Source organism: Marmota flaviventris, chromosome 2 (assembly GCF_047511675.1).
Source record: "Marmota flaviventris isolate mMarFla1 chromosome 2, mMarFla1.hap1, whole genome shotgun sequence".
Taxonomy (NCBI): Eukaryota; Metazoa; Chordata; class Mammalia; order Rodentia; family Sciuridae; genus Marmota; species Marmota flaviventris.
In genome coordinates, this window is record NC_092499.1 from 19,285,478 (window position 1) to 19,357,566 (window position 72,089).

Sequence of the window (72,089 nt, forward strand, 5' to 3'; positions counted from 1 at the left end):
GGAGAGGGGAGGGGAGGGGAGGGGGGATAGTAGAGGATAGGAAGGGCAGCAGAATACAACAGACACTAGTATGGCAGTATGTAAAAAAGTGAATGTGGAACTGATGTGAATCTGCAATATGTATACGGGGTAAAAATGGGAGTTCATAATCTGCTTGAATCAAATGTATGAAATATGATATGTCAAGAGCTCTGTAATGTTTTGAACAACTAATAAAAAAAGAAAATAAAATAAAAAAGAAGTGAAACAAACAAACAAACAAAAAAATCAAATGGCAGTTGCCCCTTAAGGAAGCAAGTAAATGTGTTAAGATCCTGTACACAGATGATTGCTGGAATGTGTGGGGTAAACCTCTTACCCAATTGTGGGAGATCACAGAGAGAATAGGGAGCAAGGCTTGGGAGTTTAGTAACTCAGTAGGGAAAGACAGATGCAGGTTGGGACTTGAATATTTTGTGTGATGATGGTTAGTAGCTTTATTTATTTATTTTTAAATTTATTTTCTGATTCTTTTCTCCTGTGTACAATGAGGATCATAATACTCCTTCACAGGCATAGGCAGGAAAGTTGGTTTTCCTTACCCAGAATGGGAACTAGCCTAATATAGCCCTGCAAATCAAAGTGGCTCCTAGGAATGAGGATATAAAAAGGAAAGATTGAGGCAGAAATCAGAACATAAAGGTCTATGCTGCAGAACTAAATGTATATTTAGGGCAAAGGATATCCCTTGGCTATTTAAGCATTTTCAAGATGATTGATTAAATCTATAACTTAGAAAATTCACAGATGATTTTTAACTTTGTTTTTTATATATCTTTTAAATATTCTACAACAAATAGTATGTAGGTACATTTTGAATTCTTCAAGCAGTAGGGGAAAAAAAATAATTAGATTGAATTAGTCAATTTATTAGCCTGTTTTTCATTACTATAACAAAATACTGGGAAATTTTTATAAAGAAAAGAAGTTAATTTAGTTTAGTTTTAGAGACCGAAAGTCCAAAATTGGGTGGATCCTAGTGGTCCATATAGCAGATGAAATCATAGCAGAAGCATTTGTAAGAGTGAGAGATGAAGTTATAAACAGGATGCTGCAGCAAGACTTGGGTCCACAATCTCTTCTAGGGACATGCCTCCAATTGACTTAAAGTCCTCCCACTGAATCCCTCTGATTAAAGGTCCCTCACACACCACAACACTGGAACCAATTCTTTACTACATGTGCCTTTGGGAGTTATGTGACTCCAGGTCACGGAATTCTGCTCTGACTCCCCAGATTCATTTATCTCATAAAGTAAAATGCAATCATTTTATCCCCAGGAATCCCAAAGTCTTAAAAGTCTGCTTCCAGAGTCTCTTCTGTGACACTAGTCAAACTCATTGGGCTATGAACCCCCTGTAAATTCAAAAACATTACTTACTTCCAATACTCAGTGGTGGGACAGGCACAGGGTGAACATTCCTATACAAAGGAGAAGAGGACTTAGCAAAGGGAAAGGAGACATTGACTCCAAGCAAGACTGAAACTCAGCAGAGCCCACATGACTCCTAAAGCTCCAGGTTCAGAATCTTGTGAGCATTTCAGTGAGGGGTGAGCTCCCAAGGCCTTGGACAGTCCCACTATTGGGATAAACATGAGTCTGTGCCTAGAAAACTTGTTGTTCCCAGCAGTGAGATAAGAACTCCAAAGAATGTGATAACAAAGAGAACAGAGAAGGGAAGCCAGCCACTTCCCTCCTCCAATCTTTAGATGGAGGTCAAAAACAGAGCAACCTTAGTTGTAAAGTAAAAAAAAATGCACTTGTAAAACATCTGAAGAAGCCCATCTGTGCATTAGGCATGCAACTTATGCTATATGTTTCCCCTACTTGTAGGTACAGATGGCCCTCCATTTTTTCTTGTCGATTTGCCACAGAGTAATAAAATGTCCAAACCCCCTCCGTTGAGTTCTGTAAGTTCTTTATTTGGAATAAGTAAACAGTATGCTGGGGCTTTTGCAATCTTGGAGTTAAAACCCACTACTAGGATTCATTAGTTGTCAGCCATATGGATGTTTTCTCAGGCTGTAACTGATATCTAAGTCTTTCTCAGGTGGGCATATTGCTGATAATTGTACTTCTCTGGGGTCCTTACTAGGGCTCCCCTCCCACAAGTCCTGTAGGTACTACCCTCATGGAGATTTCTGCAGGGGCAAAGTTTTACCTGGCTTGCTCTGAAAACTTTGGTGGATACAGCCAGGATTCCATAGTTTTCATTATCTGCAAGCCTGCAAAATCTGCATCACAGGGTGACCAAAGTCTGCTGCTGTCATGAGCTGACCTTCCTGAACCATGGCTAAAGATGGGTGTTAACTGCCCAAGAGCAGGGAAACACATTCTGAGACAGGTCTGGGTGGTGAATTGAGAAAAACACACAGGGTTCCAAGGAAACAATTCTGCCCTGGAGGTCTCTGGACTTCTGATGAATTAAGGATTCTGAGATGCCAACAAGGCATTTTTTCAATTGTCCTGATGTAAACATCTGGCTCTCTTTTATGCATGCTAATCTTTTAAGTAAGCAGTTTCTTAGAGACACTCTCATGTTTTACTTCACTTTTCCTAGGTAGCACACAAATTTTTCAAATCTTTCATCTCTGCTTTCTTTTGTTCCCAAATCTCACTGCAAAAATGATGAAGAATACTCAATAATGCCTATGCCACAGCCTGAATGCTTTGTTGTTTTGAAATTCATTCAAACCAATAAACAATTCCATCACCTTTAAATTAGGCCAGAGCACGGACAATGACAGCAAAATTCTTTTTAACTTCATAAAAATGATGGCTTTTCCTCCAATTTCCAATATGATTTTCATTTCCATCAGAGATTATTTCCCTAGTCTCTTTGTCTTCTAAGTCCTCACCAGAATCTTTCATTGTGCTCTACTCAGCATTTCTAGGCCTGGTTTAGCTTGTTCCTCCAAGCTCTTCCTGTCTCTGTTCTTAGCCCAATTCCAAAGCTACTTCCACATTTACAGGTGTTTACCTCACTTACAGTATCAATGTTTTTGTGTTAGACTCTTTTTCAACATAATCACAAAATAACTTGGTGCTAGATGCCTTTATAGAGGTTTATTTAGCACATAGGTTTGGAGACTGAAAGATTAAGACTGGGCAGGTCTACTGGTTTGGTCTCTAAGGCTCAATGAGGGTGGCATCATGGTGTAAGCATTTATGTGAGAGACCACATCACAATGCAGGTGTAGCAAGACAGAGGTCCCATAATGTCTTCTTAGCACATGCCCCAATTTAAAGACCATACACACAGCCATCATCTTAAAAGTCCCATCACTACACTAGGGACCAAGCTTCCAGCACAAAAACTGTTGGGGAATAAACCACAACCCAATCATAGTATACAAAGAAAGACAAAGAGCCTAACATCAGTAATATTTCTGGCTGAACATATGAGATCAATGTCTAATAGCGTCCAACAAGGGCATTAGCCCATTGACTTTAGAATCACAGGACTTTATGCAAAAGAAATGGATAGTGCACAGAGGTAAATATTTTCCTATAAACTTTGAGATTATGCACATGTATATATTTTCTTCGTAAAAAGACTGGGCAGTAAAAACTGAAACACCCTGAGAATTCCACAAATCATCCAGTATGCTTGGTCTAAATGGCCTATAAATAGAAAATCTATTAATGCTTATCATATATACACCCTATAACCCAGGAATTTCATTTCTAAGTACATGCCCACTGGGAATCTATGTAGATGCTAACCAAGGGGATGTAGGAGTAGCAGCACAAGTTGTAAACTCACTAAATGCTCATAAATAGTAGTATGATAAACATATTTTGTTAAACTTGCACAAAATAGAATGGTATTCACAAGTGAGACTGAACAGAATACAACTCCACACAGTAATAGGGCTAACTCTCACAAAAGATATGACAAAAAAAAAAAGGAGATAGCATAAAAAATGTGTGTATGTGTGTGTTAGTGTGTGTTTATGCATGAAAACAAAGAAAGTGTAATGTCTAATTTTATGTGTCGACCTTTAATTGAGATATGGAGTGTCCAGATAGTTGATCAAACATTCTGAACGTTTTTGTTAGGATGTGTTTTAAATGAGAAGAATATTTAAATCAGTACACTGAATAAAGCTGATTATTCTCCCTAATGTAAGTGGGTCCCATCTAAGCAGTTGAAGCAAAAAAGTCTAATTCTTCCTTAAGTGACAGGGAATTGCTCCTGCCTGATCTCTCCGGAGCTGCAATACTGGCTTTTTCTTACCTTGGAACTTGAACTGAAACAGTGGTTCTTGTTGAGTCTGAAGTCTGTTAATTTGTTTAGAGGAAATGCACTATTGGCTCTCCTGTGTCTCCAGCCTGCCAATTCACCCTGCAGATCTTGGAACCTGTAACCCTTTGTAATCACATGAATCAATTTCTTTTAATAAATCTCTTTATATATGTAAAAGACACATTCATATCCTATTGTTTCTGATTCTCTGGAGAAACAAAATTAGAATAGAAAGTTTCCTGGAGGCTGTTAATAATTTTACTAATCTGAATTCAAGTACAATGAACTATGGCAAAATATTCAGGCAAATTTTAGTTAGTCCTTTATATTAGGGATTAATTTCTTTAAGTTTTACAGGAATTTTCAACTAATGGCAATTTTATGAGTTCTCATTTGATGATAAAAGAGTATCAAAACTTCAACATAATATGAACGGCAAAAATGAAAACAAAACAAAACAAAACAAAAAATGGCTCAAAGAACATGTCATCATCATTGCCCAATCACAAATGTTGTACCATAGGCCATATTTAGTCTGTTTTCTCAAATTAAGTTCAGCTACAGGTCAGAAGGACTGGCATGAGCCATAGTATTCCCCTGAGCCCTTCACACTACTGAGGCTATGAATTAAGCTTTTCTTCACATGCTTTCTAGTAGAATGAAGCCCTAGGATCACTGAAACTGTGTTTGGCAGCTTTGATATAGAGTACGTCCTTGATCCACACAAAAGCCACCTCTCCAGAGACTTCCAAGTTACCCTGCAATAGAAGGGTGAAGTCTTGGGCAACCTGGGGCAGACCAGTGAAAAATACCAAGAGAAAAATCATTGATAAATTTTGTACATAACCCTCTCTTAAATGTGTTTTGAAGTCATTTTTAAAGGCTCACTGCTATTGAAAAAATGATATGCTAAAGCTCCGGTGGGAATCTTACCTGAAGGATGTTAAGTTTATCACTTTAAAAAACAGACATTTAAAAATATTGCTTATATAGACAGTTCAGGATGATTAGCATATATCTTCTAAAACAACAACCCAAACCCTTCCTTCTTGCAACAAAATCACAAGTAGTACCATGGAACTTCTGCCTTCATATAAAGAAAAAAATATTATTTATTGGAACTTTATAAAAATGAATAAGCAAATAAATGCTAACGCTCACCTGTGTACATTGTATTCCTGATACCCATCTCCACCCACCTCCCACTGACAACAAACCTAGGAATACAAAAATATTAGTAAATACCAAGAAAAAGAACATTACAAGCTTTATGTATTTGTCTATTGTCAAATATAAAAGATAATATTTTAATGGATTCCCAATTTCCCATATTAGGAACTGGATCCAAAGGTTGTAAATAAATCATGATTCTTGTGTAACTGGCTTTTCCATTCACAATCTCCCTGTGTTTTGCTGACACCATTATCAGTCATAAAAATAAAGTGGTCCACCCCCCATCCCGTATGCCTGATGTTTCCCTGATACCTTTGAAAGTATTAACACATTTGGTAGCTCTCTTATGTTTCTTAAATATAAACTTTGGCACTTTTCATCAAAAGCTAATTGAGACTTCCTTTAAAAAAGTCCCCTTTAACAGTTTGTTAAAAGCTAGTCAGTTAAAAACGGCTCTGTTGAAAACTCCTCACAGCTTTCTTTCTGTGCCCCCCTCAACCACTTTGTCCCTTTCTGGTAAGCCTGGCCACTTGCCAGAAACCCTGGGACATCCAAGTCAAGCTTTGTAGTACCGAGTCACTTCCAATTCTCAATCTAGTAAATGTCAGCCAAAGCCCTAAACTCTTGCAAATAGTGTCATGTCTTGATTAATTATTTGTTAATTTGAAAGCAAAGTGCTGTTTCCTGGTGGAGAAAAAACAAAATAATCAGATGTCTCACATGTTTTGTCCTCTCTCTTGGCTTAGGGTCAGTATGTCTGAATAACACTGTATCCCAGAGTGAGTCCTCATTCATAGGCCCACATCCCACATGTGTAAGACACACAGAGAGGCAAAAACTTGAAAGCAGTTTTAAAAAGAGTTTAAACAAAGATAGTAATTCATTCTCAAACAAAAGTGTTTTAGACTAATTTTATTAAGTGTTTCTGGCAGTGACTGGTATCTGATAGGCAATGAGAGAGTTTGTTTTGTAGGATGCTTCATCAAAGTTAAGTCACCTGAAATTAAATGCCAATAGAGCTCTTGAATTATTGGGCTGTCCTAAAATACCAAATGATATTACTCTGGGCTCTCTGTGTTGGTTTATGTAGTTTTCATCTGCTTGGCATCCTCTTTCCCTGGCACATGGAGCCAGGAGTTTCTTAATCATATTTTCACCCCTTCCTCCTCCGCCACAGGTATGGACTGGTCTTGGCCAGTCTCACTAGCTCATCCACTTAACAGCCATTGATTTATGAAGTGAGCTCAAGAACCAAGCAGGGGCTGAGGCCTTTACCTAGAAAGAAATATGCACATAGGTAAAAAGAAACATGTGTTGCAACAACGGGGTTCTCTACCAAATGGAGACATCTTATCTGCAATTAGAGAAAATGGGGAAACACAGGCAAGCACAAACAAGCGCAGGTCCGAAGCCCTATTCAGATTATCTCAGTCTAAACTGACATAGGCAGATCTCAGAAAAGTAGACTTTCCAAGCAGGCTGGAACTTCAGAGATGATTAATTGTATTTTCAGAGGTAGCCCAATGCATGCTTTTATAGCTATTATTGTTCTTCCCTATTATCAAATAATAATGGCTTCCCTTGTGTCTTGACCAGCACTCCCAAATCATGGGGTAAGCTTTTTTCTAGAAATTATGTGACAGTCTTGTGCATATTTAAAGATATCCAGTATTCCTGGAGCCTCATTTTTGCCAAGATAAAATACCACTTAGCTTCACTAAGTGAGACAAGGCTGGCTGGGACTGAACAGGAATCTGATTCAGCGTGACAAATCTTTTGTTCTGATGAGTGTTCTTTGCCAGGTCAGGGGTAATAACTAAGCACGTAGCATGATTGCAGATGTCATCTGGGTACAAAAGTAGGAAAGGCAGCACATGTAAAACAGAAGAACAGTTTGCACTATAGATGAAATGAACTGAAATGGCCTCAAGAGCAGTATTTTGCTCATTTTTTCCCCTAAGGAATAGATAGAATAAAATATCTGAGCAAAGATTTAAAATTTCAACAAAGTTCTGTCAAACCCTAGGAAGTGTTAAAGGAGACACTGTGAATAAAAAAGGTTATTCAGTGGAAAATTAAAAATGGAAATGAAACACAGATTTGAAAAACAGCAGTATTTCAAGTTTTTTAAAGTTAATTAATCAGGAGAAAACTGAACTCATTCTATAAAGATTTAGGATGCATAAATGAGATTAAATTGAGACTATCAATGTAACAAAGATCGGTTGAAATAGAAAAATCTCACTCCTCATGGTAATTTAGCCCCCAAACAGATTAACTGTGGGTCAGGAATAGGCATAAATTTCTTTTGCATGACATGATCAGCCTCAAACTCTGAGTTTGTATGAATACAGTCTGACAAACTCTGATTGCTCACAAGTGAAATAGCGATTTTAGAAGACCTAATAAGGATTTCTACTTCAGGTTTCAGAATGACAATATAATACAGTTTGTTTTAATAATTACATGCCTCTTCAGATTGAAGAGAAAATCTTAAAAATGGAAAATTCATTTTAAGTCTAGAAAATTCTTTTTAATTCTCTGAGCCAATATTTAGTCTTACAAATGATAAATGATGTGTAATAAATCTCAAGCTGAACATGTTATTTCAGCTTTTTTCTTGGATCTCAGTAGATGACAACTTCTATACAATTCCAAAGGACATCCAGAACATGGGGTTTCCCCTGCTACTGACCTATGCACCTTCATGTTCAAGACTTGAGAGGTTATCTTTAGACTTCAGTCTGGAAGTGTCATTGCTGACCTAGTTTATACAATGGACCAGAAACAGTCATTTGCTTGGGAATAGTAACACTTGTTTTACTGTAGTGGAGGAGTATACAGTAGAAGAATTACAGGCTGGCCTTTGGCTTTACATTTAGAAACATAATTGGGTTTAACTCTTAGCTTTCTAACTCACTAATCTCTGCTGAGTACATTTCCATATCTATAAAATCTAAATCATGACATTACACATATAGGTATTATTTTTTCAAAACCCATAGTAATGTAGTAAGTATTAAGGCAGTAGGAACTTCTTTTACAAATGTAAGTACTTGGGATACAAGCTATAACAGAAAGACAAAGTATAATTACTGATATTTAGTGGAGACACATGGAAATAGAACATGCTATCTATTATTCACCTTTACAATTCTAACAAATTAACATCAGGATGTCATTTTGATCCAGAAACAATTTAAGGATGCTTTTCTCAGCACTGTGGGTTGTCTCTGGAATTATGCAGTAGGAAGATATGAAATCCGCTTCCCTTGAAGAGGTTCTGAGTTAAGAGCAGATACGTAAACAATTTCAGAATCCATGTTACAGCTTTAGATCCATTTCTGAGGTGTTTAGAATATGTTCTTCTCAGGAAGGGATCTAGTCTCAGACCTGGTGAGGGGCATAGTATATCTAAGAGAAGGTTTTCTGGAGATCATGCAGAATGTAGCCTTGAAGGAAGTTCAGGGACTAAACAAGGAAGATCATTCTATGTAGACAAAAAGGGCCAAAATGTGCTTTTGCCACTAAAATATGAGCAAAGAACTGGAAACTCTTTGACAGTAATGGATTAAAAGACATTTTTAGAGTGTGTTCTTTCAAATTCTAGCAATATGTTGGATTCCTGTGCTGTACTATCTTTCTGGGGAAGAGAAAACTATAGAAAGCATTTCAATACAATTACCGAAGTGAAATAAAGGATCATGTATAGTGGTGAATATATAGCAGCAACTCCATTAACATCAGACAAAGGATGTCCACTGTTATAAAAATAGATGACTGAAATAATATTTATGGTTAATATCAAGGAAAACTTTAATATCATCATTGGTTGTATATGATATAATTTTTTTTTTTTTTTTTTTTTTTTTTTTGCAGAGGGATGCCCCAAAGAATCCAACTGTTGGAACTAAGATATAAATCTGGCTTTATCTACAACAACTAGTAAAGGTACAAAACTCAAAAAGTGTCTTATATCACCTATAATAGGTTGGTGAACATAATGTGGGAAAAAAATTCATTCATAGCAGCAGCAGCAGCTACAAAAATGCTTGGAAGAGATCTTAGGAACTTTTCTGAACTGAACTAATCTGAATATTTTTTGCTGAGAGATGAAAAAGAAGACTTAAAAATGGAGAGACATATCAAGTCCACAGATGGGAAAATTGAATATGATAAACCAATCCTTCCCTTTTTAGATTTCATGCAAATCTCATAAAAATCATAGTGTGACTTTTTAACTTGACAATATGAATTTATGACTCATTTAGAAAAATAATTATCAGAAATTGTAAAGAATAAAGACTATTGTATAAAAGCTAGCGCACACAGAACTACATTATCTAACACCAGTTACATATATTTATAATGAAGCTATAAAAATTAAGACATTTCAGCATTGAAATAGAAATCCATAGACCTAACAAATAAAATATTCACAAATGGATAAAAATATGAACCCATTGTGTAACAAATCAGGAGATGGATTCAGCATGAAGAAGTTTTATTTTAAAAAGTTTTATTTAAAAATAACTATCTTAAGTTTGCTGACTCTTAATGAAAAGTTCCACAAGTTATATGCAGATAAACAAATTACATGCATAATATAATAAATAAAATCAAAGCAGTTAAAATTAAATAAGAAAATTTTTTTCTGATTTAAAAATGAAGTATGGTTGTATAATCAGAAATCACAAAAGAAAACTTGTATAAATTAACCTATATACAAATTTAAGACTATGGTACTTCCAAAAGTTCCATAAATGCAATTAGAAATTAAGTGAGGAATATTTTGGAATAAATGAAATGTAATAAGCAAGGATAATGAAATAAAAGTTATGGGTAAATCAAGAAAAGACTTCAACATCATCATTATTTGTAAATGACAAGAATTTTTTCCTTGGGAAATCCAAAAGGATTTAACTATTGCAACAAAGAGGCTAACAAGTTAATAGTCTGAATATGTTTGGAGAGATTAAAAAAAATAAGAACACGAGAAATAGAAAAGAAAAACTCAGCACATAGATTATGAAATACAAATGTTCAAGAAATATTTTGATCAGTTGCTACCCAGCCTGAAAAGGTAACTCTCCTTCTTAATAAACAGAAGCATTATTTATTTTGCTAAAGACACAGAACAGAGTAATATTTTGTTGCTGTTACTTACAAAGCAAACATGCATCATAGTTGTGATAATAAGGGTATGCATACAATTTGTACGAAGTACAGAGTTTTGAAAAATAAGTTGTTAACATGCATCAAGAGATGAAAATATTTCAAACTTCAAGAACAAGTAATGTTCTTTCTAGCAATATTTTAAGGAAACAAAATTCTGTAAAATATTTATTTCACAAAGGTCTTCATTATGTTATTTTTTAAGAAAGCTTTTTGTTTAGGTCTAAAGAATAACTGTAAAGATAGCACAGAAAGGGCTGGGGTTGTGGCTCAGTGGTACAGCACTTTGCCTCACATGTGTGAGGCACTGGGTTCAATCCTTGGCACCACATAAAGAAAAATAAATAAAAGAAAGGTATTTGTCCATTAAAAATAAGAAAAAAACAGCACAGAAAGTCCATATAACCCACATCCAGTTTCCCTGTTAATAGCATCTTAAATACATATATATTTGTCACAATGAATGAAGCAATATTGTCACATCATTATTAACTAAAGTCCACACTTCATTCAGATTTCTTCAGTTTTAAACTACCATCTTTTTATTCTGTTTCAAAAATTCAACCAGGATACTAGATTATATATAGTTTCATGTGTCCTGAGTCATTATTTGCAACCTACACTTAAATCATGGGATTGGGCATGACACTGCATGCCTGTAATCCCAGCAACTCTACAGGCTGAGACAGGAGGGTTGCAAGTTTGAGTGTCAGCCTCAACAACTTAGCCACAAAGATTAAAAGTGGAGAAGGCAGTGGATACAGCTCAGTGGTAGAGTATCCCTTTGTTTGATTACCAGTACAAGGAAAAAAAAAAGTATTACATGAGACTTCCAGAAATATACAAGCAGTTAATCTTAGTACTTCTGTAAAAAAGATTCATCATGTAACTAGTTCAAATAACTTTAAAAAATAAATTTCAAAGCCAGGCACTCTGTTGTGTGCCCTAGAGACTGGGGAAGCCCAGGCAGGAGAATCACAAGTTCAAGGCCAGTCTAAAGAATTTCATAAGACCCTCGACACTTAGCAAGACATTGTCTGACATAAATTAATAGAAAAATTTATAGATAAAATTTTAAAAGGACTGGGATAGTAGTTCAGTGATAAAGCTTCCCTGAGTTCTACCTCCAATAACAACAACAACAAAAACAACAACAAAAATCAATTCCATGTCAGAGAAAATATTTGCTATAGAACAAGTGAAGAAGGGCAGTCTATACAAAATGAAATTGGTAGTTAGGAGAGACTATGTATTACAAAATGTTATAAAGGATAGTGTTTATAATTTCAATTGAAACACATTTTCTGATTCTTATTTTCCCAGTTTTTCTACAAGTATTTACTACTTTTTTATCTTTCAAAAGCTAAATTAATGTCTGTCTCATTCCACAGACATTATTACATACATGTTTGACTATACTACCAGTGTGACTCTGCCCCATGTTTAGCCAGAGGAAGGAGAAATTGTGCTCCCTTTGTGTACAGTGTGTCAAAATGCATTCTACTGTCATGCATAACTAATTAGAAGCAATTAAAAGAAAATTAAAAAGAAAAGAAATAGCTAAATTAAGTCACCCTGTTCATGGAAGGGATATAGTTGCCAGGTGATTTGGGCATATTTATGTTGCCTGGTCAGTAATTTCTTCTTGGGACAGGTCTGGTAGTCCCCAAAATATTTTTTGGTTCCTTTTGTGCTTCCTTAATAACCAGACTGACCCACATATACCCATAGTCACACACCAAGACAAACACACAATCTTCTTTTAAGTTTGTAAAAAGCATAGAAATACAACTTCAGAACTCTTAACATTCATAGTTATTTGGGTCCTGATTGGGTTATGCAATTTTTATTGGTTACATTGACTCATACACTTTGTTTAAAAGAGGGATCTCACTCACTGAAAACATTTTCCTTTCAGTCTCTCACAAGGTTAAAATATTGTCAAGTTCTGGATCACCTTTTTGCTCTCAAAAACTTTAAACTCTCTGTTTTGGGAAAATTACACATGCCCTTGTAAGAAATCAACAAAAGAGGCCCCATATATACTTTACTCAGTTTTCCCTGATGGTAACATTAGGAAAGATTATAGCATAATACCATAAACAGGATGCCAATTTAGATACAATTGGGTACCTCAGTTTTGTTTCTCTCTCTCTCTCTCTCTCTCTCTCTCTCTCTCTCTCTCTCTCTCTCTCTCTCCACGTGTTTGTGTGTACACCTGTGTATTCAGTTCTAAGCAGTTTTATCATTGAAGGTTCATGTACCTGATATTGTAGCCAGTATAAAGCATCATTCATCAACTTAAGCATTTCTCAGAATGCCCTCCTATTACCATATCCATCTCCCTTTTGAACCCCACACACCCATTTCTAACTCCTGAAACCGCTTATCTGTTATCCATTTCTCTAATTTTGTCATTTAAAGAATGCTATATAAGTAGATGCATACATTCTTTGACATTTTGATATTAGCTACCCCCTATTTAGCATATAATTCCATTAATCTTCCCAGGACTGTGGATGTCCCTGAGTGGTAAAACCCTTGCCTACCATGTGCAATGCACTAGTTTCAATCATTAACTCCCACAAGTACACGTGTGTGCGCGCACACACACACACACAATTTGCAAAAATTATTGCATAGCTTCCTTTTACTGCAGGATAGCAATCCACTGTTGGTCTAAATGTTCTCCAACTGAAAATATCTGAATTATTAACATTGTCTGCAGTCGTTTGGGGCTAATATGAGATTAATGCTGCAAACAACATCATTATACAGGTTTTGATGTAAACAGGATTCCTTATTTCTCTGGAATATACACCAAAGAATACTAATTACTGATTTGTCAAAGTGATTTCTTTTAACTGATCTTGTGTTCCCACATATCTGATAAGGAATGATAGAAAAATGATAGCAGCATTTAAAATGATTGCTACAAATCTCCAAAACAGATATATAGATAAATGTCTTTAATGCAAATTTTATTCAAATATGTATGCAGTCTCAAATGTGCATGATGATAAGTGTAGTCTAATGACTTTTTGCAAAGTGAGCACATCTATGTGTTTAGAATCCACAGCAGATCACAGAATGTTACTAGAGTCTCAGAAGACTGTTCAAGTCCCTACCAAAACTACCGTTAATGCTAGCACAATCACATTCCTGATACCTAACTCCTGACAGTGTTTTTTTTTTGTTTTTTTGGTGTGTGTGTGTGTGTGTGTGTGTGAACTTTTGAACTTTACCTAAGTGGGTTAATACAGCGTATGTCTTTGCATCTGACTCCTTTTAATGTGTCCCTGAGATTAATGCATGATTTGGCATATTGTGGCTTTAGTATTGTTCATTCATTCTCATTGTTGTGTAATATTCCACTGTAATAATACACCATGATTTGGTTATCTATTCTACTTATTTACTGCCTACAACTTCTAGCTATTATTAATAGTATTGCTTCAGATATTGTTGTATATCAGATACTCCTTAAGCATTTGCTTTGAGTGTACACAAACCAGAAGAATTGCTGGTTCAGGAGACTGCATATATTAAACTTTAGTAGATTTTGCCAGATTTTCTTAAGTGATTATGCTAATTATGCTCCCACTAGTAGGGTAAGAGAGCTGCATATCCACATATGTGTTTAAATTTTTTTTTCACATAAGAGAGCTGAGATTTAAAATGTTAAATCTTAATGTTACTTAGCTAAAAAGAAAAATTCTTGGTTTAAACCTAGGTTTGCCTAAGTTCAGTGGTATTCTTTTCTTATTAAATGACAGTGTCAATACTTAACTTCATTCAATGTACCCCAATTTATCTCCAACTATCCCATAAATGAACACCTTATACATCTTGATCCTCTCAAGTCTTTCTACTTAACAATGATCCCAGGAGAACTAGGAGCCCCTCACTAAACCCACCACCTCATAGCCATCCCTTCTTCCCTTTGATCAGCTGCAATAATTTGCCACATAGATCACTTTAATGGATGCCTGGGTTCAATATTTAAATTTGAAATATTCTTAGTTTAATGCTCTTTCATAATAAAAAAGTATAGAATAGCTGAGAGTAGACATTGCTTTCTTTGATAATCACCCCCCCCCTTATCAATGCAGATAATGTTCAATAGGGTTTGCTGAGTTTAATTGCCATCTAGCTAACCTCAAGGTTAAAAGGGTTGTCTAAAATTGGAATGAAATGGCAGACTAATGTAAAGACAAGTCAAGAAACATATGAAGTTCTGAAGGTAATTCTGCATATTTACATTCTGAGATGGCAGATACAGTGAATCCCAAACTAATGAGAGAGCTTAATTTTATTTTACACTTTTATAATTTAATGATTGTGATAAATGTGGGCCAAATTTAAAAAAATGCAAGTTTATAAGTTAAGTGAAAATACTACTTGAGGGAAATATAGATTAAGAATAATAAGTTATATGCTTAATGTTGGTTTAAGATGCTAATATTGTTCAATGTTGGAGAATTAATGAAGCACAAAATATATGACAGTAATTACTCTCAATTACAAGTTCCACAAAGGAAGGATTTTTAAAATTTTTAATTCGTGAGAGAAGATTTTGTTTAATTCAAACGTGTTTGAAGGTTACATACCAAATATCATCAGAGTTTTCTAGTTGCTTTGATATGAATTCACAAAAGGAAGAAAGAAGAAATAATCTAGAGCTATGAGAAACTGAAAGAGAACAAGGGCCAGTCATTTATATAGATATTTTAAAACACAGCTTATATAAAGTAGCTTTGCTTTGAGATCTTTGAAGTGTCTATTATGTATATAAAATTGCATACAAAATAGTATATGCAGTTAAAATAATTCAAATATTTTATCACCAAAGCAGTATTTATGTGTCCTTATTTTATCCTATACTGCCCTCTCATATAAAGATAACTTGAATTAAGACCACTATATAATGGAGGAATTGAGTTTGTACCCAGATTCACTATGAGACTAAACCTTGAATATGTTGATCCTGGCATCCCTCATAGTGATCATCCCCTGGATTGCAGCCAGTAAAACACAAACCACCTAAGCAGAATTGCTGGGTTCACCCTGAGATCCTCTTACTTGAACATTTACATTTCTAAGCTGCTCAAGTAATAATGAGGTTACTGAATTATGTCAGTAAAATTCAGTTTTAATTAGTGAGATGTGAAAGGGAAGTGATTGAAAAAAAAACATGCAAAAAATTGCACAATAAACACACAAAAAAGATGGTAAATGTCCTAGCAGTTGGGAGAATCCAAATTACAGTAAGGAAATGTCAGTTCCTCCTATCAGATTGCCAAAAATTTAAGAATTTATGAAATCTAATATTGGTGAGCATATGGAAAGAGGGCCAAACCCATACAATCTTGGTGGGAATATGAGGGGTATTTTTGATTATCATAAAAAAACAGCATTTTTTGATGATAATCAAAATTTGAAATGCATATTCTTTCACTTAGCAATTTTTATCTAGAAATATGTAATTTAAAACTACATACTGAAGTGTTTAAGAACATGCATGTATTGTGTATGTATACATATTAGAATTATTATATATTAGAATGATTTAAGTATACATATTAGTCTCATTTAAAATCATAAGCAATTTGATATAAAATGGAAAATAGGTTAAATTACTCACAAATACTAAATAGCCATTAAAAATAGCTACAGACATTTATGAATTGACAAAGAAAAGTAAATTCAGACTGCTAAATATAAACAGATAATTGCAAAAAAAGTATGTGTATTTTCTAATTTCCTTGTTTGTAAGTTAAAACTACATATATAGTATACTTTGTATATATGAACTATAAATCTACCTACTTACCTGTCTATCTACAAATCTATTTACTTTAATGTCTATATATTGCAAGAATAAAATTCTGGAACTGAAGGAGTGATGAAAATCTGCTTGGGTGAAACAGGAAAAAGCACTCCTGCTGTTACATTAGGCTGGGTGAGGAGACAGATGCAGAGAGAATCTGTAGCCAAGTTACCAGGAAACACCGTTTCTCCCAAGGCCCCAAAGCCTTGGTATTCAGTAGGAAATGCCACAGCAACACCCTCCTTGAGTACCTGCTGCTTCTGCCCAGTGTTGCTCAGACCTGCCTGGGGATGTCCAGTGGTGTCATGCCACATCTTCTGGCAGCTCTTAGTGCCTTAATAATCTCTCTTCTGATCCCATCTCAGACAAAGTAACTTTTCTAGAACTGATCCCTTTTCCTATACATCTTTCTTTGAATCTTTCACTGGGAGCCCAACTAATCATGAGACTTGGCCCTCCTTTCCCATGTCAAGTGGCAGATGTTGCTACTCTAAAGTGCCTACCCTTCATGCTTACGGTAAAGAAATTTGAATTTGTTACGAGTGCGTGTTTATTCCTAGTGGTCTTTGGCTAATGCAGTTTTTACAACATGTACATACATGTGTTTACCTTGGTGTGTGCACATTTCTATCTCTATCTTTCTCTTGACTTATCTGTCATCTCATTTGGTAAATCAGGAAAAGTTCTGGAAGGTACATGTGACACTTAAGCAACTTCTACTCTAAAGTATGCTAGTAGAGGAAGAATGATAACAACATCATTGACAATTTACAATTTTCTTGTTAGAGTGTTTGCCATGATCATGTACTTTCTTTTTCTTTTTAAGTGGGGACATTAACAAATTTTTAAAAATCAGTTTATTTCAGCCATTTCTCTCTTCTTTTACACACACACACACACACACACACACACACACACACTCACACATTCCTTTCTGAGAAAGCTGAACATCTAGACTTCAGATCATGGAAAATGTAGGTACAGATAGTTAGTCCTTTAAACGTTTTCAAAATCCAAATCTGTACTTCTATTTCAATCTGAAATGTATTTAATACTCAAAGAAAAACTATTAAAATAAACAAGTCATACAATTTTATTGCTGTTTATATTTTGCTTCTTTAAATTATATAGAATAGGGCTGGAGATGTGGCTCAAGCAGTAGCGCGCTTGCCTGGCATGCGCTGGGCGCTGAGTTTGATCCTCAACACCACATAAAAATGAAAAATAAAGATATTGTGTCCACCTAAAAAAACCTAAAAATAAATATTTAAAAAATTATATAGAATTATTGCTTGACATCCACATTCATGTTAAACTTATCTCATCATCTGTATCTATCTTTAACTCTGCATAGCAATGCCTGCTTCATGTACACTAGGAGTGAAGACTTACTTGAATGGGATTGAATAAAACTACTTTCAAGCTCTGCTTCTCCCACACCTACCTGGCAACAAGGGGCATGGGAATGAGAAAGAGACCCAAGTACTGGAGATCAATGGACCATCTTTAGTCTTAATTATCTACCATCACTGTACCTACTTCTCTAAAAGGGAACACAGATGGAAAAGTAATTAATGCACAGACTAATTAGTGATCTCATTTGCCAATTGTTCATGACAAATAAAACAGATTGCAGGAAATACTCAGCAGGTTGAAGCAAGGTGAGGCAAGTAGGGTGAGATGGAGAGATATTTATGATTGGATTGGTAATAAATTGGTAATAAATGTATAAATAAATTATACCTTTTCTTGAATAGCACTGGAGCAAGGAGATATCAGGAAGAAAAGGGAATCTTGAAAACTGCAACCATGGGCATTCTGTATTACTTCAGTGGGTATTTGAAAAACAAATTTGATTTGGTGTGTATCAATAATTATTTTGCCCACATGTAACTTTTAGAAGAATTAATTCAACGTACAAATATAAAAATAGCTACAGATTTCTTCTGGAATGGCAACTGTTTGACCCTAACAGTCTATATAAAATATAATTTTTCAAGTTGTGCCTTCTCTTTGGAATCTTTTAGTCTGACTCTATTTCAATCAGGAAAAACTTATTTTTATTGAACCTCTATGTGTGATAATTCTGTGAATGGGATTTCCATACATTAAGAAAGTCAGAGGAAATGAAAGAAAATTAAAACTCAAGGTATGGGGTAAATACAATCCAACCCAAACCAACTTCTTCTCAATGATAATTGCACTGATTTCAGTTGCTAGGTCCTGGTCCTTCCTCTTGTTTAAGTGAGAAATATTTGGGAACATGAGGGAAGCTTCAGAGTCCTGGACATCTGAGGACTGTGGATTCCTATGAGAAACAGAGGCATGAGTGACAGAAAGGACTATCAGCATCTTATGGGCAGTCATTCACCCCATTTCTCATTTTAGGAATTCTTAGCAACATTAAGCCACTTACCTGAGTATTTAATGTCTATGCTGGTAATGAAACACATCAATTTCCAGGCCAGTAACTTTTCTATTGACAGAGCTCATCATCAATAGTGTGAGAGGGTTTAAATAAAGAAGATAGACAGGGACATTCATTTGAAATGATGTGGACTGCCAGGCCTGTAATCCCAACAACTCAGGAGGCTGAGGTAGGAGGATTGCAAATTCAAGGCTCCTCAGTGATTTAATGAGACCTTTTGCAACTTTGACACTATTTCAATATAATAAACAAACAAACAAACTGGGGATGTGGCTCAGCAGTTAAGTGCCCCTGAGTTCAAAAAAGAAAAGAAAAAAAAATGTAGAAATATGGAGTTAATATTCTTCTTCTCTTTTATATTTTTATATTTAATTTAGTTCAACCTGTTTCTCTCTCACCCCTTTCCTCTCTTCTTCTCCTCTATGTGTTTTCTTTTCTCTGTCTTCCCTCCCTATAAGCTTCCATTCTTCCTCCTTCTCTCCCTCCCTCTTTCCCTCCCTCCCTCCTTCCTTCCTTCCTTCCTTTATTCCTTCTTTCATTTCTCTCTCTTTCTTTCTTCTTATGCTGGTAAAATAATACTAGAAGACAAAATCTATCAGGAAGAACATATTTTGACCTGGCAGAAAGCAAACTTCTACAAATTTCGCAAAGCCATTCAGTGACATAATATTTTGAGAAAATCTGCAGAATATGGCAATACCATGAAGTTATTTTTTTTAACAGTAACTGGAAGGTTATTTTTGCCATTTGTTGGGGGGAAATGTATTACATTGGACTGTTTGGTGCACATAGGACTTCTAGTTTTCTTCAGTCCTGGCCCTAAAATCCAATGACACCCTCGATCCTGGTGACAACATAAAAAGCCCAAGATTTTTTTTACATTACCATGTAGCAAGGAGATAGTGCACCCTGCTAAGCACCACTGGTGCTTTGAGAATAAAGATTTCATTTGTGTTCATGTTTCACATTTAATGACCACTTCATAAGTGCTCCATAAAGATGTGTCTTTTTCTTATGACACTGTGACAAGCAGTTTATATGTGAAAGCAGTCTTCATTAATTTCAAAGAGATATACAAATAAGAGATGCAATTATCACTTGCGTAAACTTTGCATTATTATTTTAGTAATAATATAAAGAATGATGAACAAAAGAATTTCCTTTTTTTTTTCTGGAAGACAAACTTTAAGGAATCTATTGTGTCATTTAGGGGGAACCCAATTCAATTGTTCCAGCTCTGTCTTGTAGAACACAGAACTCAGATTTTCTTTTCTTTTTAGTTAAAACAATGACAGCAGAATGCATTACAATTCTTATTACACATATATACCACAATTTTTCATATCTCTGTTTGTATATAAAGTATTTTGACACCAATTTGTGTCTTCATATCTGTACTTTGGACAATGATTTCTGTCACATTCCACCATCCTTGCTAATCCCCAGCCCCCTTCCTTTCCCTCCCACCCCTCTTCCCTATCTAGAATTTATCTATTCCTCCCATGCTCTCCATCCCTACCCTACTATGAGTCAGCCTCCTTATATCAGAGAAAACATTTGGCATTTTTTGGGGGGGAATTGGCTAACTTTAATTAGCATTATCTTCTCCAATGCTATCCATTTATTGCAAATGCCATGGTTTTATTCTCTTTTATTGCTGAGTAAAATTCCATTGTATATAGCCACATTTTTTTAATGCATTTGTCTACTGAAGGGCATCTAGGTTGGTTCCACAGTTTAGCTACTGTGAATTGTTCTGCTATAAACATTGATGTGGCTGTGTCCCTGTAGTATGCTGTTTTTAAGTCCTTTGTGTATAGTCTGAGGAGAGAGACAGCTGGGTCAAATGGTGGTTCCATTCCCAAATTTCCAAGGAATCTCCATACTGCTTTCCATATTGGCTGCACCAATTTGCAGTCTCACCAGCAATGTATGAGTGTACCTTTTTCCCCACATCCTCGCCAACACTTATTGTTATTTGTCTTCATAATAGCTGCCATTCTTACTGGAGTAAGATGATATCTTAGAGTAGTTTTGATTTGCATTTCTCTGATTGCTAGAGATGATGAACATTTTTTCATATATTTGTTGATTGATTGTATATCCTCTTCTGAGAAGTATCTGTTCAGCTCCTTGGCCCATTTGTTGATTGGGTTATTTGTTTTTTTTTTTTTTTTTGGTACTTAGCTTTGTAAGTTCTTTATATACCCTAGAGTTTAGTGCTCTGTCTGATGTGTGAAGGGTAAAAATTTGCTCCCAGGATGTAGACTCTCTGTTCACCTCACAGATTGTTTCTTTTCCTGAGAAGAGGGTACAGGCCAATGCTGGGCTAGCATTAACCTGTACCCTGAGCTACAGTTCCATCCTCTCGGCTGTGCCAAAGACAGAGAAGCTTTGTTACTATCTTTTGAAATAAAGGACTATTCTTATCTTTGGGTTCTCTAGTTTTAAAAGTTTTACAAGTATTTTCAAGGAGCCTACATTTACAATATTTTCCCTCTGATTATATTACAAACAAATTGTATACAAAGAAATCTGGCTATATATTTTTAGATGTGTAGTAAAATGCTCTTAAACTTTACACTAAAAATAATCACTATTGACATTTGGTCTATAGTCCTCCTGGACATTTCCTGTGAGCATGTGTTTACATAAAGGGGGTTACACTCTGTATATCTTACACTACAGGATGCATATCTTGCCAAATCTATGTAGAGTCTATCTCATCCATTTTATGATTATGTAGCATATAATTTTACAATTTGATTTATAGTTGTTTTATTTGCATTAAATTCTCCATTGCACATAAAATTTCACAGTACAATCATTCCTTTCATATTTAAATTGATCAATAAATGACATGTTGATTAGAGGAATAAAAACAGAAAAGGTATAGTCTTGTGAATTATCTAATTTGGATAAATAGAAATGTTTACATGTAAGCTCAAATTACAGGTATTAACCTGTCCATTTTGATTAATAATAGGAATCTACATGTGTAGGAATATTGCACATTTTCAGAGTAATTTTACTTGTATCATCTGCTTCAGTCTTCGAAAATCTCTCTCTGGTTTTTAGACTAAACATGACCGTCCTTATTTTACAAATCATGAAATTGAGATCATGAGAAAAGGAGGAAATGACAGTTCTGGAAGTTTAACTCAGATTTTTTTCTTTGAATATCTAATATTCTAGCACTATAATCATTAAAATATACATATTAATATATGGAATATGTATTGGAATATGTATTGGAATATATATATATATATATATATATATATATATATATATATATATATACATACAGATACATATATATTCAGAAATGGCTGATATTTGAAGGTGGAGGATTGACTTCCAACAACTATAAATTATTATTGTTATTATTGTTCTTTGGTGCTGGGGATTGAACCCAGAGCTCAGGTCTGTTAAGAACATGTTCAGCCACTAAACTATATCCCCAGCTCCTTAAATTTTATAAACTCTCACATCTGGATCAAGCTTAATTTTCTTCCCAAAGTATTTAATAACAGCTAAAATAGTGCCAAACATATCTACACACATACCATTAAGTGTACAGTTCAAAGAGAAACCTCATTTAAAATTTAATAATATTGGGATTGGGATATTGCTCGGTTGGTAGAGTGCTTGCCTCACACCCTGGGTTCAATCCCCAGCACCACACACACACACAAAAAAACCTTTAATAATATTAATGCAGCTAGCTAATATTTGTTATGTTTTGAAAATGGGCCAATTGATGTTGTAAATGCATTATGGTTTAACCCTTCCAACAAATATCTGTATCAATATTGTTTTCTGTACTTTGGCAGATGAAGAAGCCCAGGAAGATTTAATTTGCCCAAGGTCATTCAATTAATAGAGAAGAGTCTAATTCTGTATTTGTGGGAGAAAAATAAATATGATTACTTGATACTTCTCAATAGTAAAACACTATAAATTATTGATGCATTTGGAATCTATAATAGAGTCCTTTGTCTGGGTCCTGAGGAAAATCTTAAGGTTAAGTCTTACTATAGTAGTTTATCATTTCCACTGAATCAAGAGCCCAAATAAGCACAATATAACTTAATGCCTATAAAAAATGAATATTCTATCCATATAGTCACAAAAGGCAATCTACTTTGTACTAAGCACCTCAGAGATGCAAATATATTCTTATAAGAATTCTGTATCCAATTGCTATGGGTTTTTTACATGGAATTGAAGATATAACAAGGGTGGTCACTCATTGTGTTAGTCAGCTTTTACATCTTTGATCAAGATACTTGACAAGAACTAAACTACTTAGAGGAGGAAAAGTTTATTTGTGTTCACAATTTAGAGGTTTAGAGGTTCAGTCCATGGTCTACTGTGTCCATTGCTCTGTGCCCTTGAGGCAGAACATCATGGTGGAAGAGTGTGGTCGAGGGACACTGCTCTACTCTTGGTGAAGAGGAAGCAGATAGAGAGAGAGAAAGGGGCTTTAGGAACTATGAACCCTTCCAGGGCACACTCCTAGAGACCTACCTCCTCTACCATGCTCACCCTCCTACAGTTACCACCCAGTCCATTCAGGTGGACTGATTAGGTCACAAATCTCATAACTCAATAAAATACCTCTGAACATTTCTGAATTAACACAGGAGGTATTATGTGACACTGCTGAATCTAAACCATAACACCCATATTCCCTTTATGTAAGTATGCCTCAATTTATCATTTATAGAAGTTAGGATGATGTCTATGCTTAAGTCTTGTCGATATTCTAATGTTTTTGTTAAGGCTTGTGCCAATTTTTGTGCCAATTATTTCCCATAGACTAGAATAAGTACATTATTCTGTACTTTTCATTATTATTTTATAATGAAAAGTATCCCTTTTGAATCCAGTCTTTGGTTGTCATTTTTTCTTTTTAAACCCCACTTCACTATCCTCATTTTCTTAGACATTGTTCAATGTAATTTTTTGCTGTTCAAAAGTTGACACAGAGAGAGACAAGTTTAGTCTTATATGAAATTTCTTATTTAATAGAGGTCAGAAAAAAGCAAGACATATTCCTTTAGTTTTTCATGAGCGGACTGCAAGAATTTCTGGGGAATATCACCTAAAATGCCAAATCAGATGTAGTTTACTCAGTGATAAAAAATTTTTCCTAAAACTTCCTAAATTTTAATAGCAGAACTATATCATATTAACACCAAGATTACTATATTATAGTAACATTACTGTTCTTGACATACAACATCCGTGATCCAGTAAACTCTGAGAAGGTGCTTCCACTCCTGGTTTGAGCTTCATTCTGCAGTTTATAAAGGCGAAGGCTCAGCAGGGGAAATGATTTATATTTACCAGTAGGCACTGACAAGTTGAGCCCCACAAGGTTATGTACTATATATTTCCACAATTGTCAGAAGTATCTATTGAGAGTCCATTGTGCATACGGCAATACATTTCCTGCTCTGTGGGGGACAAGGAATAAAGTAGTTGATGGGGACTTTTTCCCCACGAACTAAAGAGATTTTAGAAAGAACCCATAAATCAAGCGGAAGATTATATTAGATAACCTCTAACATTTTTCTCACTCTAAATTTCTAGTAATCATCTTCAGTTTCTGTCTCTTGTATATTTCAATTTAATCTGGCCAAAAAGTTATTTAAAATGGCTTCTCATAAGGAAGGACTCATTTAGTCCTTACATGACTTAAAAATAAGTAGGAAATTATACAGGAATCTGAACCAAGATGCTACTTAAATGAGTGTCATAGTAACTTTTTGTTTTGTTTTGTTTTTATGGTACTGGGGATTTAACCCAAGGGTGCTCTCCCACTGACCTACAGTTCCAATCTTTTAAAACTTTTTTTATTTTTATTTTAAAACAGAGTCTTGCTAAGTTACCCAGGCTGATCTCAAACTTGTGATCCTCCTGCCTTAGACTTCTGAGTCTCTGGGAGTATAGGTGTGCACCACATTATCCACTTTTACTGAGTGCTGAGATAACCAAAGATATTAGAGTTCAGCACTGGCATGGGGGAGAAGAAGAAAAGGAAGCAAAGCAGTATTCTGGATTTTCCCTCCAAAGCCCAGCTTCATTGTTGTTTTGAGAAAGAGAACATAGAAAACTAAGAATTCCATGCAATTTAATGCTGACTCTAACCAGAAAAACATTCTACAGTTAAAAACAAAATTCTTGCAAGCTTCCTACAAGTGGGGGAAGAGTAGAAACCTGATTTGTATCCACTTTTGACTCTAGAATTTTCTCATGTGTGGTACAATATTCAGGGTGATTTTCTGTTTGGGGAGCAATGAGTACATATGCCAAATCAGATTGTCTTAGTTTATGTTCTGTTGCTATAACACAATAACTGAGATGGGATAATTAATGGGGATAAAGCTTATTTGGGGTCATGGTTTTAGAGAAAGTTCAAGCTCATCATGCTGACATGTGCAATGCCAAGCTCATACTTATACAAGTGAGAAAAAAGGAACAAACCCTTACAACATCTAATCCATTCTTCTGAGAAAGGCATCAACCCTTTCAGAAGGCTCCACCCCCGTGACCCAAATTTCTCTCATTAGGCCTCACCAACCATCACTGCCTCCAAAGTTCATGCGCTGGAAACTGAATTCCTCAGTGAGGCAGTGTGAGTTTGGCCTTGTCACAAAATGTCTTTAGTATTAATTTTTTTTTCAGTGCAATTGTATTTGCTTAGGAAATATACTGTTTCACCTCCATTGTTTGTTACAGATCAATATGCTGAACAGATTCCAAAAACAATTTTCTTCAACCTTTGGATAATGTTGATGAAATATTTTTCACACCAAGAACTATCAGCATGACTGTTTCTAGAATGCTGGTGTTTTGAAGGGTGGACACAGGTCCTGGAGATGGGAGTGGAAGGTGATTGTCCTCCATGGTTACCACTTGTGGAGTCACCATTGTTCAAATAATTTTCTGTCCAAATAAACTTCAATTCTGCCAAGTAGACACTTTCTTGGCATCAAATTCTATATATAATTTAAAGGTGAACATTAATTTAAAATCCTTTGAGTGACATAAAAGAAAATGTCTTTGATAGGAATTCTGTAGAAGATATGAATGTATTTTTTATATGGTTGTTCTATTTTTAGTAAGCCTCCAAAAGTGTTCAGGGTTAGAGAGCAAATTCCTATTTAGTACATAATACATTTGCATTGCTGTTATGTCTGAATGGGAGTTCAGAAAGCCCAGAAAAAATGAGTCCTTATTAAGTCAATCATTTGAAATTATTTATTGGGTCAACTTCTTTTTATTTGTTGTTTGATTTAATTAGAGGAGAAAGGGAGAAACTGCTAATTCAATGAGTACTGTTAAGTGTGCTAGGTAATGGGCAAGGTGTTTTCCAATCTGTTTTCTCATTTGATGTCATTTTATCAACACATCCATGGTAAATGAAAATTTCACACTTTTCATCTCTCAGACATAAATTTATAGGGTCAGAGAGGGTTGTGACTTGCCAAAATCAAGTCATAAATAATACTTATGTCAGGGTTTGAATGCAAACACCCAGGGCTTTAAAATCCAGGCACTTTCTACTGTAGAATGGTTGATTTTATGATGACCAAAGGCTTTCCCATTTTGGGATCTCCTATGACATCTGCCTTTCAATCTTATATTAGTCATATTTATTTTATTCCCTCATAATAAATTGTAAAATCTGTTGAGAATAGACTGTGTGCTATTCTTGTGTTCCTCTCCCCTACAATTTCTGACCAAGTGGTGTGCATACATAACATAATAAAATTTCTCTCCACTTGAAATATCTTCCCTCTTTGCCAATTTAAGAGAATCCAGATGTGATGTTTCTAAAGGAGACTTGTTAACATTTATTTCTTGAAAATAATTTTACACAGAGAAATTGTACAGGAGCAATTATAAATCAATATATCAACCCATTTAAATTTAAAGTAGTCAGAATTCATCACTTTTGTGTGAAGGGAGGACTTCATGAAATAGATACATTTCATGCCAGGTTTTGAATTCCTAGAGAAAATGGATTGCTGGAGAATGTGAGAAATCGGTCTGACGACCTTCTATTCAGCTCTGAAATTTTTGGAGAACTGATTCATGTTTTTGTAAAAATAGTGACCAATTCAGAGCTCACTTTGACAATCAGGCTATATGTACCATTCACAAAAATGGTGACAATAGTCAATATTCTGAATAGCTCCACTGTGTCAGATACTATGGAATGTCCTTTGCAATTCATTTATATTTACTTCTCAAAACAATGACAGAAGCAAATATTTTCATCCCCATTTTACAGATAAAAATGTCTTAGAGACTACATTTTCTATCTAGAACTGCAATAAGTGGCAGAGGTGGGATTTATAAATAGGTATATCTGACTTCAAAATTCATTCTCATCTTGGAAAGCGATGTCACCCATGAAGAGTACAGAATCTGTTTCCAACTGCCTAGATTAGAATTCCAGCTCCATTTACAGCAAAGGGAACCTCATCTACATAAACTCCATTTCTCTAGGCTTCAGCTTTTTTATTCATAAGGTGGGAGATGTGGGGAAATTGAAAATGTTTTCATGTAAGTTACACAATGCTCAATGCAAAATAAATGATGAATAAATACTACCAGTTGTGATGATGCTGTTGATGAGGAAGTTGATGATGATGAAGAGGGTCAAACTATAAATAGTGTATTCATATTTAAATCCCTGGTATTTTCCATAGAGCTTGGACAACTTTTTGTTTCATTTGGGTAGGAAAAGGCTGAGCATGGCATGTATGTTCAAGAAACATTTGCTGAATGAGCAATGAGAGATTATAAACCTTGAGTTTTAATTGCCCTTTATTCTCACTTCTCTAAATTTCATGCTATAACCAGTCCATATAAACCCATGCTAGGTAGAAATCTCATGAATGCTATTATCTGTATTTTAACAAAAGAATTTTCAGATATTTAAAATTTAAACACTCTCATCTTGAATACAGTATCTTGGCTAGTACAGGCATTCATTAATTTTTAATTTGTACAATTATAATTAATAATTTGTACAAGAAAAAATGGAAAGATGGCTTATTGAGTTTTATGGAGAAATTCTTTCATCGGATAGTAGGAAAATTGAGAGGAATAGTGGGAAGATGAGACACAAAGACAGAGGGTTTCCTACTAAATCCTTTTAGGAAATTTATTTGAATTTTGTTTAATTCTTCTTGAGCATTGTTGGTAATTTTTCACATACTTGCTAGTTTCATTTAAAGTATAACTTTCCTATTTTTTTCAGGAGAAGAATTTGAATTATATTTCCAGAATAAATGCAGTAAATCAGTTTAAGGTAAAATGAAAAGCTTTTTTTTAAAAAAATAAACTTACTTATTTGATAAGAAACACTCCCTCTTCTGAGTGCTGAAGGGATTTTTGAAGAACCCATAGATTGACCTTTGAATAATTGTTGCATTAGCAGGGAATTCTTATAAAGTAGACAACAATGTTAATTTTCTGATAATGAGGACAGTTTTTAAGCATGGATACTCCTCAAAGTGTCATTCCTGGTTTCCCCAAAGAATTCTCCAGATGTCTAAATGCTGTATATATTGGCATAGTGCCTACTTTAATGGGCAAATCTATTTTTCCTCCTTGTCTATCTTTCTTCTTATATTCTTCCCTTCCCCTTTCTCTTCCTATTTTGCACCTTTCCCATCTCAATCCCTCCCTCTTTTCTTCTTTCTTTAGTAAATCAGCACAAGTGAGCCCTGAACCTAGTCCAAGGTACATTACAGGTTTGGAATAAATGAAAATGAGTGTCAATAGTCTTTTCTGCCTCCAGAGGAAAAGAGGCAAAGTGACAAAATAAAATAGGGTTACATACTGCAATAGTTAATTTCAGATGTTAGTGTGGTTGCACTGTATTATCAATACCTAGAAAACTGGTAAAGCATTAGTTTTGAGTTCATCTCTGTGGGTGTTTCCAGAGGAAACATGTGAGTTAGTGGACTGAGTAGAGAAGAGTTGTCTTCAGTGTGGGGAGGCACCATCCAAATGGCTGGGGGCCTGGATGGTAAAGGAAAAATAGGAAAGCATCTTCTCTCTCTCCTGAAAGTGAGATACACTCTTCTCCAACCTTGGACTTCAGGACCCCAGGTTCTCGAGTCTGGGGCTCCAGGACTTACACCAGTGCCTCACCCAACTCAGTGCATGGGCTTTGGTTTCAGTCACAGAAGCACATCGTTAATTTCCTTGGTTCTAAGGATTTGAACTTGGACTAAGTTAAGCTGTCTGCATCCCAGGGACTATAGCTTGCAGATGATCTTTTGTAGGTCACAGATAGAAAGATATATAGGTAATAGAAAGACAGATAAATAGATTGCTAGTTAGATCTGATATTGGTTCTATCAGGGAACAGTAAAACATGTGTTGATAGAAGTGCAAGACAATTAACCATATGAATGTACAAAAGTATGAAAAGTTTAGCAAAATTATTATTGAATTATATTCCGTTTTATACTTTTATCTTTTTTTTTTGATGTCATGGAGTGATCCTAGAGGAATAATGAATGAATCAAATACTTTTTTTTTATCGTGGTGCTCATTATATTTCACATTTCCATGATATTTAAAACAGATAATCACTGCCTCCTCCTTATATACATTTTTCCTTGGATTTTCAGGATACCACACTGTACTTCTTCCATCTTGCCTTATTGTGTTAGTCAAGAATCTTCAGAAAAATAGAACCAAAAATTTATTATTTGAATTGGATCATGTACTGATGGAGGCTGAGAAATCCTGTGGTCATTCATCAGTAAGCTGGAGAACCAGGAAGATAGTGGTGTAATATAGTTAAAGTCAGAAGCTTGAGAAGAAAGAAAGCTATGGTGAATTTTTTGCCTGAGTCCAGAGGTCAAAGGCCCAAGAACCAAAGGTGCTGATGTCTGAGGACAGAAGATAGATATCCTGGATCACACAGAGGGAGCAATTAGTCACCCCTGCATGTTTTGATTTACTCAGATTATTTACAGACAAGACTATGTCCACCCACATTAGTGAGGGTGATTCTTACTCTGTCTACTAATTCAAATGCTAATATCTTACAAAGACAGCTTTATTAATACATCCAGAAAAATGATTTATCATCTATTTGGGCATCCTTTAGCCCAGTCAAATTGATTCATATACTTAATCATCTTTCTTACTCTTTCCCAATCTCTTTTTCAAGATTCTCCTCATTTTTACATCTTATATATTTAAAACTCAAGAGTTCACTTTTCAGAACTCATTTCTACTTACCTTCTTTATCTTCTAGTCCTTCTTGGTTTTATCTACTTTCAAGGTTAAAGATACTGATTGGTCCATACAATCAAGACTCCTTTTCTGGAACATTTTATCTCTTGTTTTGCTTTCTCTCCTAATATACAGTTTCCTCACTACACTGTGGAATAACTATTTTGCTTGTTTTCAATCACCTACCATTTATATATAAGTTTTATAGCAAGAGTGCCTTATGTCAACTACTCACAATGAAACCTAAGGATTGGAACAATGCTTATTCAGAGCAGGGAGTCAACCATGGGTTTAGGCAGCATGGGGAGAATCAGGATTCTTTAAGACACACACAAATACCATTTCATTCTAGTCTTGCAAGCCAAAGAATTGGGTAAGATCCAACACATTTCAAGGGCAATCAGTATAATTCACATTCATAGTGGCCACTGAGACCATGATAAAGTTGAAAGTTGGGAACTTCCTTTCTCAGATTTTTTAAACAATCACTTTATTGTCTAATTTAAAGTTTCTCTTGGGGAAGGCTCCCTGTGCTTCTAACAGCATCTGTAAGAATTGAGAAACAGGTCCTCCATTTTCCTTTGGCACATTCATTTATTTCAAATTTAGCAGTCACCATGTGTTGCCCACAATAACATTCTAGAATGTGAACTAAGACAGCAGATGTGCATGCACCTCGGAATGGAAAAGTATTATTTTTTTATTCATTATGTTGCTGTCACAGCATATGATATATAAGGTGGAAATTTATATACAGACGTAGGATGGTATGTGTGAACATGAGCAACTCCCTCCCCATTGGTCCAGAATCTTTCCACCTCCTTATGCTGGAAGGAGTGCTGTTAGCCAGCGCATAGCCCTTTTGTGTGCACAGTGAATGGAGCAGTCCTGACTCTGGCAGTTCATAGTTTAGCCAGTCGGATTCCAGAATTATTCTCAACTGGCGGCCAAACACAGCAGAACAGCTCCAGAGGCCAGATGTGAGAACCGTGCTTGTTTTCCAGCTTGTTTTTCTATCCTCCTTCCTTTATTCCATGGAGGTATTATTTTCATGAACTGTCCACCTTAAGTCTAGAGAGAACTAACAACTAGTTGCTCTAGTCACTGTTGAATAATTACTTTAGTACTAGTAAAGTGGCTCCAACAACCATACACATAATACCTAGGTTTCAATTGCCACCCAAGAGCCCCGTCCCATCCACCCCTAAAGATAAAACAAAACAAGCCAACAAAAATTTGAATAAATAAAGAGATACTGGTGTGCTATTTTCATTCCTTTAGTGGCAAGCCTATAACCACTCATAGCATTTTCCATACCCTTTACTTAGAAGGAAATTATTTTTAATGTTGCACATTAAAAAGGATCATAAATGTACTCCACTATTGAGAAGTTTTAGAATCACATTTTGTACTAGGTACCACAGAGTTATCTATATAAATGATGACTAAAAAGCAAATCCTTAAATAATCCTCATTGGAAAACTGGAAATTAATTGCCACCATATAATTGGTTAAGTAGAAATGAAGTAAATAAGGATAGAGGGATAATTGCTGCCTTTGGGTTATTTCATGCCTGCAGCCTACCCTGAGATTGAAACTTTCCTCTCAAAATGCCTTTTAAATATTTATAATATTGTGAAGCTCATCTTTTAAGATAGTTAATAACTTTTTATGCAAAATCTTTGATCATATTCTCTTGTCTACATATTTCAATGGATCCTTAGATACTGTTTCACCAAGTGTAATTACTCATTAAAGGGTGATTTTTTTTTTTATTACTCTTTTGATTTCTTTTCGGACACTACAAATTTTGAGAGAAGTGATTTACTCTTACAAAACAGCCCTTATGCCCTGGTTCCCTGCTGAAGTACTCTCTGGGGCTATTCTAGTTAATACTTGCTCAATATTTCGGGTGTGACTTTGATTTTCTGAGTTCAGTTCCCTGTAAAAAAACAGCAGTGACTGGGGATAAGAATTGAAATGATCTGTCTCAGTTACAACCCTGAGACAAAGGAACACAGAACATACAAGAAGAATATGTCTTGGACACAGCCTCCTACTCTGGGAGAAGTTTCCTTGGCAGAGTGACACCTTCTTTGTGATGATTTTAACCAAAGATTCTCTCCCCGCCCCAATTACCAGAGGAACTTCATGTCACTTACTGCATTCATGTTTTTAATGTTTTCTTCCTAAGGATGACGTTCCCAGTTCAATGTCAGGAATGACATAAATTCAGCTTTCCAGCAAACTACATATGCATTATTATTTTACCTACAATAGTTCTTGGATAGATGTAGGGGAAAAGTAGAATGTGAACATGTATTTCCTCAAAATTAAGACATCATCTTTCAGCCACCTTCCTTTCAAAAGTCTTTTTGGAGAAAATGAAACTCTACTACATTAAAAGTACACATTGATTTAAAATGTATGTATTCTTATTTTAGAAAACAAAACATATCTTTTAAAAATAAATGCATACCCTACTTGTTGATAAACCTTGATTATACATACAACTTAGGAAATGAACTGTTTTTTGTTTGTTTGTTTTCTTTTTTCTGTTTTCTCCTTTCTTTACTCTCTCCCTCTCTGAATTGTACTTCCCTCACTGTGACTGAAATCCTGTGGTTGGGAGAACAGGATAGGAGCTGGGTTGAAGGAGGGAGACTGCAGATATTTAGAAAGCAGAGTTTGGCTAGAGCTCACTCTCCAAAATGTTTCTGTTTTCAAGAAGATTTAAAGATTTGCTGCTCTCCATCAAACAATGCTCAGAAACTATGAAATCATTTAGGATAAAAAATTAAATAAGGAAGGTAAAATGAACTTTTTTTTATAATGTTAGGTAAAGACTAACTACCTTGGAATTTAAAAGGACTGTAGCATGCCTTAAAAATAAGTACTTTCATGGCCTTCAAGATTTATGATCTCTTGGTACATTGAAAGTAATTGGCCCTGAGAATTCACAGGAAACTACTTGTACAGCACCCACTGGGTGAGCTCATTTTATTTAAGCCATAAATTTCATTGAAAAAAGAAATTACTGAAAGCTGATCAAAAGCCCCCATGTTCTCAAAGAAAAGTTAAATCAAATAAAACAAAATGCTTCCAGAAAACCTGATGATCCCAGGAAAGGTAATGTAATTTTTTTGTAATCACATAGACAAATGCCTTCAAGCAAGTATTCAAAAAATGAAACTAGAAGGCACAAACTTGCTGTCAAAGCCAAATATTCAAGCCTAAAAAAAAAATGGAAACAGATTAAAAAGAAAGAGTCCCAAGAGATGTAGGTAAATATGTAGTTTCCTAAAAGTGAATTTTTAAGTTTTTTGAAAAAAAAATTGTTAAAATTGATAGGAAAAATACATGTCAGATTATACTTGCTATAATCATCATTACATTTACAAAATGTCCTGTTACCGTATGATTGATTCTTACTCAAAAATGACAAGTTGTTCAATCCCAGGGCTGCAAAAGCCCCACTGGCACTTGTTTACTGATCCCAAGAAAGAACTTGGAGGACTCATCAGAGAGGGTCTGGACACTTGATCTCATGTGCTGTTTGGTGGCAGCTGGCCAGAATACAATGGGGGGCCACCCGTGTTTACAAGCTACGGGAACACAGGTTGCGTATGTCCTGTGCAGTTGACTTTCTTCAGAGGTTTATGAGTACAAACTTGGACTTTACAAGACTGAAGACAAAGGAAGTGGCCAGTTTCCCCACTCCATTTCCCTCATTATCACATTCTTTAAAGTTCTTCTTATCTCACTGCCAGGAGCAAGAAGCTTTCCCAGGCTCTGACTTGCGTTTTCCCCAACATGAGGTAGGTACTGGGCTAAGCATAGATGGGGTCATAGATACCTGCGTAAAGATAAAGCTATGGAGACTGGTCTACAGTCTTTTGTTCTTTCATTGCATCAACACTTATCCAAATCCCCCATTGCAAAGATGAACAATGTGTCAGAGTTACTTTATGAATTAAATATCAATGACTTTAAACCTTGGTGATAAAAGAGGATGGATTATATTTAGCACAATATCTATGTTTCCCAATAGCTAATAACACTTAAAGGGAGGAAGAGGGAAAGCAGGAGGAAGGGAAGGAGGAGGAGAAAGAGGAAGAGGAGGAGGAGGAGGAAGAGGAGGAGGAGATCAAGATCCACCCAACCAGTTCTACCTTACCCTGGACAAAATCGAAGCCTGGTGTCTATAAGATTCAGACTCAGAAAAGGCTGCTGACTCCTAGGCCTGAGGATTCTTAACCAGTTAAACTCTTTATCTTCAGGTTGCTCAGGCCTCAGAAGGCAATCTCCAGAAGCGTGACTCCTTCTTCATTTTTTCCATGCAAAGAGGAAAACTTATTACCTATACTCTTTTGGAAAGAGTGGAGGGACTCAGACCTCCTATCTATTTCATCTTACCCTGGCTGCATGGAGTGAATGAGATTTAGTGCTCATCATAGCAGCAGAGCATATGCTAAGAACAAATTTCTTGTCATACTTACTGCAATTTACATTCTCAACTTTAGTCACCATTTGGGTAGATATGAGCTAAACTAAATATTTTCTTTTTTAAATTGCCTAACAATATGTGTATTTTTAAAGGTAATGATTGGGCATATTCTTCAGTAAAGGTTTAGATCTATTCTTGTTAAGAAAAAAAAAAAAAAACATTTGATAACTTTCTTAAGGAAAGAAATGAGGAACAAGCACATTTGAAGGCATGCTTGAGGTATTCTGCCTGCACAGCAGTCTCAAAGTGGCATCTGGCCAGAATACAATGGGGGGCCTCCCATTGCCATGCCCTTGCGAGAGGTAGTGAGTACACATGAGGAATGAGGACAGACAGCAGTGCATGTGCATATGGTATCAGGGGAAGAACAGTGAAACCGATGAAACCTTTAGGCAGGAATATTGGCCAGGAACATGAATTGTTTGTCAAAATGCACTTTGCTTTATAATGTCTGCATGCCTCAGATGTGAATTGCATTTTAGAAATAGCTTTGGAGTTCAACGACCACAGGGCACAGGACTAAGGTTCACAACAGATATATCACTCTGGTTTTCTATAGACCAGATGACAGATTGATACTCTACTGATCAATCAGATAAAGTATCTGCTTGATGTGAACCATAAAGCACATACACTTTTTTAAAATAACCAGAACACATGCAATCAGACGAGAGCTTTGTTTTGAAGGAGGTGACTTGCAAAATTCTACCTCACTCTAGTGATCAAGTGTCTTTGTAGCTTCCTAAAAGTGTTAAGGACACTGTTTACTGAATACCATCCTTGATGTTGAAATTAGGCTAAAACTAAAAGAGTGGAGGTATAGTGTACTCCGTGGAGTTAAGTGTCACATCCTGAAGCTGTTTAGATAATCATGTATGTAAAAACATTCATTTAAAGAGATTTTAAATTTTAATGAAAAAAGGATCAGGGTTTAGGTCAGGGGAAATGTGTTAGGCACAGCAGGACCGAAGGCAAAGAGTAGTCCTGGACTATTACTGATGTTGTTGGTTTATTAGGATGTTTGCTCACAGAAGCATATTGCTACCACTTCATAAAAGGATGGTTTATGGAATATTTTCTCACCTATAAAATGAAAGTATCACTTTTCCGTATGTACTTCGATAGAATGCCCTGAGAATTTAAATGAGGAAACGTGAGGGTAAGTACTTTACAAAATGAGTTACACAGCTATTAGTTATACTACATTAAAAAAAAAAAACATAAAACCAGTATACCATAGACTGCAGAATAAGTGATCCATCCATATTGACTCAGCATAATGTGAGATTAATCTTTCAAGAATGTGGGGAAGCTTGGATTGGAAGTTGAAAGAGTGGAGAGGAAGAATTGTGGAAAGGAGATGAAGAGGATGTCTTGGCTGGGATAGTGATGTAAGAAGCCTCCCAGAATCACGGGTACTTGTTTATTTCTCTGAATGTCAATCAGCAGCTTGTGCAGCATGGTGTAGATCTGTTCTAGCAATTTACCTTCCAGACATACATAAGCTTTGAAATGCTAATTTCTTCCCTAGTTTATACTGTAGAATGTAATTTCCTGTAACTTTGTTATTATTAGTCAGTAGGAAAGTGCAAACCCAATGTATTCACTAATGGGTCAACCTGGTTCATAAAAGTCCATCAAAAGCACCATTTCTCCTTTATAAATAGCTCCATTTTGATGTTTGTTGTTATTATTTAAATATAAATCTTGCTTTCTTCTTTAGAAAATGTGTATTTGATTCTGACTCTGCTATTTACTAGCTATTACATCACGAACAAATGAAATTCTCTATGCCTCAAATACTTTTTTTTTTCTGAAAAATGGAGATAATAAAAACTCCTTCCTTTTAGTTTCCTCCAAGAATTAATTATTTTGTTAATGTTCTTAGTAGAGTACCTGGATTCTAACAGTCACAGAGAAAAAGTTATTCATTTTTACATACAAAGGGTAGTTCAAATAACACTAGATCCAGATCCACTGTGGGCTATAATATTTTATACAAGCACTTTCATATGGAATTAGTTCATATGGCTATGATAATGATGGACACAATTTGCTTAGGGCAATGCCTTATCAAAGATGTTCTCAGTATTCTCTCATATTGGAAGTGGATTCTTCAAAGAATGAACAGCTGGGAAATTGTGACAGTTGCTAAAATTATTTTATGGATTAGAATCTCACAGATCCTTTGTGAATTATATTAGTTGTTTATGCATTTTAGATATCAGATACTTATAAGATATTTTATTTCAAAATATTTTTCCCCAGCTTGTCATTTGTTTTTTATTTTGTTGATTGTTTCCTTGAATGCGTGGGAGCTTTTCAGTTGTATGCAATTTCATTTGCTAACTTTTGCTTTTGTTACCTGTGCTTTGAATGTCATCTTCAAAAACTTCACTGGTGAAACCCAAGTCAAGGAATTTCCTCCTATGTTTTCTTCTAGAAATGTTATGGTTTCAGGTCTTTCTTCAAGTCTTTAATCCATTTTGAGTTGATTTGTGTGGATGGTGTAAGAGTTCACCTTTATTCCTTTGCATGTGAATATCAAGTTTTCCTAGGAGCATTTATTGAAAAGACCATCCTCTGCAGTTTGTAACCCTGGTGCCCTAGAAATAAGTTATGTATATGTGTGTGTTTATTTCTGACCTGGACCTAGTGTTTCATTACTCCATATGTCCGTTTTTATACCAGTATCACCTTTTTTTGATTACTGTAACTTTGGGATATAATTTGAGATAAGGAGGTATGGTGCCTCTAGCTTTGTTCTTTTTTCTAAGGACTTTTTTTGTTGTTGTTGTTGTTGTTTTACTATTTTGGGTCTATTATTGTTTTATATGAGCTTTTATATTTCTATGAAAAATGCAATTGGAATTTGGATTATCATTTTGGAGTATCTTTTGCAATACACCCTCTTTCATCTATAATTTTATTTTTTTAAAGCTTCTATTTTTCTCAATTAGTTTATCCAAGGTTTGGTAAAATTTATTTTTTGAGAAGACTAGTTCCCAGCTTCATCACTTTTCTGTGTTTTTTTTTTTTTTTTTTTTTTTTTTTTTTTTGGTGGGGTTGGTAACTGGGGATTGCCACTGAGCCACATCCCCAGCCCTATTTTGTATTGTATTTAGAGACAGGGTCTCACTGAGTTGCTTAGTGCTTTGGTTTTTCTGAGGCTGGTTTGAACTCACTATCCTCCTGCTCCAGCTTCCCAAACTGCTGGGATTATGAGTCTTTATTTCTGCTTCAATCATTATTTACTTCCTTTTGCTCACTTTGGAATTTCTTTTTTTCCCCCTAGATTCTTAAGGTATAAAAGGTAGGTTGTTCCTATTTTATTCAATATGGACAGTTATTATTATAAACTTCACTCTTACAACTACTTCCCTGTGTCCCATAGTTTTGAGATGCTGGGTTTCCATTTTCTTTTGTCTCATATTAGCTTTTATTTCTCTTTTGATTTTTTTTCTTTATTTAGGAGCAGGTTAATTTCCACACACATGTGGCTATCACAGTTGATTAAAAACAAAATTTATTGCATATACAAACACTATCTTTAGTTCTATTTCCACCCCTTTCTATTTTATTCTGATATCACAATTTAAATCTTTTTATTTTCCTCTTTAGAAAATAATCATGGAACAATCACATCCTTCACAGTTCTTTTTATTTTTTAATTGTTTTCAGTTAATCATAACAGTATAATCCATTTTGTTATAATTATTCAAGCATGGGATACATCTTATTGTTTAGTTATTTTCAAATTATAGTCTCTGTGGTTAATTTTTAACTTTTGTCTTTTCACGGTTATGCTAGAGTTGAAAGTGGTTTGTGTGCTACTTTCATTGAAATGAAGTATTATTTTGGGGGGTAGTCACCAGGGATTGAACTCAGGGGCACTTAACCACTGAGTCATATTTATGGTCCTATTTTGTATTTTTATTCAGAGACAGGGTTTCACTGAATTTCTTAGCACCTTGCATTTGCTGAGGCTAGCTTTGAACTCATGATCCTCCTGCCTCAGCCTCCCAAGGCACTAGGATTGTAGGCATTTGCTACTGCACTTGGCCTGAAATAAAGTATGGTTAATTTGACTACATATTTACCTTTCCCAGTGAGTTTGATTCTTTCATCTTTTTTGTCGCTAATTAATGTTTTTGTGTTGCAATTTACAGAACCCCCTGTAACATTTCTTGTGAGGAATATTTAATGGTGATGAACCTCCTCAGCTTGTTTATCTGTGGAAATCCACCTCTCCTTCATTCCCATGGAGAGCTTTACTATAGAAAGTATTTTTGGTTGATAGTTCCTCAACTTCCTGGACAATGTGAAAACATCATTCCACTTTCTCCTGGCCTCTCTGATCTCTGCTGAGAAATTACTGATAGTATCATGGATGTTACCTATATGTGACAAATACGTTTTCTCTTTCTGTTTTGAAAATACCTTATCTTTAATTTCTGTCAATTTTTATTAAATGTTTCTTAGTGAAGACTTCTTTATATTCAATAGGTTTAGAGATCCTTAGGGTTCATGGATCTGGATGTTCATTTCTCACCCCCGGTTTGTACATTGTTCTGTCACTTTTCTTTAAATAACCTTAGTGCTTTTTTTTTTCCTGTTCCCTCTGTGGCCTTCATAGTGTATATATTGTTCTGCTTCAAGGTATCTATTAAGTAAGTCCTTGAAGACTTCATTCACTCTTTTACATTCTTGTATTTTATTCCTCTAACTGGAATATTTCAAATGATGTGTCTCCACATTCTTTTCTTGGCTTTATGGAGTATGCTGTTGAAGTACTTTATTGAATTTTAATTTTGATCCTGGTGTGCTACAACTCCAGAGTTTTTAAACTTGTTAACATATTTAAATATGTTGACTTCAAATTTGTTAACATATTATTTACTTTTAGATATGTCACTGTTCTCTTTTAAGTTCACCACTCATCTTAAGTAAACTGTTTTGAAAAGGTTTTCAGACAGTTCCTAAAATTTCTCTTCTCTCTCTCTCTCTCTTTCTTTCTTTCTTTCTCTCTCTCTCTCTCTCTCTATATATATATATATATGTGTGTGTGTGTGTGTGTGTGTATGTGTACACATACATACAAACTATATAAAATATATACACATATGAATGTATGTGTGTATTTTCTTCTTTTTGGCATTGCTGGGGTCCTTTTCTTTTTGGTACATTGCTGGTATTTTATTTTGTTTCTTGGGTAATCTCTCATGTATCTCTTATCCTTCATAATTATCACATGTTTGCGTTGGTATCTGCATCCTTGAAGAAGTAATCATCTTTATGGTCCTCATCAACTGGCTTTGGTCAGACAGCCTGTCCAGAGATTCTAGGTGACTGGCAGCACATATGGCCAGGCCTGCTGTGAATTCCCGCCCTCCCCCCCCCGTGGCTTACCTTGGTGCCTGGGTTCACGGAACTGTCCTGTCACTGGAACCCACTAGGGCAGGACTGAACCTAGGTCTACAGGTGATGGTCTGGAGTCTGGTTTCACAGGAAGTCCCACGTATTCTGATTTTAAAACTGGTGCAGGCTTAAAACTTCAGTTTGTTCAGGCGCAGGGATAAAGGGGTAGAGCAATGCATAAGAGTCCATCAGATGAACTGAAGTCTGACTCCACAGTGAACTTAGGCTCTCACTTCAAGGTCTTTTCCAAAGGTCTTAGGAAAGGGGACTTCACTTGGTCCTGTGCTGCATAGGCTTCAGGGAGGGATGACCTGGGTAGAATAGAATGGTGCTTCCAATCTGACCAATGCATCTTTTTCATTTCTGTACTTCTGCACGTGTGTTTTAATCTTAAACTGTGATTCTGAATTTCTGATGAAGGTATCTCATGTATGGGCTATTGTTGATTCAGTGAATTTGTCAGGGGACATGTCTGAAAGTTCATGTTGTACAATCTTGCTGATATCCCTCTCAGATGAACCCTTGTGAGAATCTATGAATGAAAGAGGCAGAGATTTGAGAACTGAGGCACATTAATGATACGCCGTATAGAGAAAGTCCATTAAATTTACTGCTGCAATTCAGCTTGTGGCCTTGAAGCTTTCCTAGGCTCACTGTTCTTTTTATTTCTTTAATTCTGTGAACTACTTCCCTACTCGAACATTATGCATCCTTTTTTTTTTTCTTTTTCCTGAAGCTACCTTGCATTAGTTTACTTTTTATGTACTGTTTCATAAAAACAATGACAATACCTAGGAGGAAAACAGTAATCAGTATTTATTTATCTCAAGAGCATGTTGGTGAGCCAAAGGTGAGCTAATCTAGGCTGGGTTTGGCTGAGGGTGGCACATGTTTCCTCATGTTTCTCAGCCACCTCCTGGCATAAGCAGGCTAGCCTGGGCACATTTAGAGCAGAAGTACAAGATTAAACACACACACACACACAAAAAAAAAAAAAAGCAGAAGAGGAAAACATCTAATGATGAGGTAAGAACATTATCATATGGCAAAGGGCATAGATACCGTGAAGCATAAAAATCAGGGCCAATAACATAATCAAAACAGCTGTCTTCCTGTTACTACAACTAAAGGGTTTTCTAATTAATGTAGACTCAGGCCACTTTCCATCAGAACTTTGGCCTATTTCATAGAGCTATCTGCCCAACGTTTAAAGACATCTTGAAAAGGTTAAGAAAATCTGTGATTTCTAAACCAAGATGTCTGGGATGGGTAATGGTTTGCCTTCTTTTCTTCCCCAGTAAAGTGAGATGAATTCTTGCTTTTCTCCGAAATGTTTATGTTACATAAAAGAAAAAAAAATCTCTATTTCTGGTTACTCTTAGTTCTTCCCACAATTTAGCATTTTAAACATTTGGAATTGGTTTGACTAAAAGGGAAAGAAAATGTTTAAAAATGTTAGCTGGCAATGTTCTAACATATTGTAAAACAAACAGCCGAAATCCATGGCCACCCAAGCTGAGAGCTGTTGCCTGGACTTGTGTGATTACTTAAAGCCTTTTTGTAGGAACTGTATGAATTTCTTTGGAAAATCTGGCAGAGGACAATAAAGATATCATATGTTGGTATTTGGATTTATACCACATCTATATGACCAATACCTAAACCAGCTATTTATTCTTTAGGATACTTTTCATTAATATTTTAAATTAGCATTTTATGTTAAAAGGAAGATCCAGTGCTTATATTTAAGGATCAGAGAAACTTTGTGATAAATGTTGACTCTGCCACTTTTGGGTGGCTTTAGACTGCGTGATTTCCATGTAGTTTAGTTTCCTGAGAAATATAATTTATCACATCTTTTCCATAATGTTGTGAAAAAAAAGTTTGCTAAACACCTGGTGGGTAAAAAGCACTAAAATAATAATAATAACAATAATAGTAGTTTACATAGTCTATTATTTAGCTTTTCTGACAAATGTAAAAATTTATTCTATTTACATTTCCTATTGCTTTTGGACCAGTTTGGGGTCTATTCCATATCTTTCAGGCTGGCATTTAGAAAGTGGAATGGCTTATCTTTCATGTTGGCATTCCTATAGTAAAGGGGACATGAGAGATGGCTAAAGGGTAACATAACTCTTAAACTTGGGTTTGGAAATAACAAGAGTCACTTCCATTCAGATTATATTATACAAAGTTAGTCATGTGCCTGAGCCTATGTCTAAATAATTTGGAATTATTAAAAAAAAAAGTCTACTGTAGGGATAGACCCAATGAAGTGGGACTAGATGTAAATCTTTTACAAGTATTAAACATACTCTAATGACTTGAACTATTTGTGAGATTTATAATATATATATTTGAGTGGGAAACTACACAAGAAATTGGTGATTGGAAACATAAATTTTCCTCCTGATTATGATTCTGAACAAGCATTGGGGTCTCTGGAACTTACCTCTTCATTTAGTATCTAGATTTTCCAGCAGTATTTATTTAAGAGCTGTCCAAAGTATGTTTCTCCAATGTTTTTGGCATTTTCATCAAGAATCAGTTTTCTGTAGTCATTTGGGATATCACTTCAGTTTCACTTGTCTGTCTGTTTTTATGCCAATACCACACTATTTTGAAATCAGGTATTGTGGTCCCTCCAGCTTCTTTCTTTTGTCCAGGTTTTTTTCAACTGTTCAGGGTCTTTGTGTTTTGGTATGAATTTTAGTATTGTTTCTTTTGTTTTTGAAAAATGTCATTGTTATTTTGATGGGGATTTCATTGGCTCTGTAAATCCCTTTGGATAGTATGGACATTTGAATAATATTTATTCTGATCCATGAATACTGGATTTCTTTCCAGCTTTTTGTGTTTTCTTCAGTTTCTTTTTCATCAGTATTTAATCATTTTCACTGAGGAGGTCTTTTAATAATTTGGTTAAATTTGTCTATACCTAGGTTTTTTTTGTTGTTGTTGTTGTTTTGTAGCTAATGTGCATGGGATGACTTTCATGATTTCTTTCTCAGCAAATTTGTTATTGGTGTATATAGAAAAGCAGCTGGTTTGTGTACATTGGTTGTGTATACTGCTACCTTACTGAATTTATCAGTTCTAATAGTATTTTGGTGAAGTCTTTAGGTTTTGCTATATATCATCATATCATCTACAAACAGGAATAATTTGATTTTCTTCCTATATGTATGTCTTATTTCTTTCTCTTTCCTAATTGTTCTGGCTAAAACTTCAGGTACTGTGTTGAATAAGAATGGTGAGAATGGACACTTTGTCTTGTTCCTGGTGTTAGAGGAAAGGTTTTCGCCTTTTTCTCATTCAGTATGATGTTGGCTGTGGGTTGATAATCTGTAGACTATATTATGTTGACGTATAGTCCTTCTGTACATAACTGGTTCAACTAAACTGAAATATCTATTTGGTGGCTGAGGGTGGTCAATCTGAATATTGTGATGGGGATATACTGTAGGACCAATAGGTAGCAGTAGGGGCACCATTTATATTTCTCTTGTGTGTTCAAATAGTGGATAGCGGAAACTTGAACCAGAGTGCAAAAGAGAAGGTGGTGAGAAAATAATGGAATCTGTAAATATTGTGAGGTTATAGCCAACAGTGTTCTCTTACAAATTGGACATCTTGAATGGGACTGCTACAAGACCAGACCTGGAGAAGAAGAAGAGCAGTTCCATTATGGCTCTCTACTGGTTGAGCTACTTCTTGCCCATGCAGCTGAAAATGCAGAGTAGGCAGTGAGATTTTAGAAGCAGGTACTTCCCTGGAGATACACTATTAGGCATCATTGAAACACAGCTGGTATTCAACATAGTGAGACTAGCTATGTTATCAAGGGCTGAGAGAAATGGAGATAGAGTTTGAGCCCTGGGCTGTGTTTCAGTACTTTGGGGACGACCGTAACAAAAATCCACAAAAAGGATAGCTTAAATCAACAAAAATTTGTGGTTTCCCAGGTGTGGAGCCTAGCTGTCTGAAGTTAAGGAGTTAGGTTCCTGGTCCCTCTGAAATCTATAGACTCCCTGGGGCAATCTCCCCTCTCTTTGTATTTCTCTGTGTCTTCACCTTTTCTTATAAAGATATCAGTCGTGTTGGTGTAAAAGACCTTCTTACTTTAGTGTAACTTCTTCTTAACCAGTTACCTTTACAATGAACCTATATTCAAATGAGGTTCCATAAAAGGTACTAGGAGTTAAGAATTTATCTTATCTTTTTAGGGGACACAATTCAAACCATTACAGGGCCTTTAACTTGCATTCTTCCTTAACCACTTGGAGTTGCTTTATCCTTTTGAGTGATACTAACTTTCACTGTGGTCTCTTATGCAGAAAAGGCACTCAATATATATTAGTTATTTGCTCTCTGAGTATTTTTTATTTTATGAAAAGGTCTCTATAAATAGACCTCTGAATAGGAATGGGAATATGAGAAATTTAGTTTTGTGCATGCTTATTGAAAAAAGAAGAAGAAGAAGCATCTTTGAAGAGTTGTTACTAGGTTAGAAAACCACTAAATTCCCTCTGAGGACTTTACACTGAGAGGACATGGAAATATCACCCTAGTAATGATTGAGCAACCAAAAGATATTAAACGTGATCCCAGACTTGCTCCACCAGCAAGAGGAAAGACTTTTGTGGCTTCAGATGGCTTCTTGTGTGAAATGAGCACCCATCCTTCTCTTGATTCAGTCTAGAGAGCTGGCATGTAGTCATCAGGTCCTGGTGGGTGAGAACCCAGGTTAGAGGAGCCCACCATGTAGTAGACACTCCAGACATACTTGGTGAGTGAGAGACTATCACAGATTATCACTTCACCTGTGAGGAGAAAGAAGGGAGTTTATATTATTATTATTATTATTATTATTATTATTATTATCATCATCATTCACAGAGGAAGGACCAATTTGGTTGGTATTTTAGCTAAGGGTCAATTTTAATGGGTTTTACCTTATATTAGCACCATTGCCCACACTCGGTCTTGGTTCTGCTTTGTCTGCCATCTTTTTCTTGATAAGGAAGGGGAACCACTGTAGCTTGGGCTGGGTGTCATGGTCCTCTCCTAGGTGCTTCAGTGATGTGGACATAAGCTGGCTCCTTCCTCTCTGAACCGGGATCCGTAGTCCTGCTTCCCTCTGTGTGTGCACAGAGTTTAATGAGGTTACAGCATCAAGGGAGGCACGTGGTGTTTCCATTCTGTCACCCTGGCGGTTCTAATACCTGGGGCCTCTTAATGAGAAGTCTTAATATGTTATTTCAATTATCTTGTCAGGATTAAGTCAGGAGCAAATAGGGGGATTTTTTTTTCTTCTAAGGTGAGATTACATTTAAATGATAATGATGAATGCCAAAATAATGTGGATGCACACGCCAGAAGAGGCGATGCCCTTCCCAGCTGACTGGGTTTCCACTGGTTGCATGTCATAACTTATCAGCTGTAATCCCCATGTGGAGTGGCACAGAGGGACTCCCAAGATGATAAAAGGACTGAGGACGCCCTCCCTAAGCAGACCCTGGGTGACGAGGTTGCCCTCCATGTGCAGGTTGGGGCTTCTTTCTCTTAGTTTCTGCTCAGATCCAGCTCAGCCTCATCAGGTTTAGCAAATGGAATTGACATTTGTCTATTTTCTCCCCTTATTCTGTGACCTCCCTTCTTCTCATTTTTTAAAGATTAGTATGTCTTTTGAGCAAATCCAAAGATTTCAAGATTCCTTTCCCTGAAAATAGGATGTCTGTTTTATATAAAATCCCTTTCTATACAGCCTCACCCACATTTGCTTATTTTCTTTAGAAAAGGCCAGATCTTAAAATAATTAGTCTAGGATGAGGGAAAAGGGAAGTGCAGGAATGCTAGGGGTATTTGTAGGAGAAAACCCAGTAACTTGATGTTAATATTACACATTTTAAAGTTTTAAAATAGGCTAAAAATATATGCATGATTCACTACAATCTTATCTGCTATATACAAACTCAGTTACCGTTCTGAAATTCTTAGGTTATTACATGTGTGTACACATAATGAGATATATATCTGGATAAGATAAAATGATTAAACTGATTAAATGATTGTGGTAGAACAGCATCGTAAAATGCATTTTGTTCATTCCTGAATGTCGAAATGAAGCAGCCCAGGTGAATCTTGAATCTTACAATTTCTGAAGAATGCCAGAACATCTTCCTAAGTCTATATGTACATGTTATTTAAAAGTCCCACATATATCTTCGTGACTTCTGAAAGTTTGTGTTTTCAATTGATTACTCTTCTTAGTTAATTTTAAAAATGACACAAGGCTTCACCTTGATGAATGGTAATGGAAAGTCTTCTTTGAATTGGTCATTGAGAGAGCCTAGAAATAGCAAGATAGGGCTCCTTAAAAGAGGGACCAACATGTGGCAATAGGTAAGGGTCATGAAACACAGGTTCTCATTTTCTTTGCTTTTGAATTCAAAAGTCTTTTACTCTTATAAAGGTCATGTATCTATAGGGTTCCAACAATGACAAAGGAATCAAATTTCCAGTGGTCTTATTTATGGAAGAATATAGTAGGATTAATATTTTGAGGTCATCTTTAAAAGTCAGCTTGAAACAGACTGACTGTATCTGTTATCAACAGTGCTCCAATGACTGCAAACTTCTTTGCAGTACAGGCATTCATATTTTGTACCTGAAAAAAAAAGATTTTTGCAAAATTAATTGAAACCTCATGATGAAACTCACAAAAGTTCAAGGTATCTTTGGGTGCAGTGTGAGGTTATGTTTTTTGAGTTCAGCAAACAAGATCAATCAAAGCACATTGGGAGTGTTTGTTCCCACCTTACTCATAAATAGGCTCAACTCATGCATCTAATATATTCAATTCTTGTTTTATGGAATATTGCATTAATGATGAGTAAGCATTAAAATTGCTTGTATTTCAAACTTGTTTCATATGATCTGGCACCTTTCAGGATCTCATTTGGAATAAGCAAGCATGCTTATCCTATAATATCACTCAACCTCTGGAGGCTTTTCTTTTCAAAGTCTACTGGTACTTTACAGTGAGACCACCCCTTTTTCCCATGTGGCATTGGATGGCTGTGGTTTTAGCCTCAGAAACAAATGTAAACCAGAAACTTTAGAGATAGTTCCAAATCCTCAAAGTTTGCTGGTCAGGTTGGCCAGGAAAAAATCCAAGCCAGAAATATGTGCGCAGATTTATTGGAAACTGCTCTGAGGAACAGCACCTGCCAAAGAAAGTGGAGCAGGATTGAACTGGAGATCTGGGATGATCCTTCCAAGTTGCCTGGTACTGGGGCAAGGGATCCAGCCATTTGTATCCCTAGGGGGACCTTGGTCTGTTTAAACAGGCTGGTCTTGGGAGGGGGTTCTTTTAGGCTGACAAGATCCCCAGGGATGAGGAAGTGTGCAACAGAGGAGCCATCAACAGGGTGGACAGTAAACGAATCAGTCTTAACCCATGATCTTAATTGTTCCCAAACAATTGAAGTTTCCTGAGATGACAGGTATTTAATTGAGAAAATTCTAACCTTAGATATTAGGTGAGGGGATACCAGGAAAAAGGAAGAATCTTTAGGAGGCCTTAAATTCTATTTTCACATTTAAAAATTAATTTTGTTATGCAAAGCAGAAATCTTGATTTGATTGAACTGAAAGACCTAGCCCCCCAAAATATATAAGCAAGAATTCTTAAAATGAAGAGAAAAAAATGCAGATTTAAATTAGCCATACTTTCCTCCAAATGCATCCATTCAATTGGCATGAATATAGGAAAAGTTCAGTTGAAGGAAAAAGAAACATAATATATACCAAGATAGAGTAAAGGGGGAAATGAAGTGGGACATTTTATCTGGAGAGATCTCTGAGGAAAAAAAGAGATAACAGCAATAACAATAATGATACCAAAGGCAATGATAATACAGGGGTGAAATAAGTCTTGATAATTACTCACAAGGGCTAAGAAGCCATAAGCTAATTGTATTACGTTGTATAATAAGTTTGATCTTGCCTGGACTCTGGCTTTTCACCTTGGTAGAGTGGAGCTATGCCAGAGCTTTGAGATTTGGCACCTACAGGACTTGCTCCTTTTCTCCTCCTTACTTTATTTTCTTTTATCCACATCTTTCCATCTTCTCTTTTTTTTCTAAGTTTGGTTCTTTGTTCGCTGTTTTAAAAAACATACCTTTTTTTCTATTCAAATCCAGAATAAAGCAGCCCAGAGAGTTTGAAGATGATTAATGAGATTGCTCACTCTGCACAACTCGGATTGAATCAAGGGTCATATTAAAGATTCCATTTATTTATTTGTTTTTTTATTTACTATCACAATTTGTCATCTATACCCTATGCTATATATTTTGGATCTTGAATGTCCCCAAAAGTCCCATGTGTTAAAAGCATGGGCTCCAGGGAAGCTCTACTGGGAGGTGATGGAAACTTTGAGAAGCAGTACATAGTGGGGAGTCCATAGGTGATTATTGGCATGTCCTTAAAGGGCATTATTTGATATAACTCTCTCCTCACTCCTCTTTTGCTCTCTGGCTCTTGATGAGGTGAACTATGATATGCTACCTCATCCCATGTCCAAAGCAACAGAGTCAATCCATCATTGATTGGAACCTATAGAACTTTGAACATAACTAAATCTTTCTTCTTTATAATTTTAAAGTCTCAGATACTTGTAATAGTAATTGAAAACTGGCTAACACACCTTGGAATTAGTTCAAGAATGATTAAAAATTTGATCTAATTGGGGGTTAGAAGTAACTTTGTTTTATTTTATCATTTTCTGATGAAGAAAAAAAATGCCCAGAGGTTTTATGTAAAACAAGGCTGAGAAGGTGGATAGTAGTGGAGTAGACAGATAGAGTAATCTCTCTACTCTGAGTTCCAGCACAAGGGCTTATTCCAGTTTCTCCCTGTGTGAGATTTTGGACAGCTTTCATATTGTTTTTCTTCTGAAAAGTGAAGATTATGATAGTATCAAACTCATAGAGTAATTTTGAAGGTTAGCTGAGTTGAACATCTAACGTGTGTTGGAAAGCATATATTAAGCCCATAATAAATATCTATTACCCTTGCCTAGTGTTTACCTTTCAATACTGAAACCTACACTTTTCCTCCATGGACAAAAAAGCATGTTCTGAACATTTTCTAATCATTGTTCTAAATTAAAAGTGACCTACTGATTTCTCCTAGAGGTCTTTAGTTATGTAATTTTCTTTTCTATTCCATCAAAATGTTGCATTGGTGGACACCACCTGTCTCATCTCCACACATCTTCCTGTCTGACACATTGTTCTCAAACAAATCTTTCTCACTTAAATTGTTTTTGTAGCATTGTCCTGCTCATAAATGTTTCAGAGACTCCTTAAATGCCATCCACACTCTAGGTGAGCATTTGGTGCTTTCAACAATCTGTTCCAATCTGATTACTCCTTTACCCTACCTTCCTTTATTAAATAAAAGATTGATAGTGAACCATATAACTAGGCACCAGAGACAGGGTGATAAACAGAGTCTGTTCTTTTAGAACATTGAAACTAATGGATGATCTAATCCTCCCCCAGAAGCATATTACAATAACCTGCCTACCTGATTTAAACCCGTGACTTCCTCTGCCTGGAATGTCTTACATCATTGAATCTGGTCATCTTGTCCACATTACCTCTTGCAGATAAAATCCCATGATTGCCTTCTAGCCAGAGAACTTACCATGTGTGTATGCAAATATATATGTGTGCACATGTGTGTATGTGATATACACACACATAAATATTTGTAAATGCTATATATGTAGTATTTTATATATATACATATATATGTAGATAGATAAATACATGTATTATAGTTAACTATGTACAGTTATCAGTTCTGGATAGACTGTAAGGCCTTTGAAAATCAGTTTCATGTCTGAATGACATTAACACATCCCATAATGTCTGCCATGTTGTCCTGCAAATGAAACCAAACAAATGATCACACAAAAAAAGAAACAACAAAAATAAATAAATAAATAAAAGAAAACGTCTTTGAATAGGTATTTGTCCAAATTGCCTGCAGTAATTATATTGCCATTCAGAATTATCTTACCCTAAATTTAACTTAAAAACATAAAGAAAGACTGGCCTGGGAGATCTCAGTTGGTGGAAATCAAGAGGGACTTTCCAGTTTAAGAGTGTCCTGATTAATAGGTGCTTTCCTTTTCTAAACTCAAGTTTGGTTCTTTTTAACTCTCTTCTAGGCCTTGACCTTTGGACCTTGCATCTCTGCATTGTCCAGTTTTAGAAAAAATCCTGCTTAATGAGTTTAGAAAGAGCAAACTGCCTTTGAGAAAAAATATCTTCTATCTCATCCAGGCCTGCTTTAGAAAAAGTCCTGGAAGATCATTTAGCCAGAATTGCCCTGTTTCTTAGAAAGGTTCCATCCACCAACTTTCTATCCTGGTCTTTGGCCCTAAATTCCCACTTTCCCTGTTGTGTTTGGAGTTGAGTCCAATGTCTCTCCTCTACTACAAAACCCCATGATAATGGCCATTTTAAAATAAATTCTACCCTTTTCTCTCTAAAAATTGTCTCAAATATTTTTCCTAAACAGTGAATACAACTTTACCTTTGATTTGATGAAAGCTTTGTCCAAGGAATTTGAAATCACTATTATTATAATAAATTTACTCTGTGTAGTTTTAGAAATTCTTAATGTTATAAGCTTCATCATTCACTGACATCTCAAAAAACTCTCAGTGTCCTTTGCATTGAGTAATGTCTGGGAAAGTTGGTCTGATTATTAGATCAGAAAAAGAAAGTCCACTGCAAAAGTACATTTTAACCTCCATATCTTAGAAATTAAAAGTAAATCAGAACTCCCAAAGTACAAGTGATAGAAACTCACAGGCTGCAGAAAAATTCAACTCTACCAACTTTCTTATGAGATTCTAAATACCATGGTATGTAGCAGATCCTTCAGTTGCCAAATAGTTAATGAGAAAAACTTTCAGTTCAATAAAAATCACCAGAAGGGTCTGCATAAGAACAAAGGAAAATACCACATTTATCTGACTTAACTATAAATGCAATAGAGTGAAATGAAATTTAGAGAAAATGTGTGATCATAACTTTTCTAGACGTATATCTAGGTTGAGATTGAGAAGTGTTTCTTGTATTTACACCTTTTATGTTGAAATTTTCTTCTTTATATCATTTCAAATGCTTTTCTTTCTGAATTTTTTAACAGCTATCTGTACCTCTTCAACCTTGTGCAATTTCTTTGAACTATGTGGGATATTCCTAGCAACAAAAGAGACAGAGAGGGGGGAAACAAAACAAAACAAAATATGTGACTTTCTCCAGTCTTTATTGTTTTTCTTTTCTTATCACTATTCAAGAATCCAGTAAGTACTTTTTGCTTATCTTTAAAGCCAGAAACTTGTTGGTTCTAATACATAGTTGCAAAGAAAAACACTATCAGATAGTTGTCAAAACATTTCAATCTTAAACACAGTAAGAAAATTGTAAAGGGAAACTATTCTGAATGCTTAAAAACCAAACCCTTCCTTTAGACTCTCTGAAGAGTGAGAAAACGGTAACTTTATAGAGCTTATGTTAATTGGTAAATTACACAAAAGGAAATAGGTTTCTATTGGCTTATATTATTTGCTGAATACACAAAAAGCAACATCATGTTTATATTGGGTTAGATTTTCAGCTCCTGCACTATGCAACTTCACTGAAGGAAATTAGGGAAAAAAACAAATGAGTTGGCCAAAATTCCAAGAAGTGTCTGGGTTTGTGCAGAAAGGTTTGGCCATCTTTAAAAGCCATGTGGTAATGACATTAAAGCACACTACGGCAGAGATTGGGAGTCAGGAAGACAAAGAAAACATCCACTGCATCATGAGAGGAAATCATGCAGTCTGCTGTGGACAGGAATGGGGCAAAAGGTCAAAAGGCTTCTCCAGGATTGTTTGACCTTTGGAGAGTCAATAAACTCCTCAGAATAAAGGGTGTACACAAACTTGAGCCTTACTGTCATAGCTTCTAATTTCTGATCTTGCATAGCTCAAAAGATTATTGTCAAAAATGAGGAAATCTAGGGGGCAAATACTCTTCAATTTTTGAAGACTCTGGAAAAGGGGGTGTATTTGTTGCCAGAGCTTTCAAAATAGTTTAAAGATGGCATCTGGAAACATTGAAGGGACTGTGTGAAGAAAAAGTGAGGGCAAAACAGAAGCATCTCCCTTCCCCAACTTCTGTTTTAAGTCGACCTCCTACACATGCATGGTTTGACCTTCTAAATATGGACAAGCAGGGATCGATATCACCACTATTTAAGTTTTTTTTTTCTTCTCAATACAACAACACAAAAATGAAAATAAAAGAATCAAGTGACATTTCTTTGAAAATCAATTGTTTTCCCTAACACCATGAAAGAGCTTAATACATTCTATAGAAGATAAAGTTGAAAATCACTTAAGAAAAAGATTAACAAATGCACGAAGAAGAATTTAGACCTCATTCTCTTGACATCAAAGAGTATACTCTTCAACTGGCCTCTTAGAGCATAGTCCAATAAAAGTACACCTCAATGTAATAAAGCAACTTTCTGGGGTTAGAACAATATTTGCTTAAATGTCTGAAATTTAACTCAAATAATGGAAAAATGTGACAGTCTAGAAACCTCGGAGTTAGTTTGGTGAGTTTGGTAAGGCTAGATCCAGGGACTCCCAAATTGTCCTTAGACCATTGCCTCTCCAGCCTTTTCACAGAATTGGTTTGTGATTGTGCTATTATTTTTATAGGCAGATTCTTTTCCTACGTCAAGTAAGATCGCTTTTGACAGACCTACATCCACATCCTCTAGTTTTAACACCATAAAAAAGAAAAAGAATTCCTTTCCTCAAAATCTAAACATCCTATTAATCCATCATTCTCCAAATTCCAAGTAGTCACACCTGTCACTGAGAGATGCATGTGCAAATAACCACTACTGAGGATTAGGCCAGTTTTCACTTTATGCAAATCTATCCCAGTTCATTACTACTATTTCAACATTGAGTTGGGCTCATTAAATATACTTCTTTACTAACCTGCACAATGTTAAGCTTTGTCAGTAAACAGCACAACAGAAAACTTGCAAGAGGAGGATTTTAATTTTTCTCGATTTGTTTTGCTAGCTCAGCAGGTTTCTGCAGTGCACAGCTTTTCAAATCTTGCTGTGCAATGTTGCTTCACCAATGCCAGCTCCTGCAATGCAGTCTGTTTCTTCAGTACCTGGTACCCAGAATTCTTAGTGGTAAACAACACTCAATGGTTATGAGTGTTCTCAGAATTTCTCTTGGGACATTTTCCAGAACTCCCCTCTTCTCAATTTTGCTACTTGTAAAAATGGTATAATAATATGACCCACTTCATAGCTCTGTGAGAATTAGCTTAATTTATATAAGTGGAGGGTCTAGAACACATTGAAGCCCTATTGCCTCTAATTACATGGAAGCCCTATGACCTTTTGGTGGAAAAAAAAGAATTGCACTGAATTGAGAATCAAAGTCACATTCATTTCTTTATTACAAGAGATGATTTATTTTGTTGTCTCTCAAGCTGGTTAAGTGAAATATATAAAGCATACATTGTAAAAGGCTTCCATCAATTCCCCAACCCACACTGAGCACCTCTATTACACTGCGTAAGCATCAATTTAAACCCAAAGTACAAGCAATGGGTACTATGAAACGGGAAACCTAGAAAAAGGTGTCAGTTTTCTCTTCTTTTGACTGTTGTGTCTAAGCTATTAGTTGCTCGTTTTCCCTCTTCTATGAAAAATGGGTTTCAATATTTAAAATGAAAAGTCGATCAATATTTTATCATGTGTTTCTCCAGAGAATATCTTTTTGTAAGAATGCTTTGCATATCGTCAGTGTTTAGTGTTTAGTTCAACTTCAAAGTAAATTTGTCATTCAACTTGTCATCTCAGAAAGATGTAGCTCATTTATTTTCTGTAGCTTAATTAAGATTTTTGAAATATGAGAGATTATTGCTGCCTAAAGATAAAACTGACAGTCTAAACAGATGAACATTTAACAGTATTCAAAAGAAATGGCTTCCGTTTTCTGAAGGCAGAGTAAGTTCTCTTCCACAGTGTTGGCTGGAGAATTCACCAGAAAATTGAATCACCCTTTAAGGACACAAAGAGGCCTTGCTAGATACGTAGCTGTATAGCAATGTAACTTCATACCTCATAAATCATAATCTAAAACATCCACTGTTTTTAATTGCCCCATTAAATAATTAAGTTTGACTTAAGGAGCAAGTCACACCTCATCCTGGAGAAATTCCAGCATAGACAGGCTAAAAATGTTTGCTTAATGAATACCTATCTTTCCAGAGCTAACTGCTTTCCACAGTTAAGACTATGCACTGGTGGGTATTTTTATTCACTTGAAACCATTCTAACAATGATGTAAATTAGATTAATGAGGGGCTTATAATTTCCTCTCATTAATTCTAAGTTAAGAATAATTACCAGTTCAACAGAAGATTGGTCAAAAGGTTCGGCTGCTCCTGTTTGCCAGTTCATCATTAAAACTGTTGACTTTTAGACTGTGATGAAAACTTAGAAATCTCTACCTAGACTTGCAGATTTCAATTTTTTAAAAAAACAGCAGAAACACAGTCTTTGTGTTTGCAAAGTGAAATCTTATACAGAGTCCCAATATGCAAGGAAGATATTTATGTGTGACATTGGCTATGGCCCAGCTATAGACCTCTGAGAGATTGATCGTGAAAACCAATGACATTGCACGACCTTTCTCATGTTTAGTTGTGGACATTGGGGCTTCTGCTAGTCCCAGAGGTTTTCCCCATTCATTTTTGAAAAATTATTTCCTTTCATTTAATTTATCTTATTTCCTGGTATTGGAATCAGGTGACTGCTGGTCCACTGAGATCCCAAAGAGCTAACAAACTCCGTCTGAGAATAGGTTCTTCTTACTTTTGTTGAGCAGTGTGCATTTTTCCAGCAAACATGGGAATTACTCCTTGAATCCTGAGATAGGCAAAGACTCTTGATGGTTTTTAGTTGCCTTCAAGGAAGGGCCTGGAGTTATGTTGGATGCATTTCTGTGGAAATCACTGTTCCAAAACTGATGTCACTGCTTGAAACAACCACTTCAAATGATGGAGAACAGAATGCTTCTCTCTATATTCCAATATTAGGAGAAGGACATGCTGGAAGGAGTGGTGAATACAACAGAACTTCACATTATATTAGTACATTAATTAGGACATAGTTTTTATTGATCTGGAAAGAATCTGTAACTTATTATTTTTGGTAGAGAATGAAAAGCTTGCAGTTTTATGGGTAAATTTGTATGCTTACTCCACAAAGAAAGAGGCTGGATCATTCTCTAATAACACCATCTTCCAGGGCAAGACACACTCAGTGCTCAGTAACCATTTGTTCAACAATACCAATGACAAAAATTTGCCTGTCTGAAGATGGTAGAGGAGCCAGAGGAGACACACACAAAAAATCTGTGTGTTTTCTTTCCTGAAGGAAATTTTGTGCATGCGCATTTTACTTAATCCCCTGAACAACCACGTGGATTTGAAAAACTCTCACTTTACTAAAGGAAGAACCCACGTCCAAAAAGTGGATGTGACTTATCTACCACCACATACGAGATCTGGAACTTATGGATCTGAAACAAAGAGATACAGTCTATTTTGCTTTAACATGTTGTTTCTCAAATACTTTGGCAAAAATAAACCTTTTGTATATTAACAATAATGCATACATAATAGAATGCTAGTTAATTTTAACATTTCAGGAAATAATAGAAAATTAAATATGCTTGGTATATATTGGTTTCTACCAATGTATAGTCCTAGATCTGTGCTGTTAATTTTCCTTTGATGGAACAATTTAAGAAATACTATCCCTTGTAAATGTTGGAAGTGAAAATGTACTCTCTGAGACTTTAAATCCAATGATCTTTGCATCATGGAACCACATTGTGACATACATGCACAGTGTGCAGTCCTAAAGGTGTGCAGTTTTTCACATTTTGTTTTGAGAAGGCCCATGAAGCAAAGCTAGAGCCTGTCAGATGTACTTGCTACCCTCCAGGATCTCACTTGCACAGGTTAGGGCATGAGCAGAGAGACTGAAGTTAGATCACTCCGACTCTTGGAATATGTTCTGAACCTTTTTTGGAGCCTGTTGTTCCTGTTGTATCAGCTACTTCTGCAACATTTTGTTTAGCAGCATTCCCAGGAACCAGAGCTGTTTAACTGTGAGAAGAAACAAAAGGTCATTGGTATAAGTTGTACATAATGATATATAACATATATCATTGGTGTTCCTATAACTATGAGGATAGATTGAAGGGATTTCTAAAGAATGTTCCATAATGAATCACTCACTGTGAGGAAATCAGCAGCAAAGTTGAAAAATCCAGTTTGTCAACCTTCATCCACTCAGCAGACCCTCACAGACTTGTTTATTTGAATACTAAGCAATTTATATTTCTTGTTGACTAGAATGGAAACCAGTCTCATGAAAACCTTGCATTAGAATTTGGTGTATGCTGTAAAGCCTGTGAAGGGCCTCAAAATGAGAACATATTAAATTATTTTAGCCTCAGAAAGCCTTGTGGAGCAGGTTTTCTATCAATGGAAGACAACAGATAAAGATTTGTGTTTTGGCAGACTTGCACCACAAGTTGAAACCATGGCAGGACAAAACTGCAGTCTGTGCTGTTCAATATGGTACACTGGTCAGATGTGTCTATTGAATTTAAATCTGGTTAGTGCAACATGTTTGAAAGATACTATTTTGGATCTACTGGGTTAAATAAAACATGTCATTATAATTTATTTTACCAGCTTCTTTCTACTCCTTTAAATGTGACTATAATAAATTTAAAGTATCTCCTAGACTATTATAACCTATGTATGTACTATTGTGTAATCTGCTGAATTAAATAATGTGACTGACTTAATGCTCCATCATTGGAGCAACTCCAGTTCCTTGGAATTCTTTATTATTGGACCATTAAACAAGCCACATAATCTACCTCTGAAATTTGGGGTGTATAAAGAGGACTATTAGTAACTATCCCAGAACAACAGGCATAAATTAGAACCTGAGTTTCTATTCAACATGGAAATAATCTCTGAATAATCTCTGTTCAATATGAGATAATTTCATTTTTCTTTCAGTTACTTAGACTGTTCCTAGGAATCTGGGACATATCCTCCCTGCTCATAAATCAGGTTCTGGTACCTTTTCAAACAAGTAGAGCTTACTGGTATCACAGTATGATCAGGTCCAAATTTTTTCACCATTGCACACATAGTACACTGATGAATGAATATTTGTTAAATGAATAAGTGTATGAAGGCACACAATTATTCCATCATCCCGGAATTTATTAATGAGAATTTATAATGTTATTTTTTTTGTATTTAGGAAAGATTTTTCAAAGGGTTGGTTTGGTTTTATTAAAATAATATATTATGCAATAAAATTTAAAAAAAATTGAAAACAATGTGTGTTTTTTAAATGTTTATGCCTAGTTAATTTTTTATTTTATTTTTTTTGCTTCTAAACCTACCATATGATAACAATTATTTTGAAGGAATCTAAATGTGAATGATTTATAAATATGGTGATTCTTAGATTTTAAAAAACATGTTTCAACATTGTATAAAAATTTGCACTAAAACTCCAAACCTGAATTAATTTTTTTTTACTAAAATCAAAAGACTGTTTAAACTCTCACAGGTGAAGCACTCTTGAATATTACCCTTATTTAAATTAAAAAACATGAAATTTTCTTATACTTTTGATTCTTCTGGCAACTTATTTATTTTTAAATTTACCCTCCACCCCACTTGAAAGGTACTATTAAAGAAATGATTAATTTTTTTTTAAAGAGAGAGAGAGAATTTTTTTAATATTTTAGTTTTTAGTTTTCGGTGGACACAACATCTTTATGTTATTTTTATGTGGTGCTGAGGATCAAACCCAGTGCCCAGCACATGCCAGGCAAGCACACTACTGCTTGAGCCACATCCCCAGCCCAGAAATATTTTGGGGGATGCCTGTTTAAACAGATTCAACCATAAAAGTGATTAACAGGGATACCCCTGATTTCCTGCCAGCAACACTGCTGGGTTCCATTGACCTTACTAATAGTCAACAGGGTAGATTATGTTGCTGGTTTTATGCTCCAATAATACTCTGTTAAAGGTGTTGATATCATTGTCCCCATAGCTGGGAGGTTCACTCCCAGGACTGGTTACAAAAATGTGGATCCCAAGGCAAAATGAAATCCTAGGGCCTCTTTTTCAAAAGTTACTAAGAATTTCAGATAATGACAGCAGAACTTTAAATCAAAAGCAATGTCCTACTAAGCATGGGGCCTGTATGATTACACAGGATGTGTACCCTGTTCATGCCCTTGTCTAGGTTTGGATTCTGCAATTTCTACCTCATTTACTTGATTGAATTTCATATTTAATCACATCCTAAGTGATTCATGTGCCTTTTCATTATTCCATAAAAACATTTGATTATAAGAAAATATCGCTTTTATTTTGTTTTGTTCTAATAGTATTTTCCCTGTGGTGGACAAGACATTAAAGTGAAAAATCTCAATAACACCTATAGAACTTTGATTTTCTAAACACATTTCATGTAGGTACATTATATGATTTGGACACTGGAGTTACACAAATAATGGATTAGATTGATTTGCCTGGTATTGTTATGTTTGTTATTATTTATTTGAGCATGACCTATAGGAACTAATTTTCCTTGACTTTTGAATTATATTTTAATGAAATCATATTAAACTGGTTTATATAGCCTATCCAGGCTAATTTCTACTTTTTCTTAGTTGTCAATGAGTAATTTTCACATGCATAAGGATAGTGAGATAATAGGCTTGTCATAGTCTATGGCTGAAGTTGACAATCTCTGCTCTTTATTTTAAATAATAAATTATTTGATTTTGTGCTATTTAACGGAGAATACAAAGTATATTAAAGAGCATCTAATATAGGCAAAAATAAAGTATAAAATAGAATCACATCTGAAATGTCTATTGAAAACCACTGAACGTGAGTCTCTCTAATTATTTATATCACCCATATACAACTTTTGTCAGAAATAATACTGGAGGGCCTAAGGTATCAGGCATTTTTCCATTAGAACCTCATCCAAGAATTGGTATTGATGATTCAAGGTGATTCAGGGGATGAACTAAGGGTTGATCTACAAGCTCATTTTAGTAACTTCAATCACCTGAAGGGTACATAAATTCTCATGTGACAGTTGGTAGGACATGGCAATCAGAGGTAGCTGTAGTTATGTGTTTGTCAATACTGTGTTCTCTGCCTCTCAGCTCCTTTCTGATTTTTTTAAAACCTGGATGAATTTAGATTATTAACTAATTATTCTAATTGTCATATTGTCCTGCCTCATTCTGGCAGGTTAGGAATATAATCTGCATTAAGTATTTTTCATTACTTTCGGAAGAATACTGTATTTATTATCAATTTATATTTAAATCAAATACAATTTGGGAAAGACATTAGCTTTTCAAATATATATTTTGGGCTGTAGCACAGTAAGTTGAGTTCACCTGTCACAGTTTATCTGGAATCTAATTGGGAGAGATCTTATAGCAAGGATGACATTCATCATGTCACCACTGAAAAACTCTATCAAAATCTACATTTATTTCACTATACCCCTGTCTGATCAAATCCATCCGAATTTAAAATTTTCTAATTCCAAGGACTGACATTATGACAGGAAACAGCTGGTAAAAGGCCCCAAGGTGCCTTATGATCTTTTGTGTAATTATAGGCAGTTTTCTAAGAATATTCAAAGGGATTACTTACAATTATAGTTTATTATGATATCATAGCTTTTCCCCCCAGAGTGGATAGTCAAAATTTATAACATCCCTTATTGTGGAGATATTAATACCAAGTTTCTTTGCAAGAGCAAATTACAAAAACGGCAAAGGCAGCATAAATCCATCTCTATTAGGCTTATTCTCTTCTTGTATTCAGGAAGGAATTATGATGAAGCTAAGATTACATGTATGTAAATTGAAAAACTCAGAGCCAGCCACTATAACACACACCCAATCAATCAAAAGTATTTTTCTTTTCTGCAAATGACCTCACATGTTATATATTACCTCATATGATTTTTACATCAACCCTATAAAGTGACAATAGCTGGTATTTTATTTGATAATACTCAATCTTGGCCTTTCAAAGTTATTTTCTCATGGTAACTGTTATGATGAATAGAAATAAAAACAGACTTTTAGCAAGGCCCTAAGCAACTTAGCAAGACCCTGTCTCAAAATAAATAAATAAATAAATAAATAAATAAATAAATAAAAGGTTGGGGATGTGGTTCAGCATTTAAGTACCTCTGGGTTCAATCCATGTTACCAAAACAAACAAACAAAAAAACAAACTAAAACAGACTTTTTTACTCTAAATTCATTTTTATTTCTTTAAAAAAGAGTAAAGAAACTAACTTTAAAAAAAGTCATCTTTGTAATAGTGGAATGTGTTTAGTGCTGGGCAGGCAGTGGCTTATTAGATATTTCTAGTGATTGGATTTTATACATGATTTTACACACATCAGCAGGGTCATTGTTACCTTTACTAAACAAGGGGAAAATATTTAAAATTCAGTAAGCAAGAAAAGATATGTCCTCTTATTTTGATCAAATTTATCTAAAAGTAGACAGATGAATCAAATAAAATAGACTTTTGCTTAATTGTTACCTATCATACTCTAAAGAAGATTCAGTGTTGTTCTCTTGTTATATCTTTTATTGATATAGGAGTAGCATTTTTAGTACCATAAGTTTATTAAACATTGTGTGTCATTTATTAAATTTATGTAGCATCATTGGAAAAGATGGAAATATATTATACTTAATTGAGTTAAACAAACATTACAAAGAAATTGTCTGATGGGATTTTATAGTGCTTAAATGTATCAAGTGTATTAGAAGAGAACATTTTGGGAGTGCTAGAAATGTCTCTCAAGCAAAGACAGGTAGCTGCAAACAACAGATTCATGATAAATTACACAGAAAGGGAAAAAATAATGAAATACATGAGTTTGTCTTACATAATCTTGGAGTGGGAAATATAGGCTGTCAAATTAGAAGCAAAAATTCACATCTCAATCCTCTTTTTTAATATTTGCTTGCTTTTTGTTATTGTTGTTTTTTTTTTTTCCCTGTTTCTCTGTAGACATGAGTATGGAAAAGCCATTGATATTTGACCACCAGAAAAACCTCACTGGCATTCATGATTCCCAGGGAAGAAAGGATATGATTAGCCAAATGTAGCAATTCCCCCCAACCTCTTGCTATTTTATCAGAGTTACATACAAAAATCATGAGGACCTGGTCTTATCTTTGTTCCTTGTTCAGAGCAGGGGAAAGTTTCCCAAAGGTTTTAATGGAACAGGAATAACATCCCCAGAGTATTTTATTAATTTCAAGTTACTGTGGGTCAATTGTCTGATCTCCTTTCAAGGCAATTATTTTTTTAAGCAAAATTTAATTCAATAAAAAGGGTTAGTGCTTTATTTTGGGGTTTAGATTGATTTATTTTGTTTAATTTATTGTATTTTTTTACATTTCACTTGAGAATACTCATTCATACCACATTCTAAAAATTGTACAAGCGTCAATCAGCATTTGGATCATTGAGCAAAAATTTGTTTTTTAAGGCATATGAAAGTTACAGTGCTGAGAACTTCAAATGAAAATTACAGTGCTGAGAACTTCAAAGAATTAAAAAAAAATTATTCAGAAAAGAATTCCTTACTCTCCACAAAGATTTGCTCTTTATAACTAGAGTTAACATATACATACTGGACACAATCAATTCAATACTCATTGTCATTTACAAGTTCATAAAACATCTGTTAATAGTAGATAATTTATTATAGAGGCAGCCAGTTAGCTATCCAATCCAATAATCATTCTGCCCTTTATCTTTATTTTGCAGTGTTGGGGATTGAACTCAGGGCCTCCCACATTCCAGGTAAACTCTAAACTTTACCCCCAGGCCATATCCCCAACTCTCCCCATTTAGCATTTAAGAATAGGTTCATATAGTTGTATGTGCATATATATGTGCATAACTGAAATTATGCTTTCTTTTACTTTCCCTTTCAGATAGGAGAGGTCAATTATGTGAAAGCACAAGCTGTAGTTGGTGCTTCTGGGAAAGCTCTTTAAAAAAACATCTCAGAGTTGTCTATTATGGCCATGGCTGAGGGGTGGATTCTGGACTTGCCCTCTGACTACTGGAAACTCTAAAACGTTTCCACCCCAAACTGATATATATTTTCTTAAATTTATCAGGCAGATTTCATTTTATTTATAATGATTTGAACAGTAGGAAAAACGGGAGTGTCATCTTTAAGAGACAAGAAGTACAGGAGATGGTGACTGCATTTTCCCAGGAGCTCTGGGTAGGGCTCATAATTAACCTTGGTGCATAGGGTGGAGTTCAGGTAGCTCACTGAGCTGTGGAAACAGAAACTGGGATTTCAACCTGCTGAAGTGTTCAATGTTGCTGGAGTGTATCAGAGAGGAGAGCGCTGCAGATGAGCAGGCCTAGGGGTCTTCATGGAAGTTCAGAGTATGTCCACAGCCAAGGTATTTACTGCATGAACAGGATGGGGCTCAGCAGAGAATAGGCCCTGTGGAGTTGGAAGTAGAGTAGAGACACTGAAGGATGCAAAGGACTCAGAGGCATCAGAATTCTGGCCCAGCCAGAAAATAGAGAACTCTGTGAGAAGCTCAGGCTTTCAGTTGACATGTCATAAATGCCAGGCATTTTGATTAAGGACAAAGGAGAAAATTGTGATAGATTACATTAGCCCTAAAAAAATAAAGCCATGAATGACAGGAATCAAAAGGGCCCTAAGATAATTTAATGGCCTGTAAAAGTAATCAAACAAATATAAAAACACAAAAAACCTTTTAAAGATAAGTGTTTGGTTTTTTTTTTCCAAAATTGTTAATGTAGTATTAAACTGGAGTAGGACAGATAAGAAAGAGAGAGCAAATTACCAGTAATTTTAGAAATGAAAGATATCACTACAGAAGCAAAGGACATTTACATTTAAATGTCTGTAAGGAAATATTATAAACAGCTTTGTGGCAATTCATTCAACAGCATAGAAAGAATGGAAAAAAATTCTTGAAGATGAAAACCTCTTCAAATTGATATTGATAAAAATAGAAAAACTTTATTATTGTCATTAAATAAATGGAATTTATAGTTCAAAATTTCAGAGCAAAACATCCAGGGTCTTTATGACTTCAATAGTAAATTCTATTAAACATTTAAGGAAAAACAATCCAATCTTAAGTGAACATTTTTAGAAAATGAGTTATAAAAATATATTTCTAACATTTCAAGAAAATTAAACTATAAAAACCGATATCCCTCAAGAATATCAATACATTTGACAAAATACACATGCAATTTTCATACACTAAAAGGCTACATGTGTTGTTACTGGACCCAAGTCTGGTTTCTGGCCACACTACAGGCTAATGAAGTTGAGAGCCAAGGGGTAGAGGCCAGGAAGCTGACTTTATTGGAAAGGAAAGATGGTTGAGAAGTTGAAAGACTTTTGTCTCAAAGTCCATCTTTCCAGGAAGCTGATTTAGAAGAGGTTTATATAGGTGGATGATGGGCATTCAAATGGGTGGGCATCTTCTCACAGTGGGTGATGGGGAATTGCAGGGTGGTGGGTGGGTGGATGCTTTCTCAAAGAGGGTGGGCCAGATGATGCACATGTGATCCTCACACCTTGTTTCAGTTTTATATCTCTAAAGAAAAAAGGTCATCATTTTCTCCGGTTATTCTTTTTACTGATTAAATTTCTAAGACAGGGAAGAGAATGGGGACTGCACCAAGCCTTCTTATTGAGTATCATACTTATGGTAATGAAAAAATTCATATATATATATATATATATATATATATATATATATATATATATATATATATATATATATCCTTAATGCTCAGTTTCAATTTCTCTTTGTAAAATGTTCATTCCACAGTCTGTGGGAGGTGGGTTGACATCTCAAATCTTGCTACTCTTGGTGGACTAAGCTTTGGAATGGAAAACAGAGTGGATCAACCTGACTTTGACAGGACTTGAACATAGGTAGCTACTTGGTGGTGAATTTTTCCATTTTCATCACAAAGTACTTTAGCACACACAATGTGAGATCATTTGGATAATTTAAGCTACATTCTAAGCACAATTACACAGATCAGGAAATTACATCCCAGGTGGCCTTGCTAACAAGCACTCCCCACAAGTGCTACAACAAGACATTACAGGTCCTTCAACCATCTTTTATCTCTCATCAACTCCACTTTGCAAATAATTAAATTAATAACTTATTTCTAAAATTATTCTGTCATTGGTGAGTGAAATAAATCATGACCCAAATAGTTTCTTGGCTTTTTTTCTTAAATCATATATCCATTCATCATAGAAATATGCATACTATGTATAATTACCTCTGTAATCTCCCACTGCATGTAAGTATCCTGGGAATTCTTTTGAATCACCACTACTTTATTCACATGTACATTTAATATATTCAAATCTGTTCTCTTAGGCCTAGTATTTTTTTTAATATTTCTAGTATAGCCACTCATGGACAATTCAGTCTAATTAACAGAACTCTTTATTCAATTTAATCAAAATGCAAAGGCCAAAATTTAAATTCAAAAATCATAGTTTACAATTTGTTTTAGTAAGTAAATATAAAAGCTGACTGATCAAGAAGATGTAGGACTCCTGTCACAAAGACAGTCTTTCTGGGAAGCTAAATTAGGAGTGCTTACATAGGCAATTGGGTGTTCATGGACTGGTGGGTGCCTTCTTACAGTGGGTGGGCCAGAAGATGCACATCTGTTCCTATCATCTTTTTTTCAGGTCTTCAACACTCAAGAACAAAGGTCATTGTTTCCTGGAGTTATTCTTGTCACTGATTAGTTTGCCTATGTGCAATTCTTGGAAAGGAAGTGGTCAGAGTAGCTGCCTGAGGCCCTCCTAATGATTGCCAAACTCATGGTAATGAACAAAAAAAACTTCCTTAATACTTGGTTTCACATGTATTGTTGAGAAAAGATTTTTAAAAATCTACGAAATGAAGATATATACCGTGTATATGCTGCTTGGAAAATTCAATACTGTTAAGAGGTCAGTATTCCCCAAATCGATACCAGATTCAAGTACATCCCAATAAAATCCTAATAGACACTTTGTTTTTTATAGAATTTGACAAATGAATTCTAAAATAGCTATATGTAAAGACTAACACTTCCAACAGGAAATATAGAACAACTGTTTTACAATTTTGTGATGAGCAAAGCTTGTTTAGAACAGACTACATTAGCCTTACAAACTTAATCTTTTTAAAAATTAAAAGATATTATTAAAAATGTATTTGAAATTGTCATTGCTAACAAAGCTTATTCCACAAAACATAAATAACTACAAAATTCTGAAATTCAATGTACAAATTGATCAGTTTAAAACTTGCAAAAGACTGACTAGTACTTTACAAAAAAGTGTAGATTACTAATAATCAAGTCGAATAAGAGTTACTATCACATCATCAGGGAAATGGGAATTAAAATCACTATGAGAGTCATACTGCCATAAGTATAATTTTAAAACTTTCCAAACCATATATAAGCAAGAATATGCAACATTGGGTATATTGTAAAATAGCAATATAAAATATTACTATCACTTTGGAAAACTAGCATTTTTTATAAAATTAAATATACTGTGATTGTCAATTCCAATCTTAGTTTTTTACCCAAATGTCTACAAAAAACTTTGTTGGTGAATGTTTTTTGTAACTTTATTCATAATAGCCCACAAATGTAAATATTCCAAATGCTGATTATCATCACGGTATATTTATATAATGAAAAACTACTTCGGTATTTGTAAGCAATATGCTGATAATAAATGCAACACACAAAAAAATCCAAATACTTTATACCTACTATATGATGCAATTTATGTGAAACGCAAAAATTTACTTTGAGATAAATCTACAAAGTAAGAAGTGAGGATGATGTTCTCTATTCAGGGGTAAAAATGGATGCAGAGAGAGCATGTGAAAACTATCAGAAGTGATAGAAATACTCTATTTCTTGTTTGGAGCCATAGTTTTATATTCTGCATGTGTCAGAGCTCAAGAAGTTGTACAAATTCAAATATCCACATTTCATTACATTTCAAGTAAATTTTACTTCTAATTAAAAAAAAAAACACAAAATTGAGTGATAGACAACTTATCCATTCTCTGTATCTCATTTTTTCTTTTCTTTTCTTTTTTTGTTCTGAAAAATTAATCTAAAGGTGCTTTACCAGGGATCTACATCTCCAGTCCCTTTTTATCATTTTATTTTGAGATAGGGGTCTCACTAAGTTGTTAAAACTGGCTTTGAACTTAGTGTCCTCCTGTCTCAGCCCCCTGAGTAGCTGGGATTACAGGAATGTACAGCTATGCCTGACTTTTAACTCTACTTTCTTCTTTCTTTTTGTTCTTAGAAAGCAGACCTGTTTCCTGAGACTCCAGGAACTATATTACTTTAAGTTGACTTTAACTATGGAAGTACTAAGGATGATGAAGCAGGAAAAGATGCAGAGCTTAAGCCCCTAATACATATGCTCTGATAGTTTTGAATTGGAGTGGTTATTTCAAACCTTTTTTGAAAGGAAATAATATTTATTATTTGGATTTTTCTGTTATATGTGTTGAATGTGTTCTTAATACTAGATACATAGCAAAAGAATATAGATGTATGTAGGTGTATATATATATATCCTACTTACCTCACTTAATATATACATATAAATATGTATGTGTATATATCTATCTATCTATATCTATCTATATATATATATATATATATATATATATACAACCTATTTTATTTAAATGTACTGTAATCTTCCATATCATGCAGCTTATTTACCTGTGGTCAACTATTGTCCAAAACATATTACATAGAAACCTCCATGAATAAAGTGTTAAATTATGTACTACTCTGAGTTCTTCCGGCTTCTGTCCTATGTATGATGTGAAACATCAAGTGTATCCACACTGTGTATGCCAGCTATTTTTTAGTCACCTAGCTAGTGTGTTTGTTATCAGATCCATTATCAGTATATTATGGTGTTTGTGTTCAAGTGACCTTTATTTTATTGTATAATGACTTAGGGTACTAAGTCAAGATGCTGGCAATTTAGATTAAAAAAAAAAAGAGAGAGAGAGCAGCATAATGTTCTTCCTTTAAGTGGAAAAATAAAAGTTCTTCACTGAATGAGGCATGAAAAAATATCTTATTCTGAAGTTGTTGTTTTCCACAGTTGGGTTAATCTTCTGTTTATGAAATTGTGTTGAAGAAAAGAGAAATGTTTGGTACTTTCGCTATTGTACCACAAAAATGCAAAAGTTATCAACTCTACTGTGACTAAAAGATCTGACAAGAACAATTAGTGGAGGAAAATTTATTTGGGAGCTTGTGGTCTCTGTTCATAGACAGCTGGCTCAACTCCTCAGGGCTTCAGGTGAGGCTGAACATCAAACTGGAAGAAGGTGGCAGAGAGAAGCAGCTCACATGGTGACCCAGGAGCGGATAGGAACTCCATTCATCAGATACAAATATGTACCACAAAGTCATTCCCCTCAGTGCCCACCTCCTCCAACCACATCTTACTTGCCTTCAGTTACTACTCAGTTAGTCTTTATTAGGGATTAATTCACTGACTTGGTTAAGGCTTGAATAACCCAATCATTTCACCTCTACACCTTCTTGGATTCTCATACGCGAGCTTTTGGGGGGATACCTCATATCCAAACCATAACAAATGCTGAGTTAAGATGGAAGAAGAATTAAATTTGTGGGTGAACAACATGAACAGAAAACAGTTTTCAATGGATGGCAATATTTTGTGTAAAAAAAAAATTTAGTTTACAATGAAGACTTTAGCCACAGATTCTCTAACGTGAATAACGCCAAGACATTTACTGATATTTATTATAAAAAATGATTACATGGATTTAAAAACAGGTATGGATTGAAAAACCAAATGATTATTAAAAAAAACCTTTCATTTGCTGATGAAGTTGCTACCACATTTCTGGCAGTGTTGAAAAAGTTGATTAACAAGGAAAGATACCATCTATTCTGCCTGGCACGGTAGTGCATACCTGTAATCCAAGTGGCTCAGGAGAATGAGGCTGAAGGATTATGAATTTCAAAGCCAGCCTCAGCAACTTAGTGAGGCCCTAAGCAACTAAGTGAGATCCTGTTTCTAAATAAAATATTTAAAAAGTAGCTAAGCACCCCTGTGTTCAATCTCCTGTACCAAAATAAATACATAAATTAAATAAAATGAAATAAGAAAAGAAAAGATATGATCCAAAAAATGTTCAGTTGTGATAAAACCGGGCCATTCTATGAAAATATGCCCAATTGAACCACCATTCACAAAACTCCAAAGGAGTCACCAGATCATAGAACATGGAAGTACAGATGGACTGTGATACTACACAGCATTGCTGAAGAAAACATGATAAAACCAGACACAGTGTGCATATACTCTCCAAAAACAACCAAAATCTGTATTTTGAGAGAGAAAAAGAGACCACATTCACATAACTTTTATTATAATAAACTGATATATTTCCATTTTATTGTTAATCATTGTTATTAATTTGTACAGTGCCTTACTTAAAAATTAAGCTTTATCATAGGTTGGTTTATATAGGAGAAAACAGTATATGTGGGGTTTGGTACTATCCATGGTTTTAGGTATCATCTGGAGTTTTTGGAATAAATGTCCTATTGATAAGAGGGAATTATTCTACATTAAAGTCTCACACACTAACCACCACTTATCTATTGATAGGTTGAATAGAAATATGTGTAAGTTCATCTAATGTACTCAATTCGATTTAAGCAAGACTACATATCAAATGTTGAAGATTGGCAATCCCCCAAAAAAACCCTAATGAAAAAGAAAACACAATTCACTACACATTTCTATGTCTTCTTTTGCAATGGTTAAGATATCAATTCCTACAATTTAAGGTCGTGTATGGAGGGATGGGACATGATGGAAATACAAAAATCACCTGAGTTCATATTCAATATAACAATTTTGAATGGTATGTTATTGTTTGAATGAGATATCCTCCCCCAAAGCTTCCTGTACATGTAGGAATGTTAAGAGATAAATGACTGGATTATGAGAGCTGGGCCTTATTCCACCCTAGGTTGAACAGACTGACTGAGTGGTAATTATGGGGACTCGGGGCATAACTGAAGGAGGTAGGTCCCTGGGCATCTGCCCTGGAAGAGACTGTATCTTCCCTGCAGCCTCTTCTCTCTGTTTCCCTCTGCTTCCTGACCCTGACATGACCTGAGCAGCCTTCCCCATGATGTTCAGCTTCACTTCCAACCCACAGCAATGGAATCAACTGTCTATGTACTGAGACCTCTGAAACCATGAGCACTAATAAACTTTCCCCACTTTAAGTTTTCTTGTCAGTTATTTTAGTCAGTGGGACACACACACACACACACACACACACACACACACACACAAACCTTAACTAAAATATGGTGTCTCTGTTATGCAGGGAAACCACTGAGAATACTGAGAGTAATTCAACATGTGGTTATTTATTTCCCTTCCTTTCCTTTCCATCCCTACCCCTCCCCTTACTTCTTTTCTCCCCTTTTCTTCTCAATTCTCCCTTTCCAACCCATCCCCATTCCTTCGCTCACTTTCCTCTCTTCCTTTCATTTTCCTTTTCACTCTTTTTAAATTTTTACCACAATGTATATTTTATGGCAATACTAAATAGCCTGTTATATGTAGATGATCTCATGTGTACATTAGGAGAACAATGAGTTCCACTACAAGGCAGCCTTGTTGTATCATGGTCCTTGCCAGGACAAGCTGGCTGAGCCCTGTATTTGAGACTGCACTGTCACATTACCTGAATATGTCAGTTCACCTATTAATAGCACAAATTTAGGAAAGACCAATGAGATGCTGCCTACTGTCATTCATGTTAAAGTCTTTTTAAATCATGAAATTAAACACAAGGGAGATGTCACCATTTGCATTCCAGATGCTTGGTGTATTCTATAAGGAATTGGCTATTTGTAACTGTGGATCAGTATTGTAATACAGTTGGTTACCAAAGACCTTCCCATACACATTTCACTCTTCACATTGTGGGATCTTTTCCTGTGAATATGCTCACTGATGAATCCATCCATTTTCATTGATCAACCATTATGTGCCAAGATGTGGCCTTGTGGCAAAATACTTTAAATGTTTAAAATCCCTTCTTAGAATGAAACTTGAAAGATTAAAAGAAATAACATCAATTAACACATGGCTTTCCTTTGGTGGTGATGGGTAACCTAGTACAATAAATGGAGACCCCATGTTTATATATAGCACAAGAAATAAAACAGAAGTATTCCATTGCATTATGGAAAATTTTGAAAATTGAAAGCCTATGTTTACAAGTAATCTATTTGATCTGTTGAGTGAATTCTCTTTACTGAGTCCTTAATTCCAACTGAATATTGCATTTTAAGATTTTAAATGAAATTAAACTCAGCAGTCAAGTAGAATTTTGCTCAAAAAGATTTAATAATGTTTTCTTGTGTTAAAGTTGTCTTCATATTTAATATCAGTAGCTGTAAGATTATAAAAATACAGAAATATTCTTTAAAATGTGAATAAAGGTTAAGGATGTCTCAAATGGTGACACTAAAATTTCCATTAATTCTTCAGATATTCTTCATAACTTAACAACAAATGTCATATCCATTTTTAAGATATTTTTAAAATGAAATTTAAATTTATTAGTGTAATGATTTTATGCACTTGGAATGTATTTGGAGTGCATACTATTATGCTAAAACTAGTATTTAAAAGAATTATTAAATTAAATTATTATTAATAATTAATAATTATTATTATTATTATTAAAACATAATATGTGAGAAGAAATTAATAAAAAGCATTTAAATGCTCTGTGTGAATTCAAATCACTGAGTAAATTTAAATCACAATCCATAGTGTGGGGAGATATTACAATATAATCTTTCATCCCTACTGATTTTTTAGTGATGGTCGAAAACCACAGAGGCCTAAGAAAGCTAAAACATGCATATACACATATATGTGTTTGTGTGTATGTATATGTTTCACAAACACATATATATGCACACTCACACACACACGTATTTGTTAAACTATATGTAAGACACCCTGATATTGATCCCTTGAGAGATACCAGAAAGGCATGTTTAAGACTATTTATAAATACTTCATAAAGGAAGCTGTGGACATCAGGAACCAACCTGGGATTTACTAGCAATAAAATGTGTCAAACAAAATATGCTCACATCTTGGCAGCCAGGAAGCAGAAACAAAGAGTCCTCAAGGAAGGGACTAAGGACAACATATAACTTCTAAGGGCATCTGCCCTGTGACCTAATACATCCAACAAGTTTCTACTTCCTACAGTTTCAACTTTCTACAGTTTCTGCAATAATTCTATCCAACTATGAATCCATTAATTAGTCCACCAAGGCCAGGGTTCTTATGATTCAATCATTTGTTCAAAGCCCTACATCTGAACATTGCTGTACTGGAGACAATGTCTTCATCTGAACCTTTGGGAAAATTCTAGATCCAAACCATAACAGTCAGTTCATCCTGTAAACATTCAATATAATATATTACACAGACTTAATACTTTTTAAAAATCCAAGTCATAGCATCTTTAATGAAATAACAGGAGTAGATCACAGATAAAAGATGATTTATTTTAAA